We start from the raw sequence: 71259 nt of genomic DNA, 5'->3' as shown, positions 1-71259 counted from the left end.
GTCTTTTGCCTATTTTTTTTTTTAAGATTTTATTTTTTTCCTTTTTCTCCCCAAAGCCCCCCGGTACATAGTTGTATATTCTTAGTTGTGGCATGTGGGACACCGCCTCAGCGTGGTTTGATGAGCAGTGCCATGTCCGCGCCCAGGATTCGAACCGACGAAACCCTGGGCTGCCTGCAGCGGAGTGCACGAACTTAACCACTCGGCCACGGGGCCAGCCCCTCTTTTGCCTATTTTTGAATTGGGTTTGTTTTCTTGTTGAGTTTTAGGAATTCTTTATTCTGGATATTAATCTCTTATCAGATATAAGATTGTAAATATTTCTCTTGTTCCATAGGTTGCCTTTGCACTCTGTTGATAGTGTCTTTTGATGGACAAAAGATTTTAGTTTTCATGAAGTCCAATTTGTCTATTTTTTCTTTTGTTGTCTGTGCCTTTGGTGTCATAATCCAACAAATCATTGCCAAACTACTGTGGTAAAGATTTGTTCTATGTTTTCTTCTGATTTTCTCTTCTAAGATTAAGCTTCTAAGATTAAGCTCTTATGTTTAAGCCTCTGATCCATTTTGAGTTAATTTTATTTATTTATTTATTTAAAGATTGGCACCTGGGCTACCAACTGTTGCCAACCTTTTTTTTTTTCCCCCTGCTTTATTTCCCCAACCCCCCACCTTGTACACAGTTGTATATCTTAGTTGCAGGTCCTTCTAGTTGTGGGATATGGGACGCCGCCTCAATATGGCCTGATGAGCGGTGCCATGTCGGCGCCCAGGATTTTATTTCCGGGCTTTCTATTCTAGTCCATTGATCTGTATGTCTAGCTTTATGCCAGAATCACGTTGTTTTGAATACTGTAGCTTTGTAGTAAGTTTTGAACTCAGGAAGTGTGAGACCTCTGACTTTCTTCTTCTGTTTTAGAGATTGTTTTGGCTATTCTGGTCCCTTGAGATTCCATATGAATTTTAGGATGGATTTTCCTATTTCTGCAAAAAAAGTCATTGGGATTTTGACAGGGATTGCGCTGACTCTGGCTCGCTTTGGGGAGTACTGACCTCTTAACAATGTTAAGTCTTCCTGTCCAGGAACATTGATGGCTTTCCATTTGTTTATGTTTTCTTTCATTTCCTCTAACAATATTTTTGGTTTTCATTGCACAAGTCTTTCACGTCCTTTGTTAATTACTAAGTATTTTATTCTTTTTGATGTGATTGTCAACGGAGTTGTTTTCTTAATTTCCTTTTCAGATCGTTCATTCTTAGTGTGTAGAAATGCAAGAGATTTCTGAGTGTTGACTTTGTATCCTGCTACATTGCTGAATTCCTTTATTAGTTAGAATAGGTTTTTTTGTGTGGAATCTTTAGGGTTTTCTATATATAACATGATATCATCTGTGAACGAGATAAGTTTACTTCTTCCTTTCCAATTTGGATGCCTTTTGTTTCTTTTTCTTGCCTAATTGCCCTGGCTAGGACTCCCAGTACTATATTGAATGGAAGTGGTGAAAGTGGGCATCCTTACCTTGTTCCTTTTTTTTTCCCCCCTGAGGGAGACTGGCCCTGAGCTAACATCTGTGCCCATCTTCCTCTACTTTCTATGTGGGACGCCTACCACAGCATTGCTTGACAAGCAGTGCATAGGTCTGCACCCGGGATCCAAACCAGCAAACCCCGGGCCACTGAGGCGGAATGTGCAAAGTTAACCACTGTGCCACCAGGCCAGCACTCCTTGCCTTGTTCCTGATCTTGAAGGAAAAGCTTTCATCTTTCATCATTGACTATGACGTTTACTCTGGGTTTTTCATACACGGCTTTTATTATGCTGAGGTAATTTCCTTCTATTCCTAGTTTGTTGAGTGTTTTTATAATGAAAAGGCGTTGAATTTTGTCATCAATTTTTCTGCATCGAGATGATCATGTGATTTTTCTTCTTTGTTCCATTAATGTGGTGTATTACATTGATTGATTTCTGTATGTTAAACCATCCCTGTATTCCAGGAATAAACCCCACTTGGTCATGGTGTATAATCCCTTCGCTATGCTGTTGAATTCAGTTTCATAGTATTTTGCTGGGGGCTTTTGTATGTCCATAAGGGATATGGTCTGTAGTTTTCCTTTTTTGTGACATCTTTGTCTTTGGTATCAGGGTACTACAGAATCAGTTAGGAAGTTTTCCGTCCTCTTCAATTTTTTGGAAAAGTTTGAGAAGGATTGGGGCTAGCTCTTTAAATGTTGGTAGAATTCATCAGTGAGGCCATTAGGTTGAGGGCTTTTCTTTGTCAGGAGATTTTTGATTGAATCTTTTTAGTAGTTAGAGGTCTATTCAGATATTCTCTTTCTTCATGATTTAATGTTGGTAGGTTTCATGTTTCTCGGAATTTTTCCGTTTCAATCTAGGTTATCCACTTTGTTGGCATACAATTGTTCATGGTACTCTCTTACAATGTTTATTTTTGTAGAATTGGTAGTAATGTTCCCACTTTCATTCCTGATTTTAGTAATTTGAGTCTTCTCTCTTTTTTTCTCAGTCAATCTAGCCACAGGTTTGTCAATTTTGTTGATCTTTTCAAAGAACAAACTTTTGGTTTCGTTGATTTTCTCTATTGTTTTTCCATTCTCTATTTCGCTTATCTCTGCTCTAATCTTTATTATTTCCTTTCCTCTGCTAGCTTTGGGTTTAGTTTGTTCATTTTCTAGTTCCTTAAGTTGTAAAGTTAGCTTGTTGATTTGAGATCTTTCCTGTTTTTTGATGTGCTTAGACCTATAAATTTCTCCCTTAGCACTACTTTTCTGGGTCCCATAAGTTTTTGTATGTTGTACTTTCATTTTTATTCATCTCTAAGTTTTTTTTTTTTTGGAAGATCAGCCCTGAGCTAACATCTGCTGCCGATCCTCCTCTTTTTGCTGAGGATGACTGGCCCTGAGCTAACATCTGTGCCCATCTTCCTCTACTTTCTATGTGGGACGCCTACCACAGCATGGCTTGCCAAGCAGTGCCATGTCCGCATCTGGGATCCGAACCGGCAAACCCTGGACTGCCAAAGTGGAACGTGTGAACTTAACCGCTGTGCCACCGGGCCGGCCCCACTTAAGTATTTTATAATTTCCTTTGTGATATATTCTTTGCCACATTGGTGGTTTAAGAATGAGTTGTTGGGGCCGGCCCAGCGGCGCAGCGGTTAAGTTCGCACGTTCCACTTCGGAGGCCCAGAGTTCACTAATTTGGATCCCGGGTGTTGACCTACGCACAGCTTGGCAAGCCATGCTGTGGCAGGCGTCCCACATAGAAAGTAGAGGAAGATGGGCATGGTTGTTAGCTCAGGGCCAGTCTTCCTCAGCCAAAAAAAGAGGAGGATTGGCAGCAGATGTTAGCTCAGGGCTAATCTTCCTGGAAAAAAAAAAAAAGAATGTGTTAATTCCTGCAATTCTGTGAATTTTCCAGTTTTCCTTCTGTTTTTGATTTCTAACTTTATCCCATTGTGGTTGGAGAAGACTCTTTGAATATCCATATTTTTAAATCTGTTGAGACTTAATTTGTGACATAAAATATGGTTTATCCATGTGCACTTGAGAACAATTGTAGAGCGTCCTTTATGTGTCTGTTAGATTTGGTTGATTTATTGTGTTGTTCAAGTCCTCTATTTCCTTGCTTATCTTCTGTCTGGTTCTTCTACACATTATTGAGAGTAGGGTATTGAAGTCTCCAACAATTATTGTAGAAATGTCTATTTCTCCCTTCAATTCTATCAATTTTTGCTTCATTTATTTGATGGCCTGTTATTAGGTGCATAACCTTATTCTTTTTAAAATTTGCTCAAAGTCGATAGTTCTTCTCCAGCCAATGGATGAAGACGTGGCGGGGCTGGGCGGGGAGGTTACCTATGTGCTTACCCCTAGGCTGGGCTGACATTTAGCCAGTTTGCTCCAGATGGCCCTAATTTTGATTACTCAAATGTCTGATTGGATGTTTGTGCTATACCAGTTGTCATTTTTATCATCATCTTTTCTTTTGGGTAATAGAATTCTGTGGTCACTTTAAATTTTAAACTCAATTTTGACTCAGTAATTAAAACTGGCCAGTCCAGGTAATACAGTCATGTGTCACTTAACGATGGGGATATGTTCTGAGAAATGCATCAGGCAATTTCATCACTGTGCAAACATCACAGAGTGTACTTACACAACCCAAGACAGTATAGCCTACTACACACCTAGTCTCTACAGTACTAATCTTATGGGATCACTGTCATATATTTGGTCTGTTGTTAACCCAAATGTCATTTTGTGGTGTATGACTTAATCAGAACTCTAAATTTCATTGAGAGTTGAATGCTCTGTTCTTCTTTATTCCTCTTTCTGCAGCTTGCTAACTATACTTTTTGACGTTTCTGGGATTGCAGTCAGAGAAGAAGGGTAAAGGAGAGCAAGAAAGTTCCTTCTGGACTGGAGCTCTTGCTAGATGGTTTCATGTTTTCCCGGCTTGATGGGTACCGAAAGCCGCCTCTTCCTCTCGCGGGCACTGTTAGGGATTCGTCAGCAACTCCTCCTCATGAGCTCACCCAGCTGCAATTTCTCTGCAGTGGGCAGTGCTTCTTGGGCTGGCTGCTGCAAAGCTTCCTCAGCTTCTGCCTCTTAGCAGTATACATACTTTCATTGCAGGAACCACTCTTGTGAGCAGGATCCCTTTGAAAATAACCCCACATATGGGGGACTAGAAACTCTAGTTTTTCTTTGCTTGCTTTCTAAAAGGCATTAAGAATATATGTGCAAGCGTAATGGGCTGATGATAGCCTGGACTCAGAATGGTGGCTACCTCCATTCCAGAGCAAGCTGTAGTCTGAGAACGTGTCAGGAATATCGACCCTGAAGACTATGCCAACGTAACAAAGTGGTTAAGAACAGGTTTCGGTATCACACCGACTCAGCTTTGAATTCTCTATGTGTGACTGGGCAAATCACTTAACCTATCTCTCTGAGCCTCAGTTTTTCTACCTGTTAAATGGGGATAATAATACTACTAACCTCAATGAGAATTAAGTAATAATAAATTATAACAATAATTAATAAAATTAATAATTAATAAAATTATTATTATTTATTAACTAAATAAGATAATGCATATAAATTGCTTAGTACAGTGTCTTGCTCATAGTAAAGTGCCCAATACTTACTACAATTATCTAATGAGGGGTACATTTGAAATATGCAAGAGATCATACCTTTGAATTATACAAGGTAACAGTTATAACAAAATAGAAGAAAGATATATCAGTTAAAGGCAAGGAGATGGTGTGAAAATTCAGCCATTGTGAACCGGAGTCAAGAGATGCGACTGGAGTCAAGAGACACCTCGCCTCCCCACGCCTTAGAAGCTGCGGGTTTAAGGAGACTCCCTTGGTGGCTGCTGTTCCCAAGAGGGGAGGTCATCCCATGGTGTCAGTGAGGCCAAGTGGTTTTAATCATCTGTTAAAACTATGTCAATTTGTATGTTTTTCTGCTGTGGCAAAACACGGGCTCTTGGGTCACGGGAGCTTGACTCACAGTTTCTTTCCAAACACATGCAATTAGCCAAAGGACACACATCGGCCTGCCTGAGTCAGCGGAGAATTTCAGATGTTCGTAGCTCATGAACCACCAACTCGACAGCGATGGAGGCTGTCAACGCTGAACAAGTAGTTCTCATTAGCATCATGTTCTCCCGGAGAAGGAGCTGTCCCACAGGCATACTTCTGAACAGGGCTATCTACAATACGCAATCTTTAAAATACCTTTAAAAATTCTTCCACTATTTCCCTTCTATGTAAATTCACCAACTCCTCTTACAGATCCAGTGTTAGAGAAGCAGCCGGAGATAACGTGGAAGGGAGAATAGTCACCTCAAAGCCGGGAGCCTGAGACTTGACTTTTACCCTAATGGTGGTGGCACAGATCAAAAGTCTTCCCTATATATTTACCCTAGTAATTTCACCTCCAGGAATTTATTTAAAGGAAATTTATTTAAAAAATGAAGATTTATCTATATGGATATTCAGCTCTGCATATAATAGTAAAAAATTGGACGCAATAGTAGGGGATGGCGAAATTAACGACAGATGATCATCACATAAAATACTGTTAACAACGATATAGATATATACAAATACACAGAAACATGTTCGCAATATACTGAGTTTAAAAAGTGGAAAAAAATCAGGTAACAAAAGAATATACCATTTATTACCCATTTTTATAAACAGAAAAAAAAGAAAGCTCAATAATAAGGGCTTTCTATGTGCCAGGCATTGTCCCATGTACTTCAAAGCTGTTGACTTATTTGCTCCTTACACTAACTGTTAGGTATTGTTATTATCCTCACTTAACGGATAAGGAAACTAAAGCACAGAGAGGGTAAAAAGCCTGCCGAGGGCACACGCTAGTAAGCCACAGAGCCGAGATTTGCCTCTGGACAAGCTTTGGAGTCTGTGCTCTTAGAGCTCCATACTGCTTCTCAGGATAGAAAAAAGACTGGAAGGACGCGCTCTCAAACCTTAACAGTGATTACCCCTGGGAGGTAAGATGCTGAGTAATTTTTATTTTATTCTTTGTTTATCTGCCTTTTCTACAGCGAATACATGTTACTTATGTAACAAGACAAACTCCAATAAAAATGTTTAAGATAGAAAATCTTTGTTGTGGGCTCGAACCAGTCTCTGTGAGCCTCAGTTTCTTCATCTGTAGAATGGTAATAATGCCTGTGCTGTAGAGCTAATGCCAAGATTGAGGGAGATAATAAATGTGAAAGCACTCTGATAGTGTAGATTTAGAATATGTTAAAAACGCTAGGTGCTACAATACAATGCACCATGAAGCAGTAATAAGGCTAAATTGTCTATAGGAATTCAGAGACTGTCGAGGTGAGCAACCCTGGTGTGGGAGCTTGAGTGTTTCCACGTCTCATTTGATTCTCTTTAGAGCCTTCCGTGATTTCTGAATTGAGGATTGTGTCTCTTCTTCATGCCAAGGGTGTGAATAGTTGGGAGACAGGTATTGTCATGGTCTTTTATGTAAGCAGGTGGTTCCCAGAGTCCACCATTTCTTTTTCAGTGAGTATTGGATATCCCAGATTTCCTCTTATTATCAATCCATTGCCAGTCTGAGCCTGTTTTGGTTGTTCTTCTCGAGGTTGCTGCCCACCTTTCTGTTCACACTACTTCTTTTTTTTAAAAAGATTTTATTTTATTTTTTTCCTTTTTCTCCCCAAAGCCCCCCGGTACATAGTTGTATATTCTTCGTTGTGAATCCTTCTAGTTGTGGCATGTGGGATGGTGCCTCAGCATGGCTTGATGAGCAGTGCCATGTCCGCGCCCAGGATTCAAACCAACGAAACACTGGGCTGCCTGCAGCGGAGCGCGTGAACTTAACCACTCGGCCACGGGGCCAGCCCCTGTTCAGACTACTTCTGGCCTGAAGGACTGGGAGCTCACACCCTGGAGTGGGACAAGAAATGGATAGCTGGGATCAACAGACTAGCAAGGAGTCTGATGGTACAGGCTGGGAGCCCACTTATGCGATAAACACTTTTAAAAGCTAATCTAAATAACTCCAGGTGTTCAGGAGCTAGTTTCTCACTTTTTTGGTTTGCTTGTTTGGTGTGATCACCACCTTTGAGGATTACAGAGGACAAAGGGGGTCCCCTTCATACACACACTCCCACATCAGGGGACTGCCCTTAGAAAAACTTAGAGCAGTAGTTCCCAACCAGAGTGAGACACTGGAATCAGCTGTTCAGGGGAAGCAAACCTTCTCCCCAAAATCTCTACCCTCTTAGTGTCTTCAGCTGGGTCTGAGAAATGACCATAAGACAGATTAACAGGAGAAAAGCATTCAAATTTATTTAATATCAATTTTAAGTGACATGGGAGCTTTCATAAGGAAATGAAGACCCAAAGAAGTGGTAAAGCCTGAATGCTTTTACAATAGGTTAAACAAAGAGGTCCAATTGTGGAAAAGTAACTAAAATATATGGAGAAGCTAAAAGAAGATAAGGATTACTTTGACAAACTCAGTTTGTCCAGAATTCTCTCGGCCTCACCACCCTATCTCTGGTGATAAGAATGTTTCTTTCTTCCTGGTATAGGAGGGTGTCTTTCACGTGTGAATTTTCTCTCCTGTTTTCAGGAAGAAAAGAGGAAGGGGGTCAGAGTGCCCTTCTTGCACCTGCTGTTTTTCAAGTGCTTTTAGCTCAAAATAATCCTTAAGCCAAAATGGCATAGTTTGAAGTGGCGTATTCTCCACCCTTCAGTTGCAACACCCAAGCACCGATCCTCACAGATTCTGATTCTGGGGTGGGAGTCCATGCATCAGAACCCTTTAAAGGTCCCGGAGGTTGAGAACCCCTGGGTCAGAGTCACAGGAAGTATGGGAGTTCAGCATTGACTTCCTGTGCCCCATTTAGTAATTAGACTGAAATGAGTGTAACGGCTGAGAACTGATTTGCAACTGCTCGGGAATGTGTGAGCAACTGGGGAATCACACAGATGCCTCCCCAGGAAACAGATGCACGGTGTGTGCAGGGGCGTGTGTTTGGATACCAGTGTGGCAACAAGATCAGAGCCCTAAGGCACATCACGACACCTGGCAGGCATTCCACTTTACTCTTTTGGCAGGTTCCAAGAACTTGCCTCTCCTAACTGAAATAAGCCATCAGCTGATAGACCTGCAAGTGTTCAAAGTTGTACTCTGAATTCAGAGATGAGCTCGAGAAAGAAAAATAACCGAACCAGTTTGTTTTGAGATAGACACACTGGGAGGTAAATGATCCAGGCTGAAAGCCAGTCAGTCCAACCAGAGACTTGTTCGAAAGGTTTGGCAAACATGGGTGATTGCCCCAACTGCTCTGGCACTCGTGGGGTCTAAAATAGAATAACCGTGAGTCTGCAACTTGCTAGTCCTCCAAAGGTGGACTTTCAGAACTACCTTTTTGCCTCACTTCTATTTACAGATTAGGTAGGCAATGTTTACGCAACTGGTTTCCTTGATTTTGATACATCATTCAAAACCGATCCTCCTGGGAAAAGATTTCAAGGAGTGTGGGAATCCTTTTCCCCTCCAAGCCACAGAGTCCGGGTGTAGCATCTGCAACCAGCTCTCCTTAGGGATGTCAGCAGGTTGATATTTGTGTTTACAATTGGCACTGTCTGTCCTTGACTCTCAGGGGAAAAACCAAGGAAATGAATCTTCCCAGACACTAGCTTTCCTCTCTGATAAACATTGAAGAGAACAGCTTTTGAGTTCCTTTAGGGCTGGGATGGAGCCTTATTTACCGGTGTATCTCAAGGGCTTGGCAGAGTGCCTGGCTCAAAGAAGGCACCAGATAAATCTTTGTTAAATACATATTTGGCATTAAACACCCACGGATTTATTATGCATTTGGCTCCCAGCATTGGTGGCTCATCTACATCCTGAGAGCTGTCTGTTTGCATCAATATTTTCCTATTTGAACTGAGAACCACTAATTGGATTGTGTTGGTGGAATGGACTTTAAAGACCAGTATGGGACAGGCAGAGGCTTATCGGATGTCCTCAAGAGGGCATGATTTAATTGCTGCTCTTTAATTCTGGCTGTTGTGGGCACTTGGTGAATATTAATGAAGAATGAGGCAGGAGGTCTAGTGAGAGGCTGCTGGAGTCTGGGACATGCTTAAGGCTTTCACAGAGCTCTCTCGAGGGCACCCCGACTCTGACCTACTGGCAGAGAACCTGGTTGGCTTCATACTGCCCAAGCAGCCCCAGCAGCCCAGGCAACAGTCGAGGCAGGGTCTGCTCTGGGCAAAGCAGCTTTCAGGTACTGGAGAGGGCACAGGCGGCTCAGACACAGACACTGCGGGGACACAGAGCCTGGGCTCTGGAATCTTAGTGTGTGGCTTTCGGCTTTAAATGCCCTGAGCCTCAGATTCTTCACCTGTACAGTGATCAAAATAGCACCTACCCCATAATTTGTGAAAATTAAATGAAATGATGCAAGCAAGACAATTTAGCACAGGGTAGCGGTGCTAAATTTTAAGTATCCAGTACATTATGTGTGTTTATAAATATCCAATACATTACCTATGTGTTTATACAGATAAGATTCCAAGGGCGACTGAATTCTGTAATACAGTTTGGGACCAGTGAAGTGTTTTTAAAAAAAGTAACACATGGGCCAGCCGGTGGCACAGCGGTTAAGTGCGTACTTTCTGCTTTGGTGGCCCAGGGTTTGCCAGTTCGGATCCCAGGTGCGGACATGGCACCACTTGGCAAGCCATGCTGTGGCAGACATCCCACATAGAAGAAGATGGGCACGGACGTTAGCTCAGGGCCAGTCCTCCTCAGCAAAAAGAGGAGGACTGGCGGCAGATGTTAGCTCAGGGCTAATCTTCCTCAAAAAAAAAGTAATACAATCAGATCCACGGATGGTAGAGAGAAAGGAGGGAGGGGTGGGAGTGTAGCAGGGATGAATTTGAATGATGATAAAAAAAAGAAGTGGGAAAAGAGCTCATACTGTTCACTTTACAATTACGTTAAGAAACCTACCTTAAGAGTCTTTTCTGAAGTCAAAGTTTTGAATCCATTAAATACAGCCTGGCTATTATCTGGCCGGCTGACTAAGCCAGCTTTTTGAATTTTTAGTTAATGGATTACGCTTTCAGTAAGCTAGCAACTTACCATGTACCTCTTATTTTACTACAATATGATTAGCACCAGAAAGTCCCATGCTCAAAAATATCCCTTCTGCATTCTACCAAATTAATTTGATTAACAAACGTCTCTCTTAACATGCGGTAGCTTAAGCAGTTTTAAGAAAACTTAAGGTCCATGGCTAGAAGAACACAGGGGTGGGGGATGATGGTAGCGAAAAACTGAAGATTAAAAAAAGAATTATGTGGGACCTATAAAAAGTATATAGAGAGCCTATAACGAAAATGTTCACATGTTCATAGAAATTGGTGTTCTTTTCTAAAACCCTCACTTTGGGGTGTTTATCCATTTACATCACAGAAGTTGACCTCTTCCGCTTCGCTGCACTTCGCTGGCATAATCAACTGACCTGTATCTTTTCTCCCGCTCTTTACTTAAATTGGGCCAAAGGGGAAACTAGCCCCCAATCTCTCAGCAAACGTTTCGTGTGCACTTACACTGTGCGAGGCACTGTGGCTCTGCCGCTTGAGGGTGTGAGGGACGGGCGGACAGACAGACGTAGTCACAAGTGGTGACAACAGGCTATGATGGAGGGCCCTAACTGAAGGTAAGGACCCGTGGAGACACCCAAGAGGATCCGCGCGCGTCTCGGAAGCGCCTTCGCACGCGAGGTAACTTCTCAAGAGTTTCGAGGCCGGGGCGGGAGCCGAGGAGGGAGGCGCAGGGGAATCGAAGCTCGGCGAGCTGCGAGAAGTGCCGGTGACCGGGGGACGGGATGAGAGGGGCGTCGGCGCAGAGTGGGCGGGGCTGGGCCTCGGGAAGCAACTTTGTCTCTCCCATTCGTAAAAATGGGGTACGCGGCTCAATAGACGTCACTCGGGAACCGAATGCCCCTTCAGGGATTCCCCCGGGGGGGACACCGGCTCCCAGGGCCGCGGGCCCGGGCTGGAGCCCCAGGAGGGGCGGCCGCCCCTTCCTAGGCGCCGGGCGCGCGCGGGCAGAGCGGCTCTGGAGTCGAGGGGCTGCGTGCGCAGCCTGGCGGACGGCGGAGCGCGCGGCGTCCCGGGCCCCGGCAGCGGCGGGGGCGCCTCCCGGAGGAACGCCGGGTCGGCGAGAGGTCGGCGGGGGGCCAGCAGAGGGCCGCCGCGCTCGTTCCCGACATGCTCCTCTCGGGAGCATTTCAAACCCTCGCCACCACCCCCTCCCGCCCCGCCCCGCCCCGCCCCGCCCCGCCCCGCCGGCCCAGCAACAGGCGGCGGCCCGCGCGTCATTGGCCGGGCGCCGCGTCGGCGCGCTCTGATTGGCTGTGGCGCCTCCCGGCCCCGCTGCTGCGTTCGCCGCCGCCTCCATTTTGTCGGTAGAGGCCGAAGGAGGAGGTCGGGTCGGGACGGTGAGGTGGCTAGCAGCTAGCTCGTCGGCGCTCGTGGGCCTTGTTCGTTCCGTGCCTCATCGCTCCCTGGGAGGGGAGGGGGGCTTCGCCGCCTAGAGGAGCCGCCGCGCCCGGGGCCCGAGCGTGAAGTCGGTGAGTGGCGGCGGCGCCGCGGGCGCGGCCATGTTGGCGGTCGCGCTCCCCATTGTTGGGGAAGGAGGCGAGCTGGGGGGCGAGCGGGCGCCGGGGCCCGAGGGGAGGGCCCCTCGGGAGCCGGCCCCGTCGGAAGAAGCCACTTCCGGGCTCGCGTGCGGCGTGAGTCGAGGTCCAGGGCTGGTGAGATGGCCCTCTGGCCCTTTCGGAGAGAGGGCGGCTCGTTTGGTAACTTGGCTTCTCGGCGTATCAGATGGAAAGCAAGTCTTGAGCGTTCCCCGTAGGCAGGCATCTTTACATACTCGAGGGGGAAAACTGGCTTAGGTGGTTCCGGCTCGTGAAAACTCATCTTGCAGCGGGGAGGAGTCGCGAGTGTTGGGAACTGAAGGAAACACTTCGCGTGACGTAGACACGTTGGGAGAGGCTTTGCGAAAACGATAGGTGATGTGTCGAATGGTTGAAGAATTCTGGAGAGACTGTAAAAACACGGTCTCTTTGGAAAACTAATTCTAAGCCAGTTTCTTGGCAATGGCTGTAAAGGTGGTTGCTGCCCTGGATTGACTTTTAACATTTTGGCCACAAAACCCGTGTGAGCATCTGAAAGGTCCCCAGGAAGAAGATAGAAGCAACTTGTTGCGGGACTTGGAGACACTGTCCCCAAAGTCCCCAGGAGTTCCTGGATCTCGAGGCTGAGCAGAGTTCTTAAATGATGACAGCTAAAAGGTCAAAGAAAGCCATCTCAGAGACAGCTTATTTTCTGCCTTTTAGTTCAGGAAGTAGCCATTTTAACTATTTCTGTAGTGAATATAAATGACCACTTTCTCCCATGTTTTTGAGTTGAAATAATGAAGTAATCTCTACTTTTCTAGCTAGGACTTCTCTCAAACTTGTGTGCTGAGGAGACTCAGATGTTGGCCTCAGCGCCTAGGCTGAACTCGGCAGATCGGCCCATGAAAACTTCTGCATTGAGACAAAGGAGAGGATCTGTCAGAAAGCAACATCTGTTATCCTGGGCTTGGCAGCAAGGAAGGGGACACGTAGTGGAAATCCTGCGCTCTGAAAAGCAGACTGAAAGGTATGAAGACGTCCACGTTGTAATGGGGCAAACTTGTGATGATGGATTCGTCCTAAACCAACTGTTTGTATTTTCAAATAGAGGATTTTTCAGATTTTTGGGGAAGCTCATTTTTCTTAGGAAGTGATAAAGGCTGTGCACTAATGAGGTGTCAACATATAGTTAGAAGTAAGGTCTACTGAAGTTTCTTAAAGGTTTGAACTTTTCTTATTGGAAGTTTATTCAGTATTTGTTTCCATTCACTTACAGGTGACAAAGAAGCTGAAGATGGGTGGCGGAGAGAGGTATAACATTCCAGCCCCTCAATCTAGAAATGTTAGTAAGAACCAACAACAGCTTAATAGACAGAAGACCAAGGATCAGAATTCCCAGATGAAGATTGTTCATAAGAAAAAAGAAAGAGGACATACTTATAACTCATCAGCAGCTGCATGGCAGGCCATGCAAAATGGGGGAAAGAACAAAAATTTTCCAAATAATCACTCTAGCTTATCAGGTCCCAGCTTGCTTTTTAAGTCTCAAACTAATCAGAACTATGCTGGAGCCAAATTTAGTGAGCCGCCATCCCCAAGTGTTCTTCCTAAACCACCAAGCCACTGGGTTCCTGTTTCTTTTAATCCTTCTGATAAGGAAATAATGACATTTCAACTTAAAACCTTACTTAAAGTACAGGTATAAAATAAAGTGCTAATGTTTAAATTTAGTTACATTTAAGGGTAGTTGTCAGTTGTTTCAGACCAGATTCACTAGGGAATTAATCTGTTTGTGTAAAACTGCTAATTAACATAGAAAAATATAATTAGACTTCATCTCGTTGTGTTGTGTGCACTGTGATCTAATGGTAGCATCAGTGCAACTTAAAATATCTGAATTATTGATAATTGTACTTGATATTTTGATATTAAGTATTTTCAATTTGAAACTCAAGTGAAACCATTCAAATTTAGATTTGGGGAATGATAAAGGAATCGACTTTTTCTACTGCTTGTTGGGGGAAAATACTAATTTAAGATTACCATTCGTGGACCACTAGATTATTTGTTGAAAGCTAGTCAGTCTGATTATAAGCATCTAGTTAAGACACAGGGATTGAAAACTAGTTGAGTATTTGAAAGTTTAATGTCCTAGAAATACCCAAACCAGTACCATGCCAACAATCTGATGCACTGCTAAGAGAAAATGTGAATTTTTCTTAGTTACATTTTAGTAAACTGTACCGTGGTGAATGTGGAAAGGGCACTAGGGGCTATTTAGATGAGACAGTATACCCCAGTGGCCCTGTTTCTTACATACAGTGGGGTATGTGTTTGCCAACAAATGCGCCAAAACCATTTTTATAGAAAGAATATTTGGCGGTCACTGAGTAGCTCTGAAAATACATTTTTGTATTACAGCACCGCACAAGCTATTCTGACAGTGATCTGGCCGCAAATCATCCCTGCGAAGCTCGCTTAAAGCAGGGAGCTGTATAATGTGAAAGTTTAAAGTACCTAGGAAAGAGCCATGTAAATACATGTAATAAACTTGTAGCATATGTAAAGTTTTGTTGGCATTTATTCTACAAAAATAGAATATTTTAGTATGAATTCGCTGAATGTAAGACCATTGACTTTTTTATACTATGGCCTAATTTTAAAGGTCCAAAATAATCTGTTTTTAAAGTTTGCCCATGTGCTAAAGTGCCAGTGATATGTATAATTGATTTGGTTGTAAACTATATTACAAAGTAAATCCTAGTGTAATAAGTTTTATATAACTGAAAGGTTTTAAGCTGCTAAAACACTTCCTATTTTTAAGAGATGTGAAATGCAGTATGGGACTATTTTTTATTCCTTAAACCCAAAGATTAACTATTAAAGGGTCCTTTCAAAGATTCATTTTGGCTGTCAACAATTTTTGTAACCTATGATACAAGTATAGTGCACAATGCCAGTGTATTTTTGTCACCAGTAAGTGTAACCCATGGGGCCACTTATACACATGATGTCATTTCTTCCTTGCTACCTTGATAATGTTTTACCTACCTTAAAGGTAAATGCTAAGTGTAACAGTGAACAACCCAGTAGTAAAAGAATGTGTGTGTGGGATCAGTTAAAAATTTGATCGTTTCTAATTTGGCAGCGTTTTTTTGTTATTTTTATGCAGAATGGCTAATAAGCTGTATTTCTCCAAATAAATTCAGATGAGATAATATTGCCCAAGTCAAACAATATCCTAAAGACAAGTTTATATAGTACTTAACGTACATATACGAATTTGAAGCATGAAATTAAATAAAATTGCTTTTCTCCCCAGTGGCTTGTTTTTATTTTATAAAAAATTATGACTGCCTGACATTTATTCTTAAAATGTACATAATTAACCCAATTGAAATACAATGGGAGTGTTGGTTTTTGCGGGGTTTTTTGAGGAGGCCAACTCGCCCTGAGCTAACATCTATCTGTGCCAGTCTTCCTCTGTCTTCTATGTGGGTCGCTGCCACAGCATGGCTGCTGACGAGTGGTGTAAGTCTGCGCCCAGGAACAGAACCTGGGCCACCAAAGCAGAGCGCACTAAACTTAACCACTCGGCCACGGCACAGGCCTCCAGGATTGTTGGTTTTAAGAGACAACCGATGTGACTGACTGATGAAGACATCTGGAGTAGTTCAACAGTTAAAGAGTTAAAAAAGCAACCTGCTCCCAGCAGGGCTAACAGTAAAAGGCCACAGGATACTTCGGAAACTTCATAAAGCTGCCGAGTCCACCTGATAGTTTAATTACCTCTTCCCTTTCCTACATTCTAAAATGTATATTTAGGTTTATAGAAAAAAAATTGGCACAAAAGAATTCCTCAAACTGGTAAGAACCCTTGTGTTTAAATATTTGTTAATATATAAAGTAGTTTTTACAAGGGGACCTTGGGAGAAAAAGGCATCACAAAAACCATATTTGCTTTCTAATAGGTTCCAAGTGATAGACTGAACTAGCTGAAGCTAGTTCAAGAATAATCCTTTTTAAAGTTCTACACTAGCAGTGAATCCCAGGACAAGGACCTTTTTTCATGCAAACTGTAGGAAATAACCGATTTGGAGGAAAACAACATTTGAGTCTTAAGGCTTTTCCTGTTCTATCCCCAGTGTAATTTCTATGAACAATGCTAGGGACTGCCAAATTCTCATTTGTACTGGCACTGGAAGTTCTCAGCCCAGGTGTCTTTGTGGTAGTTTTTGGTCTGGGATTGACTTAAGTGGTAAAAGCATTCAGAGAACTGAGGGTGGGAGTAGAAAAGGCTTTTAAACAATAAAAATTTTACTAGCTAAGGGTAACCTAAATAAACAGTTAATCCTATCAACATCTCATCTCTCAGAAAGGTACTAAGACAACTGTTGGCCTACAGGAAGTATGGTGACAGGATTTTCCCAAATCATTGCACTGTAAGAACCAAAAAGTTGTTACAGAGAACCTATTCTGTAGGGCTGGTCAGCTATACTGTGACCCTTCAGTCAGTGTTGTAGTTTAAATTTGTCATACGTTTTTGACAGCAGTATATAGTATGATGGAATCTGAATCCATAACCTATCCTGACACCTAAGTTCTCTTCCCAAAAGCAAGAAGGTGGAAAAAAACTGGCTTTCGGGTAAGTTTTCTTGTGTTTCTCTAATTGCGTTCTCATAGGCAATTACTTTGTAAAACAAGCAGGACAGGGTGTATCTCTAAAACCTCTTACACAAATGAGGAAAGCCTACCTGGTCACAAATCTAAGGCAGAGCTAAACCTAAAAAAGAAAATCCCCAAGATTTTTTTTTGGCTCCTCAATCAGTTTATTTCACCCTCCAGCATTCAAAAAGATGTGATCTACAACAAAAAACTAGACACAAAGGCCTTTTACCTCTTTACAAAAAACTACTCTTGTCAATTATTAATGAAATGAATTTACATGCCTTGCTTTTTATTCCAAATAAAAAAGAATGCCATCTTAATATGAGGGTGAAACAACTGTTAGGCATACACAGAAACATAATGGAATAAACACTGTTGGAGAGGGCAGAGGAAAAAACCCAAGAGAAGGAGCCTTCCATAGTGACTGCTATGTCTTGTAGATGTCAAGAGGTGAACAAAGACAAGTTGCTTGCTTCATTTATCAATGAAAACACTTTACTCCTTGGATTCCTAAAAGTTTTGAGAGACCTCTTAGTAGAAGGCCATTAGTTTACTCCTGAGCTACCACTGTGCTGTCTGAAGTCATGGCCTCTCCATTTCAAAATATCTCAGGATTTTGTAAACAGGTATGGTTAAAATGCAATACAATGACACTGAAGTGCGGAAAGCCAGGATGGAAAGAGAGAGTCACAGAGCTGTGAGATCTTAGGTTACATTTGACTGCTCTTTTCCATCCAGAAAAGTTAAAGAATACTTTTTGTAATTAAACTATTTTATAAATCTTAAATCTTCCTTCTAAGTGAATTCTAGATTCCATTATATTAATTTTATGAAGCTATAAAAATTCCCCATTTGATTAAAAAAAAAAAAAGCAGGGGTAGGCCCCTGTGGCCGAGTGGTTAAGTTCACACACTCCACTTTGGCAGCCCAGGGTCTCGCCAGTTCACATCCTGGGTGTGGACCTAGCACCGCTCATCAAGCCACACTGAGGTGGTGTCCCACACAGAACGAGAAGGACCTACAACTAGAATATACAACTATGTACTGGGGGACTTTGGGGAGAAGAAGAAGAAGAAGAAGAAAAGACTGGCAACAGATGTGAGCTCAGGGCCAATCTTTGGGAGGGGGAGGGAAGCAAAGCAAAATGGTTACAAATATGAACCAAATGAAAAACCCTGGACTCGAATCTAGGCTCTGCCATATACAACAATGCTGTGTGATCTTGGGCAAGTTTGAAATTTTTTTTTTTGGGTGAGGAAGATCATCCCTGAGCTAACATCTGCACCAATCTTCCTCTATTTTGTATGTGGGATGCTGCCACAGCATGGCTTGATAAGCAGTGCAAAGGTCCATGCCTGGGAACTGAACCTGTGAACCCCAGGCCACCAAAGTGGAGTGTGTGAACTTAACCATTATACCACCAGGCTGGCCCCTGAAATTTTTTTAAAATAAAATGAGGGTAAAAACACCTCCATTTCATGTCTTGCGTAGTTATGTGTATTCCGTATTTTCAAAATCCTTATAAAGGGTTAAACACTTCCATATTTTTAGATGAGTAACTTTACATGAAATGTTTTAAAAATGTGGCAGAAATATGACAAAAGTCAAATATGTAAATGATGGAATCAATGTATAAACAAACTTCATATCCTAATAAGGAACTAAGGAATCCAAAACATTTTGTGATGCTATAAAAGTTATTTATTCACTATACACAGAACATGTCCCTATAAAATGTACATGTAAATCACTAAAAAGTATAACTTGGTGAACATTTTCTCAATTACAGAACACACTAAATCAACTGGGATAACAGCTATCTGCCTCAAAATAGTCTAATTATAGCACCCAGAGTCTCCTTTATATCTAACGCAAAGTTAAATACTTATTTTGGGGATTATTTCCTAATATGTGTTTGAGGAGGCAGAGTTAACAATTTAATATAACTCTAGTATATTACAGCCACTGCACAATAAATCAGTTTATTACAGATTAAAACAAATCATTTTTTCATTATTTGTATTAACGGGATGCAAACAGAAATACTGGATACTTTTAAATGGCAGATAACCACAAAATTACTTATCTTTGATAGTATATTGGGTTTTATAATTACATTAGGATATGAATGGTGTAAAATATTGTTACGAATAATACACCTCAAACAAAACAATGAGGCCATACTGTAATGATTCACTGGATTGTGCTCAGTAGACATTTATTGAATAAGTGAATTTTATCTATTTTTCTCCCCAATCACCCAGTACATTTTTTTGCCCACACTAAGGGCTCAGTAAATGTTTGCTGAATATACTGACTAGGAAAGAGGTGAGACGAAATGGACCCTCTTAGCTGGCTGTCAAATATTATAATTGGAATTTACCTGGGAAAGAGTGTTTAAGGAAGATGTAAACTGCACATGGCACACAAGTAAATAAACTCAGATGCCAACAAAGCAAACCGTTAAGCAGAAAACACTGGCACTGGAATAAACAAAGGCAAGATTTGCCAATAGCGAAAATGCAACTGACTTTAAGAGAGAACCAAGAAAAAGTTTATAGTGGACCATACCTTTTCTCACCCAATTCCATTTGAGACAGACCAATACAGGCACTGTAAGAGACTATGGCTGTCTTCCTTGATATTCAGACATCCTAGTTTTCAATAATTTATTATGGACCTGTTACCCAAGAATCAATATAAACCTATTCAGATTTAGGGATTAGTTTCCACAAGTACAAAGTTGAATTTCCTTTTATTTGTCCTAAAATGCTTACTTTCAAACTTGAAGGGACTTCAATTATTCCATGTAGTTTCGATAACATTCTTTTATCTTTTCAGACCAGAGTCAAAATATTCGTACAGTATTCATACTGCAGCACCTTCCACCCACCCTTTGGTCGCTTGAACTGCCCTTCTTTGGTTCTTTATCCGCTTTCTCAGATCTTTCTTGAAGTGTAGTAAGCAGAACTGTACTGGGTATTCCAGCTGCAGTTTGGTCTTAAATAAAAGAAGGATGTTTGTCAGTTTGGTTTTCTTTATTCTTCTCTGTGGTATACAGGATTTTGTTAGTTGAACTGGATGTAGCAGCTTACTGGGCCAAATTTTCAAGAGAATAGCACAATAGTTCCCAGGTCTTTTTCCCTGGGTTGTAACTTAATGGCTCATACTCTATGTAGCACCTTTCCTTTCTCACTGAAGCATTATCTGTCATTTTTCTTCTTGCTTATTTGGCTTAAAAAAAAAATGTAGAGAGATCTTAAGTAAAAAGAGAGGTGAAGTGTTAGCCCTCAGATGAGTCTTGACATGATATACTCGAACACTGAGCACAGTGCCAGACACAGTAGGTGCTCAGTAACTGCTGAACTCAACTATGTAACCCCAAATTAAAGCACTGTGTAAGGATCCTCATGAAGTATCAGCAGGATCCTAACTATCATGGGTTCAACTATAATATAGTCCTTTTTACGCTCTGCTAGGTATGTCACTTTAGAAATAACACGTAAGGTTCTCAAGAAAATAGTCTGAGTCTAAAAATAAGTGACAGAAGTAAAAAAATAAAAATGAAACTATCAGGCCTTCTAGCTCTATACAGACTGATAACAATTTCAATGGGCTATCTCCTTAATCTACTCCTCTTCAATTATAGTCCATTAAAAAAAAAAAAATCTAAGGATCAGGCCTGGGTTCAAATCCTGGATCTGCCTTTTAAAGCCTTTTCTTTGCGCCTTAAATTCCTTATCTGCGATATGGGGAAAATAAAAGTATTTTTCTCATAGGGTTTTGTGAAGAGTAAATGAATTAACACACAAAGCTTTTAGAACAGTGTCTGGCACATCATAAATACTCAATAAATATTAGCTCTAATTGTTGTCATTATGAAGGAGCTAGAGTTCAAACCACAAAACCAGTTCCCCAAAGTGATTATCACTTATATTAACTGCTCACCAACATTCAATGCAGAAGTATTTTAAATCATGCCATAAACACAAGGCCCAATGCATCTTGTTTAGGATGGGGAAGAGCAGAATTATCGGTCCATCCAATAATGAAAACATAAATTTAAATTAGCTGATCCAAATTTCATTTTAATACATATCTCAACACTACCAATAACCTCTAAGTTATTTAACCCAAGGGGCTTAATAACTATCAATAACCTCTAAGTTATTTAACCCAAGGGGCTTTGACATTACACAAGGAATCTTTAAGTACAATGTAAAAGATGTACCTTTCTGGCAAGTTTTATCACTTCCAAAGTAAAAGTTAGTTGTGCCTAGTGCAACACTGATTAAAAATATTCCTAAATCTACAAAGGATTGTTTCCATTGTTACTTTAGAATCTCATTCAAAACTATAATAATTCCAGTTAATCATTATTTCCTTCATTTTGTTTTTATTATAGCATGTTTGCTTAATTTACAGCAAGCAGAAAATAAGCTGGGTCTTGTTTTGATCCAAACATTGATGTTTTAAAGGTTGTACACAATATTTGTTAAAAAGAACATATAAAAATACCTTTTTAGAAGCTTCTATAAGAAAGAAAATACAAAGTTTAACCCCACAACTTTCCTCTTTGCTAGAACTGCAAACTACTGCTACAGTTTTAAATAGACTTTTTGTTGTTTAAACTATACATCCAGGAAAATCTAAAAAAATTAAAGAAACGTGCATATAAATGATTGCATAGCAGAACATGAACATTAACTGCAAACAGTAAAGAAATGAAAGTTAGAAATACTATCAAATATACAAAGGTTCTAGAATCAATTCTTTAAACACATTCCACAAACAGTATTTAAAAACCATCTTTTGTTCTTTACAGGCAAGGCCTAGATTACTAAAACAAAAACTGAAAGAAGTAATCCTTTAAAAGGAATCGTTTCCCCACAATATTTCTTACTCGTAACCTGGAAGCAAGCAATCTAAAATTTTTAAAGATGCTAGCTTTTATTCTGAAATGAGACTGGACACGTCGGGTCATTTTTATTGCCCCCAAAACAATCTCTCTGAGAAATGCTAGAAATTATAAATGGTTAAGGGTTATTATTTTCTCATTTTTAGTCAGGTACCTGCTAGGTACTAGATTGATAATAAATCAAAAAAAACCTCAGATGTAACTTATTTATAATCAACTTTTTTCAAAGTTATTTTAAATTTCATGGCACCACAAAACCACCTAGAATGGGAGTGTTGTCTTTCAACTCGCCTCACGTTAACTGAACGGACGGTGAAGAACAAGCCTCCTTCGGAAAGAGGCAGGCCAATTTTGATACAAACGCACATACCGAGTGCTATAAGCATCAAAATTCGGTTCTTTTACACTACTACAACACACGAACAAAAACAAAACCTACTTTGAAACAATTTACTTGCTTTTAACAGCAGTAAGAAAACTAAGCAATATTAGGGTCAACAATGCTCCTTAAAGTTTAGAGTAACTACATAAGAACATTCTTTCCCCCTTAAAATTGTTTTGCCATCATTGACCTGCTCAAATTTTAAGGTGAGTTTTTCTGATGTTTGTATGTTCCAAATCTTCATAGAATCCAGAAAAAAAAAAAAAAGCAGTGAAGGCTCCATGTTTCAGTCAAAAACTCCATCTCCCTGAAAAAGCTACTTAACCCAGTTGGCATCACGCCCCAAGACAGTGGGGTTAACAAAAGAACTATCCACACCGTGTCATAAATTAACTATATCACGGGCCTAGACATTTTGACAAGACAAAAAGGTCCACCCTGAACCTAAATGTGTCTGATCAGTGTTGTACTGTGGCTACAACTTCACTTTGTATCATTCTATCTTATTAGCAAGCTACATTTCTAGGTTAACAGTTCTACCAAATATGGATATGAAAGTTTATTTTTAGTAAGACAATGTTGCAAATTATGGTCAACCAACATCTTTTCACCAATACTTCAAGCATAAAAAATGAGAATCTTTACAAAAATATACAGAGACACCACAAATTGGTAGCTGCCCATAACATTAAACAAACTGGACTCTTAAGAGTGGCTTCTCAACAGCATATCATTTTAATTATAACCATTGCCTGGTACAGGGAAAACTGACAAGTGTTTTTTAAGCATCATTGCAACATTGTATTCCTGATAATTTAAGTAAACCAAACTATGAGTAAATGAATGATACATGCCTAAAAATATCACGGTTTATCTATCAGTGGCCACTGGACTTAGGACTAGTCCAAGACCTTGATCTAGACTTTGACCTAGACCTAGACTGTGATCTTGACTGAGATTTGGATCTAGGTGGTTCTTTTTTCCTTGATTCCTTTTCATATCTTGAGCCAGACTTATAATGTGTTTTGGAATCTGTTTTAGAGGTGCCTCTAGCTTTGGTGTGAGATGCAGACCTAGAACGTGACTTAGCCTTCATTTCTTTCTTGGGCTGGGACTTGGACCGTGATCTTGAATTGGATTTAGATCTTGAAAAAGATCGATTTCGGTGTTTGAATCTTTCAAAACAGAGGAGAGATACAATTAGAGTAAAAATTAGATTTTATATTAATCAAATTTGTTATTTTTAGAGCAAAAGTTCACTCTGAAATTGAAAAATGTATAAGTCTTTTTCAAAGCAAAGTTATTTACCTATCATTGTCGGAATGGCTTCTGCTACGCCGTGGTCTTCCAGTCGGTCTACTGCTAAAAAGTACATCAGAAAAAGCAAACAGTGACAAACGTCTATTTACAGAGTCTTTAAAAAAGTTTCTAATTTAGTGAAGCATAAAACTTTTTAAATGAAGCACTAAAATATCTTTAGTCTCAATGAGCATACAATGTATATAATTAAAAGTATACAAAAAAGTAAAAAAAACGGGAAAAAAAAAACAAGAAAAAAAAACTAGGAAAAAAAAAGCTAATCAACACAAATTTTTCCTGACAGATCACGGTGCTACACGTCACACTTACTTTCTAGGACTATAAGATCTTCTGTAGTTGTAATCAAAGGACCGACTTCTTGATCTCCTTCTTTCATAACTTCGGCTTCTAGAACGTCTGTATCTGTCATAATCATCATAGCGTGAAGAACTGTACACATTCCTTCCTTCCTTGGCTTTCATCTGATTTGGAGCTATGAAATAACACAGAACAGAAATATTTAGAAACATTAAATACTTATGTATTTAAGTCTTCAAATTATAGGAAAAATTACTGCATCCTCTCCCCTTATACCCTCAATCTGTATAAAGATTAATTGTGAATATTAATCATGACAAAGTATTTGTTTGTCTTCAAGGAAGTCTTACCAGAAGACTGTTTTATGTTAAAAATGATACTTTCAAATACCTTCCCAACTATTTTTTCCCCCAAAGACATCTATCTAGCTTGCTGTTCAAAAACAAGCCAACTACTTTGGCATTAGGAAAATGTACCATTAAAGTATTTTTTTAAAATTCCAAACTAAAATATGAATGGCTTTTGAACCATATCCTATTTTGGAGTTATCCTGCCATGGTTTCCATTCATTAGGAACACAATTACCAAGGATAAAATACTCACTGGTGACCTATGAACAATGTGTAGGGTCAAAATGCAATAATATATACACAGTTCTAAGAGACTAAGACTGCTACACTAGCCACTTGTGGAGACTGAATGCCTCAGACACACCCACACCCCTGGACAGTCCTCAATTGTTATGTCATGTCATTCAATTCTATGAAGCAGATACTTTATGTATGTGTGCATGTATGTATAAATAACATAGCAAATACCCAGGAAAACATCACCCAACCTGAGAAACAGAAAATTACTAATAGCTTGTGTCTACCTAAGTGCTCTTCAGGAGCTATTTTAACTTCTTTTAGTATTTTGCCCAAGGTAACATAACAATTGAGCCAGAATTCAAACCCAGGTCTATTTGACTCCAAAGCCTGTATTCTTGCCTCAATAGCATGCAGCTAACACCTGGTGTATGACTGCATACCATTAAAAAACAAGTGCTAATATAAAATCTGTTCAAGGTTTAATTTATATAGGCGTTCCCAATCTAATTCTACTTGTTCATTTCCATAGCCTTGCATCCACATTAAGTACCCAATTCTACCTTGAAGATCTTTATGAGGAAAAGAAATGGCACGAGAGACCCAAAACTTTCCAAATTTTATCCCTTTCAATTCCACCCCCAGGATACTAAACATGCCATGGCTGACAGTACTGATCCACTTTCTTAACAGTCCAAACATATTTCAGGCATTCTGATCTCCACTTTCTACCTTATGTCTACCCTGAAACTTTGTAATACATCTAAAAAATATGATGAAGCAACGAATTCAAGATACTCTGTCTTCTCAAAAACTCTTTTTGGGTTTTGAACAGAGACAAATCGCAGAAATTCTTTCAAGAAATCTCAAAATGCTAAAAAGTGATATAATAGGCATAACGGTACTCACTCTTCCGATCACCCTGTGCAAACTGTATTTCAATCTGGCGTCCGCAAATCCATTTTCTGTCCAAATTATGTAAAGCATCTTCAGCATCACGAACATCCTCAAATGTGCTAAATGTTAAGGGGCTTGGGAAGTTTGCAAACTTTGATAATGAATGAAAGTTCAGTTGGCAAGCCTGGAACGATTCACAATCTCTCGATATTATTCTAGAAAATCAACCAGACCCCACTTTTACTAGTTGGTTGATTCAGCTATAAACACTTCAGAGTATTAAAGCACTTGAAAGATTTCCTAAGGCATATGTTTGAAAACACGTGAATACATACCATAAAGTTATTATTGAAATAAGATCTGTTATAGCTGAACTACCAAGTAATTCTATCAAATTTTTTCCCCTGTGTTTTAAGAATTAACTTTAGAAAACAAGACAAGAGAGAAACAAATGTCACGTCTATGTTGTATGCTAAAACAAAAATTTCTTAAAATAAAACCAAAAGTGTTTTTCGGATTTTTTGTTTCAAATGAAAAAAGGAAAATGCCAATAGTTCTTGTGTAAGCAAGCAGAATATACCTTACCTTAAAAGAGATGAAAGCATTAACCTCAAATTTATTTTGCTATTTTTCTCAAATTTATCTACCGCTATTATTTCATGTAGTTGTCTTCCTCATACCACGCAGGGAAGACTGCTGCACTAGCCACTTGTGGAGATGAAGACAGAATCAAATAATAATCAAGACATCACTATATCAAAAGATACTACACTCATGCACAGACTACAAAAGCATACTACCAAGAAATAACAGGACTGGAAAAATTCCTGGACTGGAAAGCCCTAACCAAGATACTAAACATAAGAGTTTCCTGTAAAGAAATAGGGTTGGGACTGGTTTTCAGCTTGAGAATTTCAAGATAATATTTACCAGCCTGAAGCAGGAACTGCTGATCTAAGAGGCTAAATTGCCTTCTCTTCCTCCCTCAATGTCAGCAATACCACCACCAAGAACTCTCGGCTTTACAAAGTTACTGTCCAAATCTAGCTCCTTTCCAGAACCATATTCTGACAGAAGCCAAGCACATATTCAGAACAGTGTTTGATATAAAAGCTTTGGACAGAAAGGTTAGGTCTGTGTGTACATTTTCATTCTATCCTAAAAGTCACTATTCTAACTTGCCCATTTCTTAAATTTGAGAGAAGAATGCAAATCTTGAGAGCTGATTAAAAAACACCTGTGAGGTGACATACTCCCTTCAACACTGACACTAAAATTCGTTTATTCCAGAGATTAAAAGGTCCGCCTCACTAGATTTCCTTTTTCCTTTGTTCTGAAAGGAATTAAGGACCACAGCAGGTTTCCAGCTCTCTCTTCCTGAGGCTATCATAAAGGAGAGATTTTCCCAAGTCCTCAATCACAGCGCTTTCAACATGAAAAGGCAAAGGTCGATGGGAGTTTGGAACCTTGAATACTATAACTGAACACCCCTCTCAAGGGTAACGCAGCTGGGCTCTAAAATAATTAAAAATAAGTTCACTTACTGCGTGTACTACTTTATTTGCTACTGCAAAAGACTAAAATAACTTTATAAAGGATTTAGATCAAGAGGTGTAAAAATTATTAACAAGAGCAAATCATCCCCTGGGGCTACCCTCAAAAACAGAATCCTGGGTTGGATGAACCATGGCAAGGTTCTACTCCACCTGTTAAGAGAAGACTAATTGGGAATGGGGTCAGGCAGAACAGAGAGCTGCAGCAGGGGCAGCCAAATATCACTCTGATGTCAGTCATGGAGAAATCTGTACTGAGGGTCTTTGCAAAATATCGATACTTATTACTTTTAAACTATTTTAAGACTACAGAAAGACTCTGTAGGTATATATTATATTGTAGGTAAAAATTTAAAATTTTCTTTCAGATTCCTTTGGAATGACAACTCTTTTCTGGCTCAAGTATCACATACTCAGTCAAACTACTGCTGATCTATCTTGGTTCCCAGGCCACCCCTAAACCAGGGTAAAATCAGGTCAAAATTAAAAGCTAGAATGCATCACTATCTTTTTTTTTTTTTTTTTTTTAACCAAGCCAGATATAGCTCTTATCCTCTCTGTAATAGAGCTTTGCAACCAATTCCCACAACTGTCCTTGATCACGGGCCCTGTAGGAATGGCAGCTTCGGCATTTCCCTTAAGTCTCACTAAATTCTAAGTTTCAAGACCCACTGAACTGAAGCAATAAGAATTTTTCCTAGCCTGAAGACCACAGCTCAAACCTTTCTTGCAGCAGTGAGATGACTCACTGAAGGAAGTAATGTCACCTAAACTCTGGGTCAGGGACTGACTTCCCACAGATCCTGATTAGGCACCCATACCAGGGATAAGGCCTTCTGCAATCTATTCAGGGCCAACTGATCATACGTACTAAAGCAGCGTGGGGCCAGCAGGCTTCACAGAGCTACATTTCACAAGTTAGGAGTATGTGTGTGCTCCCCAGCAGCCACTTTAAAATATATCCACAAACAGGTAGTGTCTCTACTGGATCTGACCCTCTAAGACCACTTCTAAGTGGTCCCCAGGGCATGCACCTGTCTCCCCTTTAAGCATGGCTCTGTGGAGCTAGCTTGACCCCAGAACCTCATGGTACTCCAAAGAGTAATGCCTGCTACCCTGTGGTGTCTGACCATCTGGTCCAAAACAGAAATATGCTGAGTTTAAGCTTAACGACATTACATCCTGGTACACTTTAACTTGACAAGCTAAGAGAGAGTGCATTTATACAAGACCACAATCACAACATCAAAGGCCCACATAAATCAAGTTACAGGTTTTGTCACTAGACCAAACCAGAGTAATTTTGAAAATTAACTGCTTACAAAACATTAAAAAAAAGAAAAAGAAAAAAAGGAAAATAGTTATTCTGTAGGATACATCAGGTATGACTCCTTTAATCTTGGCCATCATTCAACTTCATCTTGACCTTTAACTCTTTAAGTGCTTGTCAGAAGGACTTGTCATGAGATGCTTGGCCAAATATGACAGATGGCTTTATCTTTAACTTTGAAAAACAACCTTTTCCCCCTTTTGTAGATAAAGCGAGGCTTTGTCTCCCATTAGGCTTGTCCTTCTTCCAGCTTTTCTTTATTTTTTCTTTTCCCAAACTCTCCCTTCTCTTCAAGCCTGATCCTTAAGAGGTCTTTGGCTTGTCTACTTGCCTTAAGTGTTGAACTCTACTCTAAAGGTTCTTTCATGCTTTCTCTTTGGGGTCGCCATAACTGTACAGCTTTACATTCTCTGAGGTAACAACAGAGGACAGCAAATTAGGGGACAATATTAAAGAAGTTTACCTCATTGTTATACAATTTGTTTTTTGATCAAGTGATTCAAATTAACAAACAAGAATACCAAACTTTAATTGCTAAGCACAAGAACATATTAACTTTTAATTTGACTTACATTAAAGGTGGTAGCAACCAGACTCTATTCAAATTTAAATCACATATTATAATCATTGATTTGCGTTTCAGCAGCATGAATGGGAATTTTAATATTTTACCATTTTTGGATTAACTTTAAGAAATAGTAAGAGCAATGTGCGAGTCAGAATTAATTTTCAGAAATTTGAAGACATAATACATTAGAGGACAAAAATAAACTACTTTTTAGATGTTACCTCTTACATAAACTTGAATTTCAAACTTCAACACCCCTCACTAATCAGTCATCTGAAGAAAGGATATTGAACATAAGCAAATCCTCTTGGACGGCGAGTGTAGAAATCAAGTGGCACATACACATCAACTATAGGACCATAACGACCAAATTCGCGCCGTAAATCTTCGGACCTAAAACATCATAAAAAGACCCCAAATTTTTATGTTCACTCCCGTAACAGTTTCTTTGTAAGAAACAGGTGTCTTTCTGTAATATTTCAGTTAACGAAAGGGACTGTGCTGTGCCCCTGAAGCAGACAAGTTTTCTAAATCTCAACATTCCAACTATAAGAACATACAAAACCGTACAGGCAGTATATCTTTTTGATAAAGCTAGGATCCAAGATTTTGGAAGGTAAAAAGGCAGTTTATAATAAAATCTACTACTAGTCTACATTAACAACAGAAAAAAAGCAAACATTTAAAGAAACGATCACAATTTATCTCTATTGTTTTTATCCACATCCTCCATTTTTCATAAAAGGTAGAACCATTAGGCTGCATGTATTGCTAATGCCTTTCTTTTACAGTATCAAGTCAACTCTAGTACTCCGAAAAATAAAAAGCACTTATTTTTATCCCAAAATTTTAGCGACAGGGTAGTCACATCTAACTCTGTAAATAATAAATGTCCGAATGACATAAAGGGGAAAATCTTCTCGATACTAAAATAATTAACATGGCTTACTTGCCCACTTAGGACAGAAAAATATAAATCACACAAGGCGACCAAAAGAAATTTTGATTTCTTTTTGGGGGGACAGAGTGATTATTTGTGAAACATAAAAGGTCTCATTTTGTGATGAGATCTCTTCCAAAAAATTCTGACGGCAACTCCAAACAATCAAGGGAACTGGCGAGAACAAAGGCATGGTCTAGATTAATCCAATTTAGGTATCCACGTCTTAATGGCATTAGACTTCCTAAACCCCCCCTTCTCAAAGGGAGACCAGTATTTCCGGGAAATGGGAAGAACTAGTTCGTACCGTTTTACGAGGAGGATCTGATTTCCCAAATCTCAACATTCCCTTTCTCCAAACGTCTCCATTTTAAAAACGACAAATATAACACAACCAAAAAACAGAAGGGGTAGCGACTGCTTCGCCACACTCCCCTCCCCCGATCCTGTTATGTCGCTACAAAGCACATTTCAAAAAAAAAAAAAAGTCCGGGCGAGGGGTCGTGCACCCCAAAGAACGCCAACTCCGAACCGATGGGGCGCGGGTGCCAGGCGGGGGCTGGACAGGCGGGAGGCAGCGGGAGGAGGGGGCCCGCCGGCGGAGGGGGAGGGGGCCGACAGCCAGCCACGCGGCCCGCGCTCCCCGCGGCGGACCAGCAGGACCGCGGGCGCCGCCCTCGCCCCACGCGGCGGTTGAGCCGGCGCCGCGGCCTAGTCGGGGCCGGAAACCCGGCGCGGGCCCCGCCATCTTCGCCCCTTCCCCTCCCCCGGCCTAGCGCGCCGCCGCCGCCGCATGGGTCGTCTCCGGGCGCCTGCGGCCTCCCCGCGTAGGCCCGGAGCGCCTTCCCTGTACATACCTCGTGTCGTCGGCCACGTTCCTTACGAACAGAGATGTGTTGGGGGGGCGCAGGTAGCGGGACATGACGGCGGCGGGGGTCTCGACCGGGGCGCTAACGGGCTCCGTAAACTGTCCGCGGCTCGGGCGGCGGATCCTCAGACACACAGCCTGAGAGCTCCGCTACGGCAACCGCCTCTTCTCGCGAGACTTCACTCCCGCCTCCACCCCCTCCTACCTGGGCGCAACGCCGGGACCGGCAACGGTTCTTTCCCGCGAGATCACTGGGCGTGCGGCTGCGCATGCGTGCGACTGGGCTACGTGCCGCAGCCTGGGTCTCATTCATTGGCTTCTGGAGCTGCCTCCTCCCCTCCCCCCAGCCCGCTCTTTCTTTCTTTAGGGCTTTATTTTCCCGCCCTTTTCTGCCTTTGCACTGCGTTACCCCCACCTCTCCCCCCAAGTCAGGAAGCAGATGTTTTAACCTGTAGGCCAAACTTTACAGTTATGAGTAACCGGACGGAGTTTTAAACAATATGATTCGGAGAACCCGCCATAAGATTTTCCTGTCTGGTCCAAATTATGTCCTGGCTTTTATTAGATCGCTGACCAGCAAGAGAAGAATTTAGAGCTTCTCGTATTGAGCGTGAAAGGGAAGGAGGTGTGTGTCCTTGCGGAGAGATGGGTCTGCCTGTCCAGTGCTTTCTTACGCCGCGAGCGCCCTCCCTGCGCGCCTTTGCCAGGGCTGCCCCTCGCCCACACCCTTCTTGGTCTTCTCCTCCACAGATCCACTGTTTCCTCCTGATTCAGGGCCGTTCCCAACCTTTTGGTTGGGCCGCAAACCTCACATGTTAGTCTCCGTTGTCATCTACAGTGTATTCTTCGTTGCTAACGGCTTCCTGGGTACGCATCCTTCTTTATCGCAGTGGTCCTCCACTTTCTGGTCTCAGAACCTCTTTGCACTCTTAGAAATTATGGAAGACCCCAAAGAGCTTTGTTTAAGTGGGTTATAGCTATTAATATTTACTGAACTAGAAGTTAAAATGGAGAAAATTTTGACACAATAACACATAAGCACACATTCCACTACCCTTCATCACATGCCATGTAGCCCCTGGAAGACTCCACTCTACGTTTGTGAGAGGCTGAACGTGAAAAAGGCAAATAATGTCTAGTATAGTTTGGACCTTGGAGACCCCCTTGAAAGGTCCTGGGGACCCCTCCCAGACCACACTTTGAGAATCATTCCCTGCTCTGTCAGACTCAGCTTTTGGAGAGGAGGGACCACCTATTAGAATGCCTCTGGCATTGCCAAACAGATAGCAGGGACTCAAGTACTATTTAATTAAACGAGTTTTTGTTTTATAAAAGGCCATAAAAGTGTTATTTTTGCATCCGTCAGCATCCAAAGCAAGTAAATGATTTGACGTGGGCGGTTACAGCCTATTGTGCTTTGCAGGAGAGCCATTGTTTTTCTACGTTTCCGTTTTCCAAGAAGCTTTGGACACAATTTATTAATTCTCTATTATGTGTCAGACATTGTGCTAGATGCTAGAAATTCAATGATGAGAAACATGGAGCTTATGTTTCCATAGAAAATAAGCAAGTAAACAACTAATTGCAGATTTGTGATATAAAAGAGCCAGCAATGTGATAGGTTTTAAAAAAAATTTTTTAAACAGAGGGTTGCTGAGCAGGTGGCTCCCCGCTCCCCACTCCCAAGTTAAGAACTTTTTAGTGGCTGGAAAACAGACTCCTGTAAATTAAGTAACGGAAGAAATTTACATAGTCTGGTGGTACCCCTGCCACTGTAGTTTAATACAGTAAAGGTTTAGAACAGAATCTAATGCATAGTAAGTGCCCTGTAAATGTTAATAGGACTGGCTACATAATTTGTGGGGCAAAATGGAAATGTTAAAAAATTTAGAAAATTGTTAAGATGACAAGAGCGGATCATTAAGCCAAGTTCAAGGTGGCTCTGAGTGTGGGGCTCTGTGTGACTGCACAGGTGGCATGCCCATGGAGCCTGCCCTGAGTGTTAGCAATTATCATTATTACTCATAACACCTTGGGGAATAATGAGAGCAAGTGAGGTGCAAATATTTACTCACTGGAATTGCTTTCTGCCTTACACACTAAGTGCCCCTTTGATCTTTTGTGATTTAGGATCTCAGAGCCTTGAAAAAGATGATACTGGGAAAAGTAGAGAAAGTAAGCACCTTTCAGCCAGCTGGGGCTTGAGAGAGGCAGTTTACCAAACTATAAATCTGCTGCAGTTGGAGCGGGGGATGGCGAGGGGAGAAGACACACCAAGGAATTTTGAGAGTACAAGGCTCCCTCACAAAAGTGCTACCCAGTGTGGTTAAGAGCATCACATTTCCTTCTGAGCACAATAAATACCAGGCCTGGTAATGTTTTTGAAGGTCAAGTGTTAACCTCTGAAAATGGTCTGTTGGCGCTGCACCTCTTCTGGAAGAAATTATGTTTTCTTGGGATTTGTGTCAGAAAACCACTTTCCTTGGGTCCTGTTCTCAGAACTGCGCAAATAAGACCCAAATGTAAAATATCTAACTGTGAATTGCCTCCATCCTGAAACAGCTGTGTCTCGGTTTGTGAGCGATGGCACAGACATGACGCCTGAGCGAGCCATGCTGCTTGCTGGAGGGAGATTGCGGGCACAAATTCTGCGTGTGAAAGCCGAGGACTTGTGAGCCTGTCTCCGTAATTAGAACTAAAACCTTGAGTCAATACATCAAGATTAATTTTATTAGTGCAACTGTTCAATTCAGATAATTGCTCAGCACTCTGTCTCCACGGGCAAACGATCAGTTCGAAGCGGCTCTTTCATTGTTTCACAGGACACGCCTGGTGTTTCCTATACATCTTCTCATTCTAATGAGTAAGCCACAAGCTGCGTTCCCCAGACTAACGAGGACTCAGTGTTCCCTTTTACACGTTCCTTACTTGTGAGCCAGAAACTTTGGGGCACACACATATAAACACATTATCAATTTACCTATGTACAGGCCCTTCTTTTTTTTTTTTTTTAAAGAAATATCTGTTGTTTTCGGTGAGGAAGATTGGCCCTGAGCTAACATCTGTTGCCAATCTTCCTGTCTTTTTTTCTCCCCAAAGCCCCAGTACAGAGTTGTGTATCCTAGTTGTAAGTCATTCTAGTTCTTCTATGTGGGACACTGTCACAGCATGGCTTGATGAGCAGTGTATAGGTCCGTGTCCAGGATCCAGACTGGCGAACCCTGGGCCGCTGAAGTGGAGCACCAAAACCTAACCACTGGGCCGTGAGGCCTGCCCCTTTACAGGCCCTTCTTTTAACCTCTGGATCCCAATAGTTCTGCTCTGTGGGTGAATTCACGGCTAATGGACACATTTGTTCATCATCTTCCTTAGATGATCTATTCTAGTACATAGGTTACTACTTTGAATCTGTTTAAGGTAAAATCATTTATTATATCTTAGCCTCATTTTAATGTCTTAAAATCACATTTTCCTTAGTTATAAATGTCCTGTGTTTCTTGTTAAATTTTACAAAATAAAGACAACTGTGAAGAAATCAAACATCACCTGTGATTGTACCACTCAGAACTAATTACTATTAAAGCTTTTATGTATTTCTAAGCGTTTATATAGTTGTTAAAATTGGAGTCATACTGTATATACAGTTCTATAGTGTTTTTTTCCCCCACCAAACATTTCATAAAGAATATCTTCCCTGGCCATTAAATAGTTTTACTAAATATTGTTGCTGTTGTTGTTTTTTGAGGAAGATTGGCCCTGAGCTAACATCTATTGCCAATCTTCCTCTTTTTGCTTAAGGAAGACTGTCGCTGAGCCAACATCTGTGCCACTCTTCCTCTGTTTTATGTGGGACGCCTCCACTGTGTGGTTTGACGAGCAGTGTTAGGTCCGCACCCAGGATCCAAACCTGTGAACCCCAGGCTACCAAAGTGGAGTGTGTGAACTTAACAACTACACCACCAGGCCGGGCCCGTAAATATAGTTTTTAATAACTGCTGTATCAATGATAAATTGAGTTCAATGGCCAGTAACAAAAACTTGAAATAATAATAATTTTTATCATGATAGCTAACACTTATTGAGCACTTGAATGCCAGTCACTTATCTCACAAAGGAGCAAAGGAAACAGCTCAAGAAGTCATAGCATGTTACAGCTTTAGAGGTCATCCTGCTCAAGGTTTTTAGTTACTTTTTTTTAAAGTCACATGTGTTAACTCATTTAATCCTCACACCAAACCTATGAGCTAGGTTACTATTATTCTTTCCATTTTATAAATGAAGAAACAGTTTGTTCCTAAACAAATTAGGAGTTTCACTTATTTATTTTTTGCGTAACGAGAAGTCAGGAATAGGGAGTCCAGGATTGGTGTGGCAGCTTCAGAATATCCAGGCTCTTCCTTCTTTCTCTCTTCTCCATTGTCCCCAGTACTGGCTTCTATATTCAACTTGCCTCATGGTCACAAGATGGCTCCCGGAGCTGTAGGCATCATGTCAACATCCCAGGAAAAAAGAAAAAGTAGGACAAAATTTGAAAGGCATATGCCGGCTGAGTGGACACCCGCCCACAGCACCCTGGGAAGTTTTGTTAAACCCAATCCAACAACTCTCGCTTATAGTAAATTGGCCAGAACTGAGTCTCATAGCCAACTCTGTCATCAAGGGAGGCTAACAACTGCTACTCTCAATAAGATCAGAGTTCTGTTTGTAAGGAAGAAGAGGGGAAGGAAGGATTTTGTGGATATATTAAAAGGGTACATTTCATATGGTTGTAGCATAATTGATTTATGTAGAAATGGTGATGATGATGATAATAAAGGCTAACATTGAATAAGAATGAACTATATGCTAGATAATCATTTTATCTGTATTATCTCATTTAATCTTCACTAGTATGAGGTAGGCAGTATAACCCTCCCCATTATACAGATGAAGAAACTGAAACATTGAGACACTATAGGGCTTTCTGACAATAAATAAGGCTTACGGGCTAAAAGATAATTTAAGACAGTTCCTGTGTTTTCAAAGCGTTCTAAAGCCAGCAAAGTAGGCTGTATTTATAAAACTGAATTTTTGGTTGGTTTTACCTAGTTTATAATTCACTTGTCCTAATTTTAATCAGATTTCTTTTAGATCAGCCAAGATGCCCGTCAATTACTATCCAATCCCATAGAATAACAATGGGCCAAGTACAAAAGACTGTTGCCAGCTTGGTTAAAGGGATCTACTTATTTTATGAGTGTTGCTGAGCCTATAAGCGGAGACTGAATACAACACACAAGCAAACAAACACAGTCAACTTAACTGGGCCTCAGGGCGCCGGACTTTTGGTTAAACGTTATTTTGGGTGTGTCCATGGGGGCGTTTTTGGGTGAGACTAGCATTTGAATCAGTAGACTGAGTGGAGCAGACTGCCCTCCCCACTGCAGGTGGGCCGCGTCCAATCAGTGGAAGACCTTAGGTAGAACAATAGAGGAATAGATATAGCTATCTACATCTATAGATAGAACTATAGAACAAAGAGGCTGGGTAAGAGGGAACTTCGCCTGACTGATTGATTGAACTGGGACATTGGTTTCTCTTGCTCTTCGACTGGAACTTACGCCATTGGCCCTCCTGGGTCTCCAGCTTACCAGCTGCAGAGTTTGGGTCTTCTCAGCCACCATAATCACGTAACCAGTTCCTTATAATAAATTTCCTTATATAAGTAAGTAAATAAATAAATACACATGCACATCCTATTCGTCCTGTTTCTCTGGAAAATACTAACACATATGGCTATACTACGATTTCTTTATCCATTCATCTGTTGCTGGCCATTTGGGTTGTTTCTGGTGTGGGACCATTATGAATGAAGCATCTGTGAATGTCTGTGCATGAGTCTTTTTGTGGATACGTTTTAAGTTTTCCTGAGTAGATACCTAGAAGTGGAATTGCTAGGTCATATGTTGTATCCTCCAGGAAGCAGATACCAAGATGGAGTGAGAAATGCAAGAGATTTCTTGGGGTTAATGCCTGTGAAATAAAAAGCAGGAAGGGAGCAGGAGAAGGGAGGGAGGGTCTTCAGACCACATCTGACCCTGTGCAAGGAGAGGAGGAAGGAAGGACGATTGGTTAGGAAGAACCTTCTATGGCAGTACAGCTCTGAGAAAGTTTCACCAGCTCAGTGGGGGAGCCCTGGCACAAAGATTGCCCATGCAGGAATTCTATGTTGCACAGAAATGGCCAGGCCATAGTACACCCCACCGTGCTGGGATGGTAGGGTCACTCTTTTTTTTAAATTTTTTTTATTAAGGTTATGAAAGTTAACATCCTTGTGAAATTATAGTTGTACATTATTATTAGTCATGTTGTAGGTACACCACTTCACCCCTAGTGCCCTCCCCCCACCCCCCTTTCCCCTGGTAACCACTGATCAGTTCTCTTTGTCCATATGTTAACTACCACCTGTGAGTGGAGTCATACAGAGTTCGTCTTTCTCTGTCTGGCTTATTTCACTCAACATAATACCCTCAAGGTCTATCCATGTTGTTGTGAATGGGACGACTTTGTCCTTTTTTACTGCTGAGTAGTATTCCATTGTATATATATATATATATATATATATATATATATATATATATATATATATATATACCACATCTTCTTTATGCAATCATCAGTTGCTGGGCACTTAGGTTGGTTCCATGACTTGGCTATTGTGAATAACGCTGTGATGAACACAGGGGTGCATGGAACTTTTGGAATTGCTGATTTCAGGTTCTTAGGATAGATACCCAGTAGTGGGATGGCTGGGTCATAAGGTATTTCTGTTCTTAACTTTTTGAGGAATCTCCATACTGTTTTCCATAGCAGCTGCACCAGTTTGCATTCCCACCAACAGTGTATGAGGGTTCCCTTTTCTCCACAGCCTCTCCAACATTTGTCACTCTTGGTTTTGGATATTTTTGCCTTTCTAACAGGTGTAAGGTGATATGTTAGTGTAGTTTTGATTTGCATTTCCCTGATGATTAGTGATGATGAGCATCTTTTCATGTGTCTGTTGGCCATCCGTATATCTTCTTTGGAGAAATGTCTGTTCATGTCCCCTGCCCATTTTGTAATTGGGTTGTTTGATTTTTTATTGTTGAGTTGTGTGAGTTCTTTGTATATTATGGAGATTAACCCTTTGTCGGATAAATAACTTGTGAATATTTTTTCACAATTAGTGGGCTGTTTTTTGTTTCAATCCTGTTTTCCCTTGCCTTGAAGAAGCTCTTTAGTCTGATGAAGTCCCATTTGTTTATTCTTTCTATTGTTTCCCTCAGGTGAGGGGTTATGGTGTCTGAAAAGATTCTTTTGAAGCTGATATCAAAGAGTGTACTGCTGATATTCTCTTTTAGAAGACTTATTGTTTCAGGCCTAATCTTTAGGCCTTTGACCCATTTTGAGTCTATTTTAGTAAATGGTGAAAAAGAATGGTTGATTTTCATTCTTTTACATGTGGCTGTCCAGTTTTCCCAGCACCATTTGTTGAAAAGACTTTCTTTTCTCCATTGTAGGCCCTCAGCTCCTTTGTCAAAGCTTAGCTGTCCATAGATGTGTGGTTTTATTCTGGGCTTTCAATTCTGTTCCATTGATCTGTGCATGTGTTTTTGTACCAGTACCACGCCGTTTTGATTACTGTAGCTTTGTAGTATGTTTTGAAGTCAGGGGTTGTGATGCCTCCAGCTTTGTTCTTCTTTCTCAGGATTGCTTTAGCAATTCGGGGTCTTTTGTTGCCCCATATGAATTTTAGGAGATTCTTTGTTCAATTTCTGTAAAGAATGACATTGGAATTCTGATTGGGATAGCGTTGAATCTGTAGATTGCCTTAGGTAGTATGGACATTTTAACTATGTTTATTCTTCCAATCCATGTGCATGGAATGTCTTTCCATCTCTTTATGTCGTCGTCGATTTCTTTCAAGAAGGTCTTGTAGTTTTCATTGTATAGATCTTTCACTTCCTTGGTTAAATTTATCCCAAGGTATTTTATTCTTTTTGTTGTGATCGTGAATGGGATTGAGTTCTTGAGATCTTTTTCTGTTAGTTCATTGTTAGCATATAGAAATGCTATTGATTTATGTATGTTGATTTTATACCCTGCAACTTTGCTGTAGTTGTTGATTGTTTCTAATAGTTTTTCTATGGATTCTTTGGGGTTTTCTATATGTAAGATCATGTCGTCTGCAAACAGCGAGAGTTTTACTTCTTCGTTGCCTGTTTGGATTCCTTTTATTTCTTTTTCCTGCCGAATTGCTCTGGCCAAAACCTCCAGTACTATGTTGAATAAGAGTGGTGAAAGTGGGCACCCTTGTCTTGTTCCTGTTCTGAGAGGGATGGGTTTCAGTTTTTGTCCGTTGAGTATGATGTTGGCTGTGGGTTTGTCATATATTTTTATGACAAATATGTCATATATTTTTATTATGTTGAGGTACTTTCCTTCTATACCTGTTTTATTGAGGGTTTTTATCATAAATGGATGTTGGATCTTGTTGAATGCTTTCTCTGCATCTATTGAGATGATCATGTGGTTTTTGTTTCTCGTTTTGTTAATGTAGTGAATCACGTTGATTGACTTGCGGATGTTGAACCATCCCTGTGTCCCTGGTATAAATCCCACTTGATCATGGTGTATAATCTTTTTGATGTATTGCTGTATTTGGTTTGCCAAAATTTTGTTGAGGATTTTTGCATCTATGTTCATCAGTGATATTGGCCTGTAGTTTTCCTTCTTTGTGTTGTCCTTGTCAGGTTTGGGGATCAGAGTGATGTTGGCTTCATAGAATGTGTTAGGGAGTACTCCATCTTCCTCAATTTTCTGGAATAGTTTGAGAAGGATAGGTATTAAATCTTCTTTGAATGTTTGGTAGAATTCTCCAGAGAAGCCATCTGGTCCTGGACTCTTATTTTTGGGGAGGTTTTTGATTACTGTTTCTATTTCTTTACCTGTGATTGGTCTATTCAGATTCTCTATTTCTTCCTGATTCAGTTTGGGTAGGTTGTATGAGTCTAGGAATTTATCCATTTCTTCCAGGTTGTTCAATTTGTTGGCATATAGCTTTTCATAGAATTCTCTTATGATCCTTTGTATTTCTTCGGTATCTGTTGTGATTTCTGCTCTCTCATTTCTAATTTTATTTATTTCAGACTTCTCTCTTTTTTTTTTAGTGAGTCTGGCTAAGGGTTTGTCGATTTTGTTAATTTTTTCAAAGAATCAACTCTTTGTTTCATTGATCCTTTCTACTGTCTTTTTGTTTCAATATCATTTATTTCTGCTCTAATTTTTATTATTTCCCTCCTTCTACTGACTTTGGGCTTTGTTTGTTCTTCTTTTTCTAATTCTGTTAGGTGTCGTTTGAGGTTGTTTATGTAAGATTTTTCTTGCTTATTGAGGTGAGCCTGTATTGCAATGAATTTCCCTCTTAGGACTGCCTTTGCTGCGTCCCAAATAATTTGGTATGGTGTGTTTTCATTTTCATTTGTCTCCAGATAATATTTGATTTCTTCTTTAATTTCTTCAATAATCCATTGTTTGTTCAGTAGCGTGTTGTTTAGTCTCCACATTTTTGGCCCTTTCCCAGCTTTATTCTTGTAGTTGATTTCTAGTTTCATAGCATTATGATCAGAAAAGATGCTTGATATTATTTCAACCCTCTTGAACTTATTCTTGCTTGCTTTGTTTCCCAAGATATGGTCTATCCTTGAGAATGTTCCATGCGCGCTTGAGAAGAATATGTAACCTGCTGTTTTTGGATGAAGTGTCCTATATATATCTATTAGGTCCATCTGATCTAATTTTTCATTTAATTCTATAATTTCCTTGTTGATTTTCTGTCTGGATGATCTGTCCATTGGTGTTAATGGGGTGTCGAGGTCCCCTACTATTATTGTATTGCTGTTGATGTCTCCTTTTAGTTTTGTTAATAGTTTCTTTACGAATTTTGGTGCTCCTGTGTTAGGTGCATATATATTTATAAGTGTTATGTCATCTTGGTGGAGCATCCCTTTTATCATTATATACTGCCCCTCTTTGTCTTTCTTTATCTGTTTTGCTTTGAAGTCTACTTTGTCTGATATAAGTATGGCAACACCTGCTTTCTCTTGTTCATTATTGGCTTGGAGTATTGTCTTCCATCCCTTCACTTTGAGTCTGTGTTTGTCTTTGGGGCTGAGGTGTGTTTTCTGGAGGCAACATATTGTTGGATCTTGTTCTTTGATCCATCCTGCCACTCTGTGCCTTTTGATTGGAGAGTTCAATCTATTCACGTTTAGAGTGATTATTGAAACGTGGGGGCCTACTGTTGCCATTTTATCACTTGTTTTCCAGTTCTTTTGCATTTTGTCCTGATGAAGAGCTGTTACTTTGTGTTATTGTCCTTCTGCTTATCTCCTTTGTTCTGGATTTTGTAGCCCTTTCCTTTTTTTGATTTTTCAGGAATGAGGTTCTTCCTGAGCATTTCTTGAAGAGGAGGTTTTGTGGTGATGAACTCCCTTAACTTTTGTTTATCTGGGAAAGTTTTTATTTCTCTATCATATTTGAAGGATATTTTCGCTGGGTAGAGTATTCTTGGCTGCAGGTTTTTGTCCTTCAGAGTTTTGAATATTTCATTCCAATCTCTTCTAGCCTGTAAGGTCTCTCCTGAGAAATCTGCTGATAGCCTTATGGGGTTTCCTTTGTAAGTTATTTTCTTCTGCCTGGCTGCCCTTAGTATTTTCTCTTTGTTGTTGACTTTTGCTGGTTTCACTACTATATGCCCTGGGATTGGTCTTCTTGCATTGATAAAGTTTGGAGATCTATTGGCTTTTGTCACATGAAGTTCCATCTCTCTTCCCAAGTTTGGAAAGTTCTCAGCTATTATTTCTTTGAACAGACCTTCTGCCCCCTTCTCCTTCTCTTCTCCCTCTGGTATACCTATAATCCTTATGTTGCATCTCCTAATTGAGTTGGATAATTCTCGGAGAATTTCTTCATTTCTTTTTAGTCTTAGTTCTCTCTCCTCCTCTGTCTGCAGCATTTCTGTATTCCTAGCCTCCAAATTGCTAATTCTGTCCTCCATATTATCGACTCTACTGTTCAGAGAGTCCAGATTTTTCTTAATCTCCTCCATTGTGTTCTTCATCTCCAGTATTTCTAATTGGTTCTTCTTTATAGTGTCAAGCTCTTTTGTGACATAGCTCCTGAACTCATTGAGTTGTCTATCTGAATTCTCTTTTAACTCGTTGAGTTTTTTAATAATGGCAGTTTTGAAACCATCATCATTTAGGTTATAGATTTCATTGTCTTTGGGATTGTTTTCTGGGTGCTTATCATTTTCCTTCTGTTCTGGAGATTTAATATATTTTTTCATACTGCTTGATGGCATGGATTTGTGCCTCTGCATAGAGATAGAGTTTAATCGGTGCTTCCACTTGTGACTGGTGTGTGGGGGGGGGGGGCAGCTGTTTAGACTACACCAACCAGGAACACTGTCAGCTGTTACTGACTGGACCTGGACCCCTCCTCAAATCACAGTGGTCCTGTGTGGTCCCTCGTCAGTTGTGGGGGCAATCGCAAGGGGGCCTCAGGCTGCTTGTGCCTACTGCTGCAGCCCACTTAGATGTGCTCACTCCTTGTGGTCTGCAGTGGTGTTGTGGGCTTTCCCAGCAGCCAGTAGCAGGATCACCTATAATCGCTGCTTTGTCCCTAACGGAGCCCACAAGATCACACTTGTCCACTATAGGTCCCAGCAGAGCTATGGGTATCTTCTGCAGTCTGTCGTTAGCTCACCTAGCTGTGCTACTTTTGCCCCAGGGCCTTCCCACCTTGCGATTGCCAGTTGGGACCTCTCCACTAGTGCTGTGCAGAGGCTTTTGCTGAGGCTGCTGTAGGAACCTGGAGATCCCCCCTGGGCTACGTAGCCATTTCACTGGAGCTCCACTCTGCCCCACTCCACTCTCATGGGATCTCTGGGAGCCCTTTGCCTCGTCTGGGACATGGCCAGAGTCTGTGGGCCTGGCAGTGGCTTGTAAGCTGCTGCCTTGTGGGGAATTCTGCTCTAGGGAGCTTCCTGGTGTTCTGAATGCTGGGCGGGGCCTCCCTGCCAATGGCGAGCAGAGGCCCTCCCTGCTGGGGGGGGGTGCAGGACCCTGGAGCATCCCCCTGGGCCACAGAGCCAGGTGTTGGAGCTCCACCCAGTCCCCAAGCATGTCCACGGGAAGTCTGGGCACCCCCTGCACCAACCCGTGCGCCGGAGACCGTGGGCCCAGCAGCGGTTTGCGGTCTGGTGTGGTGTGGGGGAATCCGCCCACCTGAAGCTTCCCTTTGTCCTGGATTCTGGGCGTGGCCTCCCTGCTAATGGCGAGCAGAGGCTTTCCCTGCTGGGGGCGGGGGGGGGGGGGGGGGGGGGGGGGGGGGTTCGGGACCCCGGAGTGGTAGGGTCACTCTTGAATCGAGATGTAAGCGGCACACTTCCCTGGTGGCCAAAGTCTGTGTAGGTCTCCTTCTCCTTAACATTGTTGGGGAGCAGCTCCTTCAAGGGGGAAAACTTAGAAAAGGGAGGCTATTGAGATGAACTATAGCCCCTGGAGCTGCAGTTGGTCTTAGGCCACAACTGGTACTCATCTTCTCCCTCCTCCACTATCCTCACCCTCACTGTCACTTCTTCAAATCTTTTTTTTAATATTTTTTTTCATTAGGAAGATTGGCCCTGAGCTAACATCTGTTGCCAATCTTCCTCTTTCTTTTTCTCCCCAAAGCCCCAGTACATAGTTGTACATCCTAGTTGTATGTCCTTCTAATTCTTCTATGTGGGATGCTGCCACAGAATGGCTTGATGAGTGGTGTGTAAGTCCACACCTGGGATCCGAACCGGCAAACTGTGGACCACCAAAGTGGAGCATGCAAACTTAACCACTACACCACTGGGCCGGCCCCCTCTTCAGATCTTGATGGCTTACCTGGTGGTGCAGGTCACCATGCCCTTCTCAGGCCAGGGTGCAGCACTTGTCCATTCACAGTACAGTTGTCAGGGGCTATCAGGAGGGACCTAACTAGATTACCTGGGTCCCACACATATTCCTCCCACCCCCTATAGTATAACAATAACCCCACCTCTTCCTGCTGACAGGGTTGGTTGAACAATTGTGAGGAATCATGTCAAGGGCTCAGCCTTGACCTTTGTACCTCATGGCTTGGCCGCAGCTGGGTCAGCCTTGGTAAGTGGGAATTTATGTCTAGACTCAGAAAACTACAGCCCTTGTGCCAAGTCTGGCCTGCAGCCTCTTTTTGTATGGCCCGTGTAATAAGAATGGGTTTTACATTTTTAAATGGTTGAAAAAAAACAAAAGATTAATATTTATTTGCTTATCTATTACCTTACTCCCTCTGCTGAATGTCAGTTTCATAAAAGCAGGGACTTTGTCTGTTTTATTCATGCCGGGACGGTCTCACACTGCAAAAGTATGTAATAACGTTTTAGTGTATGGAACCCTTGTGCATTGCTGGTGGGAATGTAAAACGGTGCAGCCGCTGTGGAAAGCAGTTTGGCACTTCCTCAATAAATTAAATATAGAATTACCATATGACCCAGCAATTCCACTCCTGGGTATACACCCAAAGGAATTGGAAACAGGTGTTCAAACAAAAACTTGGACATAAATGTTCATAGCAGCACTATTCACTATAGCCAAAGGTGGAAACAACCTGGATGCTCATCAGCTGATGGGTGGATAAGTAAAATATGTTACATTCATACAATGGAATATTATTCAGCCATAAGAAGGGCTGAAGTACTGTTACATGCTGCAACATGGATAGAACCTTGAAAATATTACGCTAAGTGAAACAAACCAGATGTAAAAGACCGTGTGTTATATAATTCCGTTTGTATAAAATATCCAGAATAGGTAAAGCTATAGAGACAGAAAGCAGACAGTGGTTGTCAGGGCCTAGGAGAGGGGAAAATGAAGAATGACTGCTCAGTGGGTATTAGGTTTCCTTTGAGGGTGATGAAAATATACTGGAACCACAGCTAGTCCTGATGGCCTAGTGGTTAAAGTTTGTGCGCTCCGCTTCAGCAGCCCAGGTTTGGTTCCCGGGAGCAGAACCAGACCAGTTGTCTGTCAGATGCCACACTGTGGCGGCAGCTCACATAGAAGAACTGAAAGGACTTGCAACTACAACATACAACTATGCACTGGGGCTCTGGGGAGGGAAAAAAAAAAGAGGAAGATTGGCAACAGATGTTAGCTCAGGGTGAATCTTTCCCACCCAAAAAAGAGAAACATACTGGAACTAGATAGTAGTGATGGTTGCAAAACATTGCGACTGTATTAAATGTCCCTGAATTGTACACTTTGAAATGGTTAAAATGGAGAATTGTATGTCATGTGTATTTTGCCACAGTAAAAAAACGCTGTGAAAATAGAAAAAATTTTTATTCTATTACTCAATTTTGGATATTTGCATTATTTCCAAATTTTTATTATTAACGCTAACCCCGAGACGAACATCATGTACACCCAACTTTTTGTACATTTTGGTTAGGACAGATTCCTGAGTGTTGAGTTGCTGAGTCAAAGAATATGAAAAATTTTAAGGACTTGATATACATGAGCAAAATGCCCTCTGGAAGGGTTACACCAATTTCACTCTCCTTATTTTTATTTATTTATTTATTTTTTTGAGGAAGATTAGCCCTGAGCTAACTACTGCCAATCCTCCTCTTTTTGCTGAGGAAGATTGGCCCTGAGCTAACATCCGTGCCCATCTTCCTCTACTTTATATGTGGGACACCCGCCACAGCATGGTTTTTGCCAAGCGGTGCATGTCCACACCCGGGATCCGAACCAGGGAACCCCGGGCCGCTGAGAAGCAGAACATGCGAATTTAACCGCTGCACCACTGGCCGGCCCCTCACTCTCCTTATTTATTCATTAAACACAGAAACATGTGGAGTTGCTACTCTGTGCCAGGTTCTGTGCTAGGACTGAGAATACACTGAAGAATAGCCACAGTTCCCAGGAGTTTGAAATCTAACTGGATGGTCCAGTCGTGTAAATAGTCAGCACCAGCAAAGTGTAATAGATGGAAATTAACACAAAGCAGCAGGACTCAATTCAACCTTGGTTAGGAAGGGAGGCGTTTTCTAGGAGATCAAGTAGTTTTATCAGCCTGGATTGGCCACTCTCACCAATTCTGGATACTATCTTAAAAAAAGGAAGTTGCAGTATATTTATAGATTAAAACTTTTACTTCCTACTGTGTTTATTCGATTGCTAGTGAAGAATATTTTTCTGATGTTTATTGATGGTTTCTATTTCTTCTTTTGCCCATTTCCCCATTGGGATGTAAATGTTTTTCTCAGAATTTTGAAGAGCTCTTTATGTTGTAAAGATACCTCTATTGCTGTTATTTTCATGGCAAATATATTTGGCTAATGTGCAGTTTGCTTTCAAATGTAGGGTGGTGTTATTTTTTTAATTTTTATTTTAAGATTGACCCTGAGTTAACATCTGTTGCTAATCTTCCTTTTTTTTTTTTGTTCTCTCCAAAACCCCCCAGAACATGGTTGTATATTCTAGTTGTAGGTCCTTCTGGTTCTGCTATATGGGATGCCACCTCAGCATGGCTTGACAAGCAGTGCTAGGTCCGCACCCAGGATCTGAACCAGTGAAACCCTGGGGCGCTGAAGCAGAGCCCTCAAGCTTAACCACTCGGCCATGGGGCTGGCCCCTAGGGTGGTTTTTAAAGACATCTGCATTGGGGTATAATTTGGATAGCATAAAATACGCCCATTGTTAAGTGTACAATTCAATGATTTTCAGTAAAATTTAGTAAAACTGTACAATTCAATGGTTTATATATATACGTATATGTACACAAATTCTCTCTCTCTATATATAAGGCATATAAATATATAGTAAAATTATAGAATTGTGCAGGGTGTTTAAAACATATATACATATTTCATATTTCATAGTTTTATTATTCTTATCTTTAAGCTCAAACTATTTAGAGATTAAAAATGCTGGTAAAGTTTTCTTTTCCCTGCTTTTTCTCCCCAAAGCCCCCCAGTATATAGTTGTATATTTTAGTTGTGGGTCCTTCCAGTTGTGGAACAAGTTTTTTAACAATTTCTTTTGGAACCCATTCCATCACCGGGTGTTCTGTATTTTCATATCTGGAACATGAGAGGAGGCACACAGTTATGGGGAAAAACCACATTAGGTTTTCTTCACATGGGGAGACCTCAGGCGTGAAAAGCAAAGATGCAGAGATTTAGTTGTTGAGTTTCTCTGCTGCTGTACTTGCAACTGTGTGACTTGGTTAACACACAGCCCACTGGCATGTGGGAGGATCAAGTGACTTGGAGCCCTGGTGAGAAGCTGAAGCTGTTAGCCAATCCTGATTCAGGGCAAGATGACCTCTGTTTCAGGACTGCCCTGTGTTTTGACTTTCCTCCCCCTCCTGGCTCTGTGTGCACAGTGTCCCACTTTAGAACATCTTTTTCTTTCTCTTTTTCCTTTTAAGTCTGACTCTTGTGAGAATTCTCTTTTCTCAGTGATAACTGTTGGAAAGGAATGACTTCTGGATCATTGTCACTTTTTGGGGGCATTTCAGCTTAGGTTCTTGCCTTAATGATCAAAACGTTGTCACCTCCAGTCATGTTCCTCATCCCTCTCCGGGATTCAGTCTCTTCTTTCGCCATCAGCCCACACCCCTGAGACACAGAGGCTGGATCGCCCAGGTTGGCCTTTGTCCCCTGGGCTTCACGCTGTGAGGCAGGTGTTATTATCCTTATTTTCAGTTGAGGAAGCTGAGGCTAATAAGAGAGGATGAGGGGTTTCCCCAAGAGCCACAGGTTAAGCTGTGTACACATTTGTCATTCTTTTTTCCTGGCTATGGTCTGTTTGGGGAATTCCCCACTTTACGTGTCTCAGTGAGAGGCAGAGCCTACCTCACAGTATGGATGCTGTAGAGCCCGACACTGGTTTTCCCAGCCTCCCTTGCAGCTAAGGTGTGAACCTGTGATCTAGGCTTCACCAATCACATGCCCCTTTTCTGGACTTAGACAGCAGGGCTGGAGTCACAAAGAAGCAGGGACTACAGAGAATTCTCACTGGTGGCTGTGGTGGTCACAAGAGTAGCAGACAACAGTGCCCATCCACCATGCAGCCTTCCAGGAGGGGCAGCTCCTCTGTTGGAGGTGGTTCCTGGAACCCTGAGGTTTAAATGCTAAGCATGACGGGAGTGATGAGGTCCCCATGGTTGAGCTGGGCGTGGAGGGAGTGGATGCTATGAACTTTTAATGGGCCTATCATCTTTGGATGATATGAACTTTTAATGGGCCTATCTATCATTTAACTATCATCTTTTAATGGGCCGTATGGTCTTGGGTAAAGAGCATCTTAGTGTCAACCTTGACAGACTGAGGATCAGAGAACCTTCCCGCAGATTTTGGGATTGCTTGAGCGCCCTGATACCCACGTACCATTCTGGGAAGGATGCTGGCCTCTACACATAACTAAGATTATATTTTTCCCATCCAAGTAGATAAGAGTTCAGAGCCAGATATAATTTGATGTGGAAAAATTAAGAAAAGATTACATCTTGTAGCCAAGTGTTATGGAGCAGAAAATATTAACTGTTACTTGGGGAATAATTCACATGCTTTAATATTATTTAGATCTCCATTTCCCTCCACCCTCATAATTCTAGCCATGATGATTTAATTATTCATGTTGAGAGGAAAACGTGGTCTGGATATGAAATTTTTGTGGTTGCTCATTAGAACATCTTCTAGTTCTGCTGAGTGATGTTGAGTCAAAGGACAAGGTCTTGAAAGAGCCGACAGCATCCGTTCTTCCATTTCACCCACCCCTTGTTTGCCCACAATTCTAATGTCAACCCTTTTTTAGGTGTGCAACACATGATTCATTGGGAAAATCCAAAAAAACCTGGAGACGTGAGATGGAAGGAAATAAGGGCTTCTGGTAACAAGCATGTGTCTCAAAGCCTATGAGTCTACATGGAATAAGCTCTCAGACCTGGGGTCTTGAGGGTGAGGGGGGAGTCCAGGAGTACCCTTAGGGAGGCACAAAGAAGCAGGGACCACAAGGAACTTTCCTTAATGGCTGAAGTGGTGACAAGAATGGCAAAAGAGTTTAGTTGGGCCAAAAAGACTAATAAAAACTCAGAGAACGCAAATAATTAAATGCTCATTGCTATAGGAATTGATGCTACTTGAATATCCTGAAAAGGTCCCGAGACATCTCTCTGTTTGACAGATGAGAACATGGGGCCCACAGAGAGCTAAGCACATCTTTAGTTAGTGACAACATCGCGATGGAATTGGGCGAGGGCTGACTTTCTTTCCAGTGTGTTTGTGCTACATTACTGCTGTTTCCTGTTAATTGAATGTTCTAATTGTTTGCACTTGTTCACAGATGTCTCAAGACTGTCAAGCTTGTAGGGGGATTATGGAGCATATAGAAAGTGTAACGGATAGTGGAGTGGAAAGACAAGGAGCTTTGGAGTCAGAGGTGGGTTTGAATCCTTATCTCAGCCACTTTTTAGCTATAGCTATGAACCCTGGGGCAGTTAACTTAGTCCCCCCTGAGCCTCAACTTTCTCATCCAAAGTTAAGGATGAGAAATTTATGCCTCATAGGATTTCATAAGGATTAAAAGTAGTAACATATGTAAAGCGTCTTGCACATAGTAAGTGATCAGTAAATATAGTGTATTAATGTTACTATCCTCATTTCATGTCCATAATTAAGAGTTAATCAAAAGAGATTACTTTGCTCGGTACTAGATATTAATGTAGTTTTATCTCTGCTGGTAGGGACCCAAGGTCAGGAAACAATAGGTATTAAGAAAATAAAAGATAAACCTTAAATATTTTCAAAATCGAAGAGCATAATCAAGCCTGCTGTGTATGGATGGTCAGGTTGTGCACCATTCAATACAGGGATATAGTTTACACACACTACAATGCGAATGGTGCCCTCTGGATTTGTTCTGTGTATAATCCGAACAGTCATATGTGGTAGCCCTGAGGACAATAGATGATTGACAGTCTTCAATGAATAACTGGATGTTTCGTAACAAGCAGAATAGAAAGCATTAAGGATGTCTTCAGATTTTATGGTTGGAAGGGCCCTTGGGGGTTATTTAGTTCAATTTCCTTGTTTTTCACATGAGGAAGCTGAGCTCCAGAGAGGGAAGGGGACATGCTCCGTTCAGGGCAGAACTGGGACAAGAACCACGTCTCTAGGTCCTTTGTTAATTGCCCTTTGTGTTTATGAACTATTTTCTTTGTTGGTAGGAGTTAGCATTGTGAACCATATCTTAAAATCTCCCCAGAGAAGAAAGGTTTATAGTTGCTTTTCTTTCTCTAAACTTCATCAGAAACAGACTCAGGATGGCTAAGCAGAAATTTGTTTAGTTCCGGGTCTTTGCACTTCAGTGTCTTGCAAGTTTTCTCAGGGCACACAACCTCTGTTGAGCAACAGGCCTTGAAACTGTTTTGTTTGCTTCTGTCTTTGACTTGATATTAGCTGGCAAGCTGTGTGATTTACTAATACCCTCAACCAGGTTGCTAGCTTTGTAGTAATCTGAGAACAGTGTCTCTGGAGGCCAACTGAACTCCTTTAAAGTTTGCTATGCAGAATTGACGAACTGCCTCAAATTGTAATTCAGAATCAAACAGGCAGAGCCTTAGTGGGGCCTCTGGGAGACTGCAGGAAGCTGATGTTGGGCAGTAAGTGCTTTGGGCTTCAAATTAGTAGCCAGGCATGCATCGCCAATTCATATTGCCTATCCTCCACAGCCAAGTATCAACCAGTAAATGGTTCTGTGGGAGGCAATATGCCCCTCGGTGCTCTGGAAGGCTAGTTGGTCCCTGTTAGTGGCATAGCCTAGAGGAATTCAGAGAATAGAGAGTCCTGAAGGCTGGTGCCTCTGTGAGAGAGTTGTGTGGAGGAATTGAACCAGAACCACGACTTGAAAATGGGTAGGCTCGGAGCAGAGGAGGTAGAAAAGAAGAAGAGATGGGGAATGCATTTTGCGTGGGGGAAATGATAAACTTAAAGGCTTAGAGGGAGAAATACACAAGATATGTCTGGGGAATGAGACATGGATCAGTCTGAGTAGTAAAAAGTTATGAAAGGAAGTTTGGTCTAACTGGGTAGGTCCTTAAACTCCAAGCTATGGGGTTTTGACTTTGAAGATAATGGAGAGCTATGAACGGTTTATGAAAAAGAACGTTATAAGATGAAAGCGGTGTTGGCAACTAATTTCAATTTAGTCTCTGAATTACAGAATATCCAGATGGGATTGTGATTGGTCTAAAAGAGGGTTTAGCATCACGCAGAGATGAACATGGAGATAGATTTTACATTTCACTTTTTTGGGGGTACAGGGTGGGAAGGATTATTGCATCTTCTTAGGGAGGAAAGCATGAAGTTGTTATGATTGTTGTAGTAGGAAAGTTAAGTATAGAGAGAAGAATGAGAATGGAGGCTGAGTAACCAAAGGCGTGGACTGTGCTAGTCATTTGTCTATTGCTCTTAGTACCTATCTGCCCCTCTGTGCTCTACTATGTATCTGAGAGAGACAAATGATATTTTCTAGACTCCCATGCTAGCTGGTTTCTGTTTAGGTTTTGTCAATGAAAGGCACTGGTGAGATACTGGAAGATGGAAGGATTATACTGGAAACCTTCCTGCCTCTGGTTTCTGGTAGCATCTTTGGCAGCAGTGACAGCAACACAGCTGAGATGACAGCATTGGTGGTGGTGACAGCATTGGCTCTAGAGACAATGGTAACAATGGATCTGGGTGGTGTCTGCAGGGACAGGAGCAACAACTTCGAAGTGCAGGCTCCTGGGTTCCTGCTCAGCCAACTGGGCACCAACCGCCAACAAGAGCCTTAGGGACACTGTGCCCTGAGCTTTCGGTAACATTTTTTATTCTTCTAGCCCAGAGTGGTGATGGTTTCCTGAAGTTAATAACCTTTGAGTAATTTCCCCACTCCTCTTTCTCCTCCATCCTTCCTAATACTCTTGTAGCCAGTTCCTTCATTAATTTCTTCTGTTTGAAATACCTAGACTGGTTTTCTTTTCTTTGATTGGATCCTGGTTAATACAGTACCTAGTATACTTTCTTCACTTGGTTTCTAGGACACCACAGAGGTTTTCCTCCCATCCTAGTGGACATTCCTTTCAGTCTCCCTTACTGGCTGGTTCCCCCTCTTCAACTTGGCTCTTACTATTGGAGTGCCCCAGAGCATGAGAACTGTTAATGGCTTTCATGTGAATAGTTAACTTTCCAGCAATCTAGAGATCTAAGCTTGTCGGTAATACAGCTCTATCACCCAGGAGCACAGGAAGTACTTTCATTTTACAGGTGGGGAAATTGAAGATTTCTTGTCTTAGGAACTATTTCATTACTACTCTCTTGAGAGGCAATTTCACATATTGCTTCTACCTCTGAAGCTGAAGCTTAGTCCTCGACTTTTATAGCTAAAGAGGAGTCAAAGAAATTTGCTCACTGCTGGAATATTCACTCAGTAAAAATCCCACAATCCAGGGTCTGGTCATCTCCTTTGCAGGTTCAGAAACAACTTTTTTTGTGGAGCCTACCCTGAAATCAACAAAATTCAACAACATACAGTGTCCCAATAAAATGCTTATACTTTTCAGACATTAATAATATAAAATGTAAACCACCATTTTAAACAATGAATTACTGATGATGGGCATTTTTGGTTTTAAGGTAACTGAAATATCTCAACAATATTGAGTGTTCCATTCCATGAATGTGGTATATCTCTCCATTTAATTAGGTCTTCTTTAATTTCCTTTAGCAATGTTCTGTCAGAGTTTTCAGCATCACAGTTTTGCATGCGTTTTGTTGAATTTATGAATATGCTCTTTATACAATTTCATATCCAACTTGTTTTTTCTATCCTAGCATTACTTCTAAAGTATTTTATCTTGTCCTTTAAGGGTTTTATAACATTTATAATGGGTGCATAATCCATTGGCAACTGTTAAACCACTAATAATGGTTTTATTCATTACCTTTCCTTAATGATAACGTCTGTACCATGTTTTATAACGTGAGCTTTACTGTGTTGAGCGGAAGGTCTAGCGTTGCACTGAGCCCCTTGAGGAATGCAGTCTAGAGTAATTTCAGACTCAGTCCCAAAGCCAACACTTCAAATAAAGAGAGTTTTTAGTGAAAATGTCAGTTTATCTTGAATATATTCCTAATCACGTAAGCAATCTTCATTTTCTTCCCAACATTAAATGTAATAGTTTATGATCTCTTAACTACTTCATTGTGGTCAAAAATTACCTCCATTTTGACCACATCAAACTTAAAAACTTTCGTGCATCAAAGGACACGATTGGTTGGTTTGCCTGCATAAGACTGTCTTCAAAAGCACAACCAACTTAGGACAAGACTGACTTCTTCCAGAATGCTCTGAATTTCCCTGTTCTTCAGCAGACTGCTAGGACTGATGTTTTGCAAATGTTGTGGTCAGAACCTGACCTCCCCCACAACCCTCTGGCCCGTGGTTTAATGGTCAAAATATAAGCCTTTCCGGGGTCTATCTTCTTTTACACCCTCCTCTGGATTCTCCTCAGAATCTCCTTTGCTTCTCTGAAGCTCCCCACTGCACCCTCCAGAGCCTCATTCCATGCTAAGCAAACCCTTCTAGGAGGGTGAGCTCTTCATGAAAATTCCCCTCTACCTCCTTGCCTAATGGAAACCCAGACCTCCTCTGAGAGTCTTCTCTGCAGCTCTCTCAAAAGGACGCTGCTCACTGCCTACTTCTCAAATACCTGGGAGCAGGAGGTGGCTTAGGAGCCCTCCTTCCTTCCTAGGGCTACTTCTGAACATTTTCTAGCCTAAAGGCCCTTGGTCCTTCAACTATCATATAACCCAGGATACCCACCTCTGCCCTGTCCTCTCCCCACTTTCTGGCCACTCCCTCTCACTCACTGAAGATTTTTTGGAGGTGGTATCCTTGAGAATGTGGGTTTAGAGTCAAGTATTCCTGGGTTCCTGTCTCAGCTGTGCCCATTACTAGCTGTGCCATCTTGTGCAAATTAATATCTGAGCTTCAATTTTCTTATATATAAAATGGGATAGTAATAGTAACTATCTTGAAGAGTGGTTACTGGCATTCAACAGTCATTCAACTAAAAAATAAACAGAGTAAAATAATGATAAATTGATAGGTGTTCTGTGAAGGGTTTGAAATAGAGAAGAAAGGGAGGCTGTGTTGGGGAGGGGGTTTAGGGAGGAGGTGCCATTTAAGCTGAGACCTGAAGGAAGAGAAGGAGGATCAAATGTGATAAAGCGTATGGAAGCACCCAGCACAGCGCGGGCATAGCGAGCATCAGTAAATGCAAGGTGATTATTATTACCCTTAGCGCTGCTGTATTCAGCATCTGGCTCTGAGCCTTCCTGCGAGTCTGCAGTGTCCATGCAGATGACCCATTCCACATCCACCCTGTTAGTTCTTTCTCCTCTTCCTCGAACTTTATTAAAGAGAAAGCAATTATAGTAATTCTCTAGGACATAGAAATTTCCGGGATCCCTCCCTCAAAAATGTTACGTTCAATTTCCCAACACATGCCAGAGTGACATGGCTCCCAATTGTACGTAAGAAGCTGAAATCCTAAAATGTTCATCTTCGAACTTTCCCCAGTTGGCAGTCTGCCTTTGGATCAGCAATAATTGCCTGAACTGCTACTATGGCTTCATTAATGTTTGTCTGTAGCTCTCTGAGCTCTTCGATAGGCAGCAATCGCAGTCTTTAAGCAGCTTCTTTAAGAACTGCATCTCCTGTGTCAAAACCAAGAATATGTTTGTCTAAAGCAACAAGCAAGACTTCTTTTTTTTGATTTGCTTTGGCAACTGCATCCTGCATCAGGCGCTTGGACCAAAATGCAGATTGCCTCAAGCGTTACCGGATAATCATCTTGCTGCTGAATCTGAAGAAGATTAGCCAAAGCTATTACACTAGACTGAAAATCAGGATTATTTACATCCAAACTGATCAATGGCTCTGCATTTTTAGTTGCATTGTCAGCAGTTGTTGCACTATCAGTTACCAAGTCCTTGTATTTTTCAGCATTATCTCCATATTCAAGTCTGACAGCTAAACCAAGAAGCCAGTCAAATGCTTCTTGTTGATCTTGAATCTTCAAAAGACAGTTAACATATCTGAGATATTTTTCAAAGAACTTGGGCCAGTCTCTGCTGGATGGGTGCCGCCAGTCATTCATCACTGTGGATGTTTCTTAAATTACCTGTCTTCAATCTTGTAGTATCTGATTTTCTGGTCTTCAAGCTAAACAATAAAGTTTCTAAATTTTGTTTCATCTTTGCAGTTGAAGCCAGCAGGGTTGTGGTAGTCAAGGGCCATCAGCTTGCGTCAGAACTTGGTCCTGGCTTCTCCCTCTGGTCCCCCTGGGACTTCACCTGGGACAGGAGAGGAGAGGCAAGAGAAGCAGGTGGCACAGGCACTAGTGATGCAGGGAGAGCAGCCTGTTACTTCTTTGACCTCCTCGACTCTAGTGACTTCACCTCTGCCTCACCTAAGGTACCCACGCCGTGGCCACAGCCTGGGTCTTGCATCACCGAGGACTCCCTCATTTCTTAAATCTTAAATTCAGGCATTTCACTGTGACCACACCTTCTCATCCTCCAGCACTTTTCCACCCAGTTGCTCCTACTGTCCCTGCTCATCAAATTTGCTAGAGCTGACAGCCCTCTCTCGTCTCCCTCTCGAGTCCCTTTCTCTGTTCTAAGTTCCTTTCCTACACAGTAGAGGCTGAAAGCCTTCACCTCTTCTTTGCTGATCACCCCTCTTTTGCCCCACTGTCCTTCTGTCCTATCTGATGCTATTAATGTTTGGTGCCATAACAAGGTCATGGTCTCTGTCAACTGGGTCTTCACGGTTGCCTAGCAATCTTTCTGTACTTTCCTCATCAGCTTTCTCTGTCATCCTTTAAACCTTTTTCATCCTCAAATAGCCTATCTATAGAATAGAAGGATATAGAACCTTTAACGTGTTAATCCCTTAACGTCCTGCCATCCCACATCTGTGTACGTAGCATACGCTGTCAGAGCTCTGCTCATGTCGCCTTGGATTCCTTTGCTGTCTGGGAGCACACCAGATACCCATGAGCTTTTGCTCCCCACAGCCAGTGTCTCTGTCTCTGTCTGAGGACTGCCCTCAGGCTGCCTGAATCACTTTGCCTGTACAGAGAACCACAAGTGACTGGGAATTTACATCTCTCCTCCATCCCCCTGTACACAAAGGGCAGCTCTTAACCTTCTACTGAAGGATTCGGGAGCGTAAATACCCCCAACAACCTTGCCCTATGATTGGGACAACTCTGAGATGTGAAAGCTCCCCTCTGGGGTGAGCCCAAGTCAAGTTGCCCTTCGTGGCATTTTGTTGTCATCGCATTCTTGCTCAGCCTCCTCCTCTTCCTGCTCTCTCTTCCCACTTCCCTATGACTTATTCCTGGGAATTCTTCCTAACAGATCACTGCACAGAAGTCTTCATCTCAGGCAGGGTCTGCTTCTGAGAAATCATGTCTCAGACAATCTGCACCCTGTCACGATGGAAGACATGGTTTCCCCTCGATGTCTCCCCCAGATATTAGCACTCCCTCCCCTCCCCTGCCCTCCCCTTTTGCATCCACACAGTCTTCCTAGGCAAGCTTAGCTCCTCCTATGGCTTAATATACCATCTGTATTAGTTTCCTACGGCTGCTATAACAAAACATCGCAGACTAAGTGGCTCAAACAACAGAAATTTATAGTTTCACAGTTCTGGAGACTAGAAATCTAAGATCAAGGTGTCAGTGGGGTTGGTTCCTTCTGAGGGCTGTGAAGGAAAATCTGCTCCACCCCTCTCTCCTAACTTCTGGTAGTTTGTTGGCAATCTATGACGTTCCTTGGCTTTTAAAAGACTTCCTTCATCTTACATGGCATTCTCCCTGTGCGCATGTCTGTGTCCAAATTTCCCTTTTTAAAATAAAGACACTAGTCACATTGGATTAAGGCCTATCCTAACGACCTCATTTTAACTTGATTACCTCTGGAAAGAACCTATCTCCAGATAAGGACACATTCTGAGGTACTGGAGGTTAGGATCTCAACATATGAGTTTCTGGGGGACACAGTTCAACCAATAACACCATCGCTATACTCCCTCGCCCAAGGAGCCCTCCCAAACTATAGATATGCATATTCATCACCTGCCAGACTGTTCCCCTGAATGCCTCACATAAACCATGTAGGGGACAGTTTATGCTTTCTGGCTTCTCAACACTTTTTGCTCCATTTGGGGACTTTCCAGCCTCATGAGTCCCATTTCCCCGGGGTGGAACCCAGAAGGGTGTTTTCCAGTCTCTTTTGTAGTCAGGCATCTGGCCTGTGACGTATACTCTATCAAGGAGACTCACCCACGTGAAACTTGGATTCAGAAGGGAGCCACTTGAGGAAGGAGGCTCGGAGTGGAAACCGCGTTCCTGGCAAGCGTGGTGGCAGAGGTGAACGCCCTCCCGGATGCGGTAGTTGCAAGTTGAGTTGGGTTCTTGATGCAGAAGTGATAGCATTCCTGGTTGTAGCAGGGGTTGTAATCAAATGGAGATGCTGGTCAAAGGGCCAGTGGTGACATTGGTGCATCACGGTGGCAGTAGCAGCAGCAGAAGCAGCAGTTTCTTCATCAGGCCAAGTTTTCGGTTTTAGATACTTTTCTTGGAGGCTTAATCTTGAGCCAGTTTCTTCAGTTTCTGAAGCTATTTCTTCAGATTCTGTGGGCTATTGGCATCATTTTAATAGATTTATTTTCTGTTATGTCAGCCAGACTCAGTGTCTATTGTTTACAATTAGGGACCCTGATGCATGTAGATTTTAGTATTTTAGGGTGGTTTCTGGACATAACAGACCCTAATTTATAGAATTGGCTGAGTGAAGGAGGCAGAGTGATAGTTAATGGGGTCTCAATCACTGCAGACTGGAAAGCTAGTGACCTTTGTTTGCAGTGGCATTTAGCCAAACTATTTCCTGCTATACATTGGGGCGTTGGCACACCAATCAAAGCTAGAGAAAACGGTAGAAAAAATTGAGAAGGCAGGTGTGTACTGGTGATTTCTTGCCCCTTTTAGCAACGTCCTCCAAAAGAGGGTCAGGCCTTTCAAAAGGGTTTTCCACAAGAATTATCTTCCAGTTAAAGGGAGTAAGTCCACCAGCAAAGAGGGCATTAGGGCATTTCCCTCCCCACTCCAGCCCTCCGCCATCTACTATGTTGGATTGTCTCAAGACAATGCCCGTTAGATTGGGAAAAGGATTAGCAGAATACAGAAATAAAAAAAGCAGGTCTCCAGACACAAAGGCTCTGTAGGGGAGGCAAAACTTTACCTCTATTGTCTTAAAATCTCCAGCTGGGCCTGAGAATTAAATTGACAAGACAGGTTAACAAGAGAAAATGCATATGGATTTTTACATGGGCATGGGAACCCCCGTAGGAAAATGAAGACCCTAAAAGCAGATAGGCCCAAGTGTTTATATACTAGGTTGAACAAAGAGAGGCTATTGTGGAAAAGTAACTAAAATACATGGGCAGACTAAAGGAAGATCAGTTATTTTAACACAGGCTGTTTGTATAGATTTCTCTCTGCCTTGACTGCCCCATCTCTGGTGGCAAGAATGTATCTTTCCTCCTGGTATAGGAGACCATCTTTCACATGGGAGTTTTATCTCCTGCTTTCAGGAAGAAAAGGGGAGAGGGTCAGAGCATCCTTCTTGTACCTGCTGTTTTTCAAGTATCTTTAGTTCAAAATAATCCTTACGCTAAAGTAGCATGTTTTGGGGTGGCATATTCTGCCGCTCTTTAGCTCTACCTGGACAAGAACTTTTGATAAGGGTTATTCATGGAATTGAAGCAAATAAAGGAAGTCTGCTAAGATCTTGAAGGTTTAGATTGTCCAAGAACCCCCAGGGCTGTTCAGCACAGCCTGTGCAGCCCCTAAGGCAGCTGATATACATACAAAATGGCACTCATCACCTTCCCCCTGAAGTGCACTTCTGTTCCTGTGTTCCCTACTCAGTTCATTTGACCACCATCTACGCAGAAATCAGCACATAACTTCTATCCTTTATTTGACCCTCCCCCAAGTATGTAATCAATCTCTAAGTCTTTTTTGTGTGTTTTTTTTTAGGAAGATTAGCCCTGAGCTAACTACTGCCAATCCTCCTCTTTTTGCTGAGGAAGACTGGCCCTGAGCTAACATCCATGCCCATCTTCCTCTACTTTATATGTGGGACACCTACCACAGCATGGCTTTTGCCAAGCGGTGCCTACATGTCCGCACCGGGGATCCAAACCGGCAGACCCCAGGCTGCCAAGAAGCAGAACGCGCGAACTCAACCGCTGCACCACCGGGCCAGCCTCTCTAAGTCTTATTGATTCAATTTCTTAAATCTCTCCCTGTTACAAGTTGAATCGTGTTCCCCAAAAAGAGATGTTAAAGTCCTAACCCCTAGAACCTCAGAATGTGACCTTATTTGGAAACAGGGTCATTGCAGATGTAACTAGTTAAGGTGAGATTATGACGGAGCAAGGTGGGTCCTTAATCCAGTACAACTGGTGTCCTCATAAGAAGACAATGTGAAGAGACAGAGACAGAGAGAAGAGCATGTGACAACAGACGCAGAAATTGGAGTGATGCAGCTGCAAGTCAAGGGACTCCAAGGATGGATGGCTGCCACCAGAAGCTGGGGAGAGGCAAGGAAGTTTCCACCTAGAGCTTCAGAGGGAGCTTGGTCTTGCTGACACCTTGGTTTTGGACTTCTAGTCTTCAGAACTGCGGGAGAATACATTTCTGTTATCTAAGGCACCAAATTTGTGGGACTTTGTCCCGGCAGCCCCAGGGGACCAATACATGCCTGTACTGGATAAAACTACACTTCTCCTCCTGTGTCTTTCTTCTCTACTTTCACACAGAACACTTCACTTCTGATACTTCTGGTCACCAATGTGTGGGTTTTTTCCCACACACCAAGCAATTCTGCAACATCATGTGGATGTCCTACAACTTAACTCAATTCTGGCACTCTCTACCTGGGGAGGGTGTCAGATCCCATTGGTTAAGGGCTCAGTCCCATGAGACTGCCTCCCACTTCAGATGCCAAGCAAAAGCCGTGGGTCCTCCGGTCACCCACAGCTTCTGTCCAACTTGGCTACAAATCAGAGGTTCCCATGACTTCCTCCCCTTTGGATTTAATTAATTTGCTAGAATAGCTCACAGAACTCAGGGAAACACTTATGTTTACCAGTTTATTAAAGGATATGATAAAGGATACAGACGAACAGCAGATGAAGAGGCACACAGGGCGAGGTCTGGGAGAGTCCCCAGCACAGGAGCTTCTGTCCCCATGGAGTTGGGGTGTGTCACCCTCCTGGTACCTCTCTTTGGAGAGGTGGGGGGCAAGGCTGAAAATTCCAAGCTTCTAATCATCGGTTGGTCTTTCTGGTGACCAGCTCCCTTCCAGGAACTATCCAGGACCCCACTCAGAGCCGCCTCAATAGGACAAAAGATGGTCCTAGTGTTCTTATAACTTAGGAATCTACAAGGATTTCAGAGGAGCCAGCCTGTATCAGGGACCGGGGGCCAAGACCAAATATGTATTTCTTACTATAAATCATAATATCATAATGCCCTAATCTATTCACTTTCTACCCCAGGTCACCAGACTCTCATTTTGCTGCAAGAGCCTCTGGAGTGGTCTCCCAGCTTCTAGTGTTGCTTCTTTTCCGTTCGTTCTCTCTGTAACAGCCTGAATGAGCTTTCTAAAGCTCAAATTACTGCCCTGTTTGCACACGTTTCAATGGCTTTCCAGTACTCTAAAGATAAATTCTGCACTCCCTCACCTGATACAAGACCCTATGTGCCTTTCCAGCATCAATTTCTTCCATGCTTTTCAGCTATTCTCAGTGTCTGCAATTTCCCAATGTTCCTACTGTGTTTGACCTCTGGGCTCTAATCCCCATTAGATGTCCCTTCTTCCAAGAAGCCAGCCTGGACTCCCCCAACACTGAGTGCCCTGCTGTAGGCTCTTGTAAAGGCTGGCTCTTACCCTATCGGAACACAGATCCCACTTATTACCATGCATGCCTGCTTGTCTCTCTGCCTCCCTAGTCTGTAAACTCCCGGGGCAGGGATCGCGCCTCCGTCAGCACGATAGCATCGCTGTGCAGCAGCGATGGCCCCATTTCAGGTGCTCAATACAGTGGATTAAAGGGAACAGAGGGCTGACTGCTTTTATTATCTTTTCCCCATGGGTTTCAGATTTTGAAAGATTTAAATCACCGAACACCGTTTATTTATTAAGTTAATCTATTTGGGCTTGTCAGGGGATGAACGCATAGTTTTATTTTTTTATCTAATATTGAAAATTGCTTGAAGAACTTCCATGCTGTTTTCTTTTGGGGGAATAACTCAGGGCTTAGTGATCCTAGTTTTTTAACCTAAGCAATCCCCCCACATTTAATAGATAAAGAAATTGTTGCCCAGAGAAGTGAAATGACTTGTTTAAGGTTTACAGTGAGTTAGTAATGACACCAGGCTAACACTCAAGTTTTCTGAATTCTATCCAGGGTTCTTTCTGCTCTTTCACAATAGCTAAGCCAGCTATTGCGTGTTGGAGCAATGTTTAACAATTGGCTCTCTAGGGGAAAATAAAAGTCAGTTTCTGCGGTGTAAAAAGGTATACCATGGCTAATTTCAAACTACCTACACGAAGTCACTCAACACAGGAGTTGGTTCAGGCAGGCTCCAAATTCCATGCTCTCTGCCTTCTTAAAGGTTTCCAGTGCTGGAAGCTCCAGCCCCTGGGAAAGTGGCTGTTGCCAGAACATGCTAAAGTCTGGCAGTGAAATGACACAAAGGGCTATAAATAAAAATAAAGGATCCCAAAGGAAGGACCTGCTGAAAATATGCAAGATGGAAAACTGAGATGATTAGAAAGTACTATTCGTTGTCATCTGTTGGAAGCAAAAGCCAGTGATAGCCTCTGCAAAGATGAGTTAAGGCACCAGAAATATAAGTCCCCAAAGCAGTCCCCTCTTCCCTCTGTAGCTTTTCTGATTTATCTCAGGGGAAAGAATTCCTCCTTGCTTAGTGGTTCCCATATATTTATACTCAGTCGCTTTTTTATTTTTAGAATTGTCTACAGACTTTATCCAAACTCCCCAGCTCAGCAGAGAGGCCTTTTACCAAATGAATTTCAAAGAAGGCGGGGTGGGACAGCAGGAAGAACACAGAGTTCTGGACTTAGCACTTCTGGGTTCACTCCTGCCCACTGCTTACTGCTGTGAGGTCTCGGGTCAGTGGTCTAACCTCTGGCTTCAGTTTCTTCGTTCTTAGATACCTTCCTTGTAAGGATGAAACAAGGATGAAGCAACATAAGATATGTCAGGTGTCTAACACGCCACCTGTCACGTGGTAAGGATGCAAGAAATACCTGTTTTCTCCTTTACAGGTTAAACATTACCTGCCTGTCCAGATCATCTTCACATTTTTCAAGACCTTACTTTTCTAAGAATTAGTTCCTTTACTCAGTCTCTTAATAAATATTTAGAGACAGGAGAATGCCTCTGTGGACCGAATCTCTCGAATTGAATCCATTGTCTTTAGTATCTAGTGGTTTTGGAGAACCAGGACGCAGTTTAGTTCTTGGGCTCAGGGAGGCAGGATAAGATCCCATGAAAGGTGTTCTTTAATGTGGCCGAAGTGCTGAAGGGCGGTCCTGAGGGTCCTGTTCTGCATGGCGCCTCACCAAGTGAAGCCTGTAACCGTGAATGACACTAGTGCCCCCGCTGAGGGCTGGGCACTAACCCACAGCCTTAAACCCACTCCTTCAACCTCCACATTAACCCTGTGGGAGCAGAATTATCCCCATTTTGCTGATGAGAAAACTGACATTCAGAGAAGTCCATGCTCTCTAATGTTCCTTGGGCGCTCCTATGTGCCAGGGACTGACGGAGACAGAGCAGGGACAAAACAGAGAAAAGCCACTGCCCTCGTGGAGCCAACATCGATGAGGCTATAGACAGGGCAAAGGAGTCAACTATATCCTGAGCTGGGTGGCGCTAAGTGCCATGGAGAAAAATAAAGCAGAGCAGTTCTGGGTGGCATTGGGGTGGCATGGGGGAGGCTGCAACTTGATTTAAGTGATCAGGGAGGGTCTCCAGGGGGTGACCTTAGTATAAAGACATGCAGAAGGGGAGGGAGGGGCTGTGTGGATAACTAGTCCAGAAACTTGCCTGAGGTTACTAGGAAGCGACAGTAGGCCCTGGAGTCGCTGTTTGCCAGGCTCTAAAGCCAGGGCTCTCATTTCAACAGGCTTCTTTTTCAAGAAGCAGGGATGCCGTCCTTCAAGCAGGGTGTGTGTGTGTGTGTGTGTGTGTGTGCGTGTGTGTGCGTGTGCACGCGTGTGTGTATCTATGAATGTGTTATATGTCCCCAGCAGATCCTGTTGGGACCCAAGCTTTCCTACTGACACCTCCCAGGGGCTGAGGCCTCACATTGTTGGTTTTCATGGAAACTTGGCAACTTTCTAGTCACCCCACCCTGAGCCCTGCTCCACATTCCAACGGCTTTATTTATGTGCCTTGGAGCCCTGCCAGGGCTGGGCCTGGGACAGGTTGCCATGGCGATCTCCTGCTCTCTCCAGCTTAGAACTTCTCAAGGATGTTGCCCTTGGGGCCGACAGAGCTCAGGCCTGCTCTCAGCCCGCAGCAGGGCAAACTGAGATAGGAAACTCTTTCTCTCAGCTTTTGCACTTGCACAAATCAAAGCCGGGGTGAGAAAGACTGCTGGGGAGCGTGGTCCAGGGCCCCGGGGATTTAGGAGTGGGGATGGCTTTCCTTGGGATACGGGGCAGCTCCTTCTTTCATTTGTTACATGGGAGCCTGCCTCTGAGAGCCCTGCTGAAACTGAACATTTTTTACTGCTTTTCCGTTACCTCCCCTCCCCCACCTCTGGCCCCAGGCAACCGCTGATGGCTGTCTGTCACCATAGATTAATTTTGCCTTTCCCAGAAGTTCATATAAATGGAACCATCTAGGATGTGCCCTTTCGTGGCGGGGTTCTCTGCTCCGCATAATGTTTTCGAGGTTCATCTGCGTGGTTGCTTGTGCCAGTGATTCATTCCTTTTCGTTGCTGCTTCCATTGTACGGAATGACCACAGTCTGTTTATGCATTCTCTTGTTGATGGATATCTGGGTTTTTTCCGTTTTTGGTTATTACAGATAAAGTTGCTGTGTACATTTGTGCATAAGTCTTTGAGTGAACACATACTTTCATTTCTTTTGGGTAATACCAGGAGTGGAATGGCTGGGTCACACGGTAAATGTATGTTTAACTTTATAGGAGACTGCCACACAGCGCATTTTGAGGCAGCGCTGGGTGCAACTGGTTTTTGCTCACAGGGACGGGAGCTACCAGTGCCTCGTGAGTCGGGTGCAGAGGGGATTTCAAGAAGGGAGAGCAGGGTCCTTTATCAGTGAGTAACTTGCCCGCCCATTTAGGGGAGTCCATGGACGTCTACTGGTAGGTAGCTGAGAACGGGTCGGGTAAGAGTCAGATAGGGAAGTGGCCACGAGGAGTATGTTTCAGGGCGGCACGGTGGCTGGGTGACTGAGGACTGTGGGGACCCTGGAAAGGTGTGTGTCGGGAAGGGAGGCTCAGGGTCACAGACCCAAAAATCTAAGTACAAAGTCTGGTTTTCAGTGATCAACAGTTCTCTTGAGGGCAGCTTGCTTTTCTGTCCCATTCTCCACTTCTATCTCTCCACCATTGTCCAGGAGAAAGGTAAGGAAAGAGGAACACTTAGATGTCACTGGGTGCTGAGTGCTTGACGTGCTTATCTCATTTAATCCTCCCAAAGACTTGGCGGGTCTGAGTTCTTTCTCCAGTTTTTGAGACTAAAAGTATTTTAGTGATTAGTTATAGACAATCATCTAAGGAGGGTGCTAGGTGGAGTAACTGCTGTTCATAAGAAAGGGATAGCTGGACGTGGGGGGTAAGACGTGGGGGGAGTCAGCAACTGAGAGGGTGAAGAGAGGCTAGAAGATGTGAGGGAGAGACACAGAGAGAGAGAGAGAGAGAGAGGAACAAATGTGGCAGCTGCTAAAAGGAAAGGACTTTGAGGAAAGAACTGAAGGATAGCAGAACAGGCCCCCCCAAAGTATGACTGTAGGAGTTTAGGACACGGCACCCCAAAATATGCTGCTTTGGTGTGTTGGTTATTTGAGCTGTAGGCACTTGAGAAACAGCAAGTGTGGGGAGAGGCTTTCTCTGAACTCACTTTATCCGCCTAAGGATCGATCCTCCAAGGAACTCAATTGTCATAAATCCTCCCCACAGAGTTTCATCGACCAGGGAGGACTGACTCTGATCACAGAAGAGGAGATGAGAAGCTGACACCACACCCAGACAAACTTTCTCCCATTCATAACTCCTGCCTATTCTTCTAAGGGCCCATTCATCTTTCCTGATAGTCACTTACTCTTCCCAAGAGGCCTACATCCCCCCTCCCCTTTCCCTATGAAGATGGCATTTAACCCTGAATTCTAAAGCCACCTCTTTGGGGTGCTCGCTTTTCCTGGGTCTCTCCCATGCATACATGAGATATACACATTAACAAACTTCTGTTTGCTTTTATCTTCTTACTCTGTCTTTATTACAGGGGTCTCAGCCAAGAACTCAGAAGTGTGGGGGGAAAATTATTTTTCTTCCCCTACAGAGCCACGATTTGGGGAAGTTTTGTTATGTGATATGCACTGTAATTCCCTCCCCAAAACGTTCAGGAAGAACTCTCATTACTCAGCTTTGCCTTTGGAGTTGGGGGTGTGTGTGTGTGTGTGTGTGTGCGTGTGTGTGTGCATGTTTCAATGTGATTATGTCTGAGGCTGACTTTAAGTCTTGGGTAGGTCCAAGGAGGTCCAGTTACTTTTGAATTACATGTAAATGGAGAAACAGAGAATAATTGATTTGAGAGAGAATAATTTGCCCAAGACCACACAGATTTGAACTCAGTTTCCTGACACCAGTGTTCTTTCCCATTTCACTGCACCGTCCTGCTGAGGTCCTAGGACCTTGCCTTGGGTGCTATGCTAAGATACTATCCTCTGTTTCCAAATTCCCAATTTTTTCAGTGATTCCATCTGCAAATGGAAGGCTGGTCCACATAACCTGTGAACTGAATCAGAATATGTCCCCTCAAAATATGCCTCTTTAACACAAGAATTGTTTTGAGCTGAAGGCAATTAAGAAATAGCAAATTCAGGAAAAATTCTCTATATTTTCCCCCTTTCTGCCTAAAGGCAGGATATAAATCTTCCTTTACTGGAGATGCCTCTAGATTCTTATCAGCTCAGAGATGACAGCAGAGGAATCTGCAAACAAAATTTACTCATTAATTTCCCCCATATTATTTGTCTTCACACAGTTTGCCACCCTTGGAAATCTAAAAATGCTTTCCTTTGTCTTGCGATTTCTCCTCAAATTTATTGTTCTTTGTTGAAGATGCTACATAAGCCCGAGTTCTAAACCACCTCTTTAAGTTACTCATCCCTGAGTTTCTCCCATGTATATATAAGATACACATGTTAATAAAGTTTTGTCTTTCTCTTATTAATCTGTCTTTTGTTACAGAGCTCCAGCTGAGGACTCAAGATGGGTAGAGGAAAAATTTTTCCTCCCCTACAGCTGACTCCTGAAATTCACTGTGTGGCATTAGATTCACAGCAGCACAAAACAATACTTGCCTGCAGATGTCTGCTTAAGAAACTCACATCCTTGAATCCGGATTTAGAGCCCTGTCCATATGTTAGGCTCCCCCTGGATATGGTATTAGTTTTGTAATTTTCACTGTGTGATGAATATGCCACCTGAGCAGAGAGAGAGAAGGTGAAGAAAGGTCAAGGACTTCAGAAGTGGAACGATGCCCAAGATAGCTGAGCCCAATTCCCTTGTTTTAGAGATGAAGATCTGAAGCCCAGAGAGGGGAGGTGCCACCCCCTCTGCCTCTACTCTCAGATCCTCCCCCATGTCATTCATCCAGCATTTACTTATTTTCAAGCCTCTTCTGTGAAGTTTTTCAAGCTGTCCCGGTGTGCTCATTCCCTGCTGCGCCCCATAGAGCTGTCCGTTTGCTTCTTTGCGCCTTTCTCCTCCATGCTCAGGTTGCTATCTGTGTCTGCATCACTTGGCTGGCTGTCACTGTTAGGCTAGGAGCTTTCTGAGGGCAGGGACGATGCTAGCTCACCTTTGATCCTAATGCCTAGCATAGTGCCTGACACATCACCAATTACTGAGTAAATTTCCTTTTGTTATAAATGTGATGCACATTTGTAATCACACCTATGGAAAGTATGCTTCCCTCTCCCACAGCTCCTCTCTCCAGCCACTGTTCAGTCTCTTGTGTGACCTTCCAGACATTTTCTCTGCATGCACAAAGCATACATAGATATATCCATCTTTAAAAACATGAGTCATGCTATAGAAACGAGTATGTTATTTATTTTTCTCATAAATACTTTGAGCAAATAAAGTGACTTGTCCAAACTCACTGGACCAGTTATCTATTTCTGTGTAATAAACCGCTCTCAAGCTTAGTGTCTTATAACAACAATCATTTTATTTGCTCGGGATTCTGTGGGGCAGTTATTTGAGCTGCTGCTCTTCTGCTGGTCTTGGTTGGGACCACGCATACAACTGCAGTCAGCTGACTGGTTAGTTGGGGCCTCAGCTAGGATGACTCTGCTCCTTGTGGTCTTATCCTCCAACAGGCTAGCCTGGGCTACTTCACATGGCAGGCCTAAGTCCCTTGAGGCCTGCTGCTTGGCCGGGCTGTGCTCAGGAGGTGAGGCTCAGGGCCCTTCATGGGCAGATCCTGGAGCATGCACAGTTCCGGGGGCCTAAAGAAAATAAAAAGTTACTAGTATAAAATCAGGTTCAGGCCTTGGAAGAGGGCTGTGTGCATGAGGGGCCCAGAGCTTGAACTTTATGAGCTTCCCAATACATCCGCTCCTGGCCTTCTCTGCTCTTGCGTCCTCAGTGAGCCTTTATGGGATTCCATTGTCTTTCCCATTCTCGGGAACGGCCGACGATTGAGGATGGCAGAGAGCAGGGCCCTTCTCAGTGACACACCAACAGCTAAGCTTCCCAGCTCTCCTCTCAATCCCGGGCCTGGAAAGACTGCTCTTACTTTATGTGTAAGAACATGTGTGTGAGAACACATTCTTCTGAATTTATTGAGACAATAAATTTCATGCTCTGAATGTTTCATGATTTAGATTTTAAAATTTGACATCTTCCTCCACCCGCCCCTTTTCTCATGTACAGCCTCTGCCATAAATTTCAAAGGTCTGTTTTGAAACTCACCAGCTAAGAACGGACTCACTGCCCTGCTGTCTCCTCCTGCAAGGTGGGCTTCAAATGCCCTGGCTGCCTCTTGATGAGGGGGCAGGATTCAGGAACAGAATCCACTCTGGACAACGTTGTAAAGTAGGACCCCACTTCATGGTTAGAGCTGCTTATTTACACAGGCCTAGGAGCACCAGGGGAAGTAATTTGAACTTGCTGTCTCTTGGGGTTTGAACTCATCTGGGCATATTTGGGGTGGAGGTGGGGGTAGGGTGGAGGAGTGAGTGTACCCACGTAAGTTCAGCTGTAGGTGGAACTGTGTTCCAGAGAGACGTGACAATGGGGAAGAAGGCATCTGGCCGCTCTAGACTCGGCTATGGGGCTTTGAGTGGGATGTGAGCAGCGGCTCTTGCAGAGTGAGGCTGTAACCGGAACACCACGATGGTGGCTCATGGTGACACTGGGGAGGGAGAGTGCTCTGGGTATAAAAGCTGAGAGAGTTGTAGCACCTAGAGCCCAAGCCACGGAGAAAGTTGAGTCCTTCCTCTTAGCAGCAGACTGGCGAGCAGCAGAGTTGGATACCTAAGTGACAATTGGTGGTAGTGCTGTTGGCACTTGTGGGCAAGCATGGAGGTTGGTGGTGGGCAGGCAAGTAGCAATGGCTAGGTCAGTAACCCAAGGGTGGGGACCTGGTTTGATGGGTGGTGAGAACTGCAAGAACTTTTGGCACATGACAACTCCATCCAAACCCCTGCACCGAGAGACCTGGCCAACCTGAGTCTGGCTTCCAGCAGCCTAAAGTGGAGTCACCGGGACAACCCAGTCTCCTTTTGAGTTACTGTCTGGAAAAGGTCAGGCTGTCAAAAGAATTTGCTATTTGTTCTAGCCAACACCTGACATAGGCCTCTGACCTCCCTTTCTTAGAGCATTTAGTAAAGAGGGCATACAATTCCTTCCTCTGTCCCATTGAGATGTCTGTGTACCTCCTACTACTCAGGAGTGTCTTTCCCAGGGACCCGAGATCCGTAATCATCAGGGAGGAGAGGGCCACAGCCTCCCCGTCTCTCCCCTCCCTGCCCCCTCATTCTCCCTTTAAGACGCCTTGTGCAAATCGGAACAGAGCTCAGCCATTTCCCCACCGTCTATAGTTACTGAGTAAAACCTGTTTTTCTATTTTAATTCATGTTAGGCTTTGTTTATCTTTCACAGTTGCTTAGGAGTTCACAGTGGCCCTGGGGAACTCAAAACTGCAGCCCGGATGAGGGGCAATCGAAGAGTTCAAGTCGCTGTGATGATGACAGCACCAGAGGGTGACCGATGAGACTGGTGACTCAGGGCAGGAGTGGTTTGGGCAGCATTTGAGGGTACGTTAGGAGCTGCTACAGGGGCACGCGGGGGCTTTGGTCCAAGAGCGGCAGCAAAATGTGCAGCCTGGCACAGACTGACGTGGGCGAAGAACCTGGGAGACACCCCCTGGCAGCCCTGTGGAGATACAGGAGGGGGTTGAGAACCGCAGAAAGGAGGCAGTTGGCGTCCTCCACTCTCACACATGTCAGCTGCTGAAACCACAATCTTTCTACTTGTTGATGGGACCTCAATTGTGCACATAAACCACAGAAGCAAACCTCTGTGTGTTATTGTGGCAATTCTCAGAGCTTCCTGTTTACCCACAAATCTCTTTGTTGGGGACCACTTCTGGAGGTCATGGTCACTGGCCTCTTGACTGAAAGAATTTTTTAAAAACTTTTTCCAGCAGGAGGAAAAAATTTGTTTTGAGGAGGAAAAAAAAGTGATGAAAGAAATTTCTAGTAAATGGAAAATGATTTGGAAGGCTCCCCTTGCACTTGATCAGTATAAGGGGCTCTCAGGGTGAATCAGACTTTTAGGACATTAAGGGAGCCCCGTTGGGGGAAGAGAGCTGGAAACAGGACTCAAAGCCGAGACCCCAGGACAGGACGGCTCCCTGCCTGTCCCTTTGGTGACAAAAAGGGATAATTTCAAACCTGAATTTCAAATGATATTCAATTTTTATATGTGGGCTTAATGCTTGCTATATTTTTTGCAGTTAATGATGTTCCTTTCTATATTTTTGTTAAGGTAAATCATTGCTGTTCCAGATTTTTTTTTCCCAGATAAGTGGAGTGGGGCACATGCTAAGTGAAGTGGGGTACCCCAAAAGTAAATGGTACTTAGCTGACACATGGGCTTCGGCTAGATGAGTTTGGCCTCCCTCCAACCTATCTTCAAAAGGAAATATTTTTGGTTTTAGATTTAAAATATATTTAGGGTTGAGTGAAAGAAGCAAGATATAAAAGAGTAATACTGTATCATTCCATTGATATGAAGTTCAAGGATGGGTAGAAACTAACATATGGTTGTAAAACTCAGGACAGTGGTCACGTCTGAAGGGGCTGGGCCATCAGGTGTTCATGAAAGTTCGTGAAGAAACCTTACCGGTTGATAAAAAACGTCCTACATCTTGTTTTAGGTATTGGTGTTATTGCTTTGTACATTTATCAAAACTCATCCAACTGTACACTTCAGACCTATGCATTTTTTTGCATGCAAATTAAACTTCAGCAATAGTTAAACAAATTTTTATGAGACACAATGAGTCCCCAAAATTTAGATGATGAACTAGCTTGGGTTGCTAGCTCCCTTCCTTAAAATCAACCCTGGAGAAATTGTGGAAGCTGGAGGGAGACATAGATTATAGAATCAAGGGAAAATAGCAATGAGGCCACCCTTCTCTTTGTCTCGCCACTCCCTAATTGAGGCTGTCTTGAACCTGTGTGTGGGAGGTAGGTAGCTGCGGTCTCTGGTGGGAATGAGGGTGGGTGTGGAGGAAAATGACTTTGTTTCCCCTCTTTGGAGATCTATATCTATATGTATGTCTAGATCACTGCCTGTTTGATCAAGCCCAATTTGGTTTGGTTACCTATCCTTTCTTGCCTTTCCTCCAAGTGTCTTCGGAAAAATTTTCACTTTCCTTGGGCACACGTACCTGTGGGATGATATTGACCATACAAAAGCCCTACAACGTTAGAATCCAAGCTGGAACATTGTTTACGCTTCCCTCTTTCTCCAACCCCCAGGCTGTGGCATCAATGTAGGGAGACTATCTCCTCTCAGTGTCTCTTCTCTGTAAGGGGTTGAGGGGAAATTTCAAGCGATAGAGCTGCTGGTGGGGTCAAAGGGAACCATCCTGGGGTTCCCTGGGGTGGGAGTGCTCCCTGCC

General features: G+C 42.5%; 2 protein-coding genes and 1 pseudogene across 13 annotated transcripts; 1 reads left to right on the top strand and 2 right to left on the bottom strand.

The window, feature by feature from the left end:
- The first annotated feature begins 10767 nt into the window (after positions 1-10767).
- On the top strand, positions 10768-15543 carry PNRC2 (proline rich nuclear receptor coactivator 2). Of its 5 annotated transcripts, none has more exons than XR_011432573.1 (3): positions 10768-11323; positions 13044-13249; positions 13499-15543. XR_011432573.1 is itself a non-coding variant. In XM_070251334.1 (2 exons), the coding sequence occupies exon 2, from the start codon at positions 13517-13519 to the stop codon at positions 13925-13927; it is 411 nt and encodes a 136-aa protein (XP_070107435.1). In that variant the 5' UTR covers positions 13109-13249; positions 13499-13516; the 3' UTR covers positions 13928-15543. The 5 variants fall into 5 exon arrangements, 1 of the variants encoding a protein (XP_070107435.1); XR_011432574.1 differs by having other exon boundaries at positions 11049-11323; positions 13048-13249; XR_011432570.1 differs by lacking the exon at positions 10768-11323 and adding an exon at positions 11700-12174.
- Positions 15544-18568: 3025 nt separating this feature from the next.
- SRSF10 (serine and arginine rich splicing factor 10) lies at positions 18569-30968 on the bottom strand. 8 transcript variants are annotated; one of them, XM_023635510.2, is made up of 7 exons: positions 30540-30814; positions 29031-29135; positions 25304-25407; positions 23820-23982; positions 23499-23552; positions 23264-23365; positions 18569-19890 (listed from the first exon to the last, which is right to left on the bottom strand). In XM_023635510.2, exons 1-7 carry the CDS (start codon positions 30602-30604, stop codon positions 19830-19832), a joined length of 654 nt encoding a protein of 217 aa, XP_023491278.1. In that variant the 5' UTR covers positions 30605-30814; the 3' UTR covers positions 18569-19829. The 8 variants fall into 8 exon arrangements, with proteins under 8 accessions (XP_023491278.1, XP_023491271.1, XP_023491274.1 ...); XM_023635503.2 differs by having other exon boundaries at positions 18569-23365; positions 30540-30831; XM_023635506.2 differs by lacking the exon at positions 23264-23365 and having other exon boundaries at positions 23499-23549; positions 30540-30831.
- A 23202-nt stretch (positions 30969-54170) lies between these two features.
- Positions 54171-54856, bottom strand: LOC138920121 (RNA transcription, translation and transport factor protein pseudogene; annotated as a pseudogene).
- Positions 54857-71259: the final 16403 nt, after the last annotated feature.

This window comes from Equus caballus, chromosome 2 (assembly GCF_041296265.1).
Source record: "Equus caballus isolate H_3958 breed thoroughbred chromosome 2, TB-T2T, whole genome shotgun sequence".
Classification (NCBI taxonomy): domain Eukaryota; kingdom Metazoa; phylum Chordata; class Mammalia; order Perissodactyla; family Equidae; genus Equus; species Equus caballus.
This window is presented reverse-complemented; position numbering and strand designations above follow the sequence as displayed.

Coding starts and splice junctions, on each gene's coding strand:
- PNRC2 (XM_070251334.1), top strand. CDS start 13,517: ATGGGTGGCGGAGAGAGGTATAACATTCCAGCCCCTCAATCTAGAAAT.
- SRSF10 (XM_023635503.2), bottom strand. CDS start 30,604: ATGTCCCGCTACCTGCGCCCCCCCAACACATCTCTGTTCGTAAGGAAC. Junction 25,408..29,030: donor AGAGGATTTGCTTATGTTCA/ATATCCTTTCTT, acceptor AACATTTAGCAC/ATTTGAGGATGTTCGTGATG. Junction 23,983..25,303: donor TGCACAGGGTGATCGGAAGA/GTGAGTACCGTT, acceptor GTTATTTCATAG/CTCCAAATCAGATGAAAGCC.